The following is a 60,948-nucleotide window of genomic DNA, read 5'->3' as shown; positions in this document are numbered from 1 at the left end:
GTCCATCTTTGATGCCGCACTGTCGGCTGCCGGTTCCACCGGGTCAAGGATTTCGTTAACAACAGAGTCAATGATCTTATCAACCGCGGTAATGTCAACATCATCTACGATATCCTCCACCGTGACGGCCATGTCATCAATGATAACAGTATCAGCTGCCGATGGTGCTGCTATTGTTTCATCGTCAGCCGGTAGTGAATACAGAGGCATTATTGTTTTCCTCTTTTTTGCAAGTCTCTTCGAATGTGGCTGTTTTGGAATGACACCCCGATGATGTCGTCGTCAAATTCTGACTCCTCGTCCGTCCCGGATGCTTCATTTGTTTGGAGGGATGACACAGTCAATTGTGACCATCCTTCCAAAGCCTCAACCCGAGAGACAAGCCGAGAAAACTCGATCATCAATATCTTGCACGTCTGCAGAAGAGTTACAGTGACATCGTTGCCTAGTGCTGTCAGGAGACTGCCACGGTCAGGGGGACTGTTATTGTCGTGGTTAGGGGGGTGTTGCAATCTAGCGGGGTAGGGGAGGGCTTCTCCGGCGTTAAGGAATGTGTGCCCGTGTTGGGCTGGAAGTAAGAGAACGGCGTCGAGCGCGCAAGGAACAGGTTGCCCTCTTATCTTCCCTTTGTGCAAGTGGTTCCAGAGCAATAACATCCACTTGTTGGTTGCCCCGAACAAATATATCTTCATCAGCATTCGCCGGAACCAGCTTAGTAAACTAACATATGTAAACTAAACAATCTTAGCGAAAATCATTCAATTTAAAAAATAAAAACTATATTTAAACATTTAACTTATATATTTAAACATTATAGCATAAACTCAAATAGAGAACAAAATGTTTAAACTTTGAAGAATATGTTTTAAACAGTAAATAAACACAGTTAAATGCTAAATAATATGTTTAAACATTAACGACTACTTTTAAATACATTGTTAATGATTTATTACATCTTTTCCTTCAAGAGATGACAAACTGGTTTTTATCATCGCTTGCTTCCGGTAAGTATTTTCACCGTAGCACAACATCCTTGGGATCTTGCCGAAACGGAATTTCTTTCCAGTTCCAGTCAGCTCATAAAACCAGATGTTAAGCGCGACCAAGCAACCCTTAATATAACCTGTGTTGGTCTTCTTCCCCGCGTTTCTAGCTTGCACTCGAGCGGCTGCTTGTGGAATATCCTCCATAAGCTACTTGTGCTTCGCCTGTGCCCATGCGTATCGCCTCATGCTGGTAGATCATCGACATAATCAACAATCCAGTTCGGAACATAGCATGAGGTATTTGGGAAAAGGATTGTACCCATGAGGTACACCATCAGGAGTTTGGCAAAATTTTCTTCTTCTCCCCTCTGTCCAATGAGTTGCTCAAGAGTGTTTTTGATGGAGTCTCTGTGTCTCTCGTAGGGTTTAGATAAATACCTTTCTTCGAAAGCTGAGCGTGTTTTCTTCTTCTGAAACACGACTGCGTCTCTATCGCAACGCAGACCAAGAACGAGGGCCACATCATCAGACCTGAAACTCAGCATGCTTCCCCCGATCCTGAATTTATTGGTGAGGCCATCGTAACTTTGCAATAGAGAATCAAGAAGGGCCCTCTCTTGGAATATAGCTTCCAGCTCAGTAAATGCTATAAACGTTGTCCTTCGGATGATCTCCCAGTGTCGAGGGGTCATGTGAACTTTCAATTCAGCCAAAGTCTCTACTACTGGTGTCAAGTAGCATCGCCTGTTAACTAGGTTGACAGCCATAATCACAAGCATGCGACAATAACAACACATTTAGCCAGCAGTATTCACAAATGTTTAAGCGGAAATATAAAGTTTTAAATAGTAACCTCTCAATTCTTAAATAGAGATATCACTTGTTAAACAGAGACCTAGTTTCTTAAACACTAATAATACTTAAACAGAGACAACAATATTTAAACGGTAACCTCTCATTTCTTAAACGTAAACCTCATTTGTAAAATTGCAACTATATCAAATGAAAGGGGAAATGTACATTATAAATATTACACAAATCATAACAATCGAAAAAACTATTTCGATAGTGTATACAGACGAAACTGTAAAACAAAACAAAACCCTAGCCGAAATATCACCCTTCAGACTAACAAAACCCCAGCCGAGAAATCTCCCTGCAAACTTCAATATCTTCCAATAAAAACAGAACCACAAAATAAAACTGAAAAATCTTTCTTTTTAACAGAATAGTTAACATAAAACCATAATCAATACCTTAGATTGCAAACTGATGAAATGCGGAATACTTGCACGGAACTTCTCGTTTGAGACACCAGTGGAAAGGGAAAAGCTGAAATTACAGAGGATGTGCCAGTAGAGATAACTTCGGAAAGGGAAAAGTTGAAGACGCAAGTTGAGAAAAACAAGTATACGGCTCCAGTAAATTCATCTCTTGGGTTACTCTAAGAAAAACCCCCCGCTTCCTCTCAAATTGCTGAAATGGCTGCAGCTATGACTTCCCATGCAAAGGCATTTTCGTCCATAAAATTTAAAAATCACTCCGTTAACCACCGTTACATGCTTTGGGGGTTTGAAAAACATTGAGTTTAAAAAGAAGGGGTTTTTAGGGATTGTAAAATTAAGGGGGTGTTTTTGACAATATTGCAAACTTAGGTGGTGTTTGTTTAGCAATTTCCACATAAATAATTCATTTAAATAAAAAAATTATTAAATAATAACAATGAACTAATCCACTTACATTGTATAAAATAATTAATAACAATATTTAATTTAATTTAAAAGTATTTATATGTGTTTACAATGTGTAAAATGGATGCTATTTAGTAATAATAATAATAATAACCGGTTTTAAAAATCAATAAATTAATAATATATTATTTTAAAATAAAACGGTTTAAGAATTAAGAAATTTTGAAAAACAACAATAATCTTTAAAAAATTTCTGGTTAAGAAAAGCTAAATATTTCCTCCGTTCCTTTTTAGTTGTCATATTTTGGAGGTTTCTTTGTTCCTTTTTACTTGTCACATTAGAAATTTTATGCAGTATTAAATAATTTTTTCTAAATTTACAAATTATTAAATAATTCTTTCCAAATTTACCATTTAATTTAATGTACTAGTACAATTTTCAATAAATCACAATCAACTAAGTATTAAGTTATATACTCCACTAATAGGGTTTTAAATAGATCAAAATATCAAAATGGTCTCTCTATTTTGAGTTTTCTGCCCTTTTAGTCCCTATAATATAAAATCCGTCTTTTTGGTCCTCGTATTTGCACATTTATGTCCTTTTGGTCCCTCCAATTGACAGATTTGCTTTTTTGAAACTTCCAGCCGATGAACTGGAGGGACCAAAAAGAACGAAAATATATAAATATGAGGACCAAAAGGGCGGATTTTAAATTAGAGGGGACTAAAAGGGCGAAAAACGCAAAATAGAGGGATCATTTTGATATTTATACCTTTTAAATAAGGGTAGTTTTGGAAAGTAATGGAATTTTTTTATAAAAATATTAGATAACTAGCTAACTTTAACCAATTTTTTTAATCGGTGTGAATTAGGTAAATGTGACAAGTAAAAAAAGAACGGAGGGAGTATAAGTTATTTTAATAATTTTTCAAAATCCAAAGGGTTAAAATAAAAAAAACCATAATTTTTTAGTTTTTTTAATTACTCACTCGGTTTCTTTTTATCTGTAGTGAATAACCGAATTTCAAATACCAATAAATTTAGTTATTTCACAAATTTTTATAAAAAGTTTGTTATCTTTCCAAAATTACCCCTAATTTATATCTTCACATTTCTCTTTCATATTTAATTCCAAAAAGAGAATTGAATAAAGTATTAGGGTAGTTTTGGAAAAAAAATAATAAATGCTTCTTAATAATAAAAAATGACAAATAAAAGGAATATGGGTTTATTATGACAGATAAAAAGAAACGGAAGGAGTAATATATATCCTACGGTGTGTGTGCGCCGTACACGTGGATGTTGGGGATGCCGTTCAACTTACTCCGGGGTTCATCCGGGGTGAAGTAACGGTTAGTGCGGAAGGTTAAGCAGAGTGTTTAGAGAGAAGGGAGCATTAAAGCTGAGAGAGCATAAGAGCTAGAAGCAAGAGAGACAAGAGACAAGAGATGTATTCACAAATGAGGGACTTCTTTATTGCATAATGCTTTAGGGTGGATGGATACAAGGGAAGTAATGGAGATGTGGGTAAGTATATAGATATGGATATGAGATCGGGATATCCTCCCTTACAACCCAAGGGTGCCTTATATAGGCTCCAAGAGACTTAACCCTTAAGCAACTAAACTCATGGTTAGCTAACTTAACCATGGTTGGACACTATTACAGACAAGACACATACCTAAGATTAAAAAATGAATATGATTCTATAAATATTTGTTATGATTAAAGAAAATGAATAAACAAACTTACAACCTAGATATAAATCCAAAGTATCTACTAGAACAATACAATCAAATTGAAAATTTTGAAAAATGTGAACATAAATTTGAACCATTTAAAGTTAATCCTACGGTGTGTGTGCGCCGTACACGTGGATGTTGGGGATGCCGTTCAACTTACTCCGGGGTTCATCCGGGGTGAAGTAATGATTAGTCAGGAAAGCTTAAGCGAGTGTTTAGAGAGAGGGAGCATTAAAAGTCGAGAGAGCATAAGAGCTAGAAGCAAGAGAGACAAGAGACAAGAGATGTATTCACAAATGAGGGACTTCTTTATTGCATAATGCTTTAGGGGTGGATGGATACAAGGGAAGTAATGGAGATGTGGGTAAGTATATAGATATGGATATGAGATCGGGATATCTTCCCTTACAACCCAAGGGTGCCTTATATAGGCTCCAAGAGACTTAACCCTTAAGCAACTAAACTCATGGTTAGCTAACTTAACCATGGTTGGACACTATTACAGACAAGACACATACCTAATTGTCATGTAGCTAACATGACAATTACCAAACTTATTAGGTACAAGCATGCTCTTCAACAGTAAAACTACTGTTGCTACAGTTGACCTATTTTACACACTAAAAAAAACAAACACCGACTCGAATGATTGGATGGCTCAAGGTCATTTTAACCAATGATTTAAAAACCGGACCGGACTGGCCGGTTCAACCGGGAACCGGCCGGTAAACCGGTCCGGTTAGTGATATAAACTACAAAAGAACCGGACCGGCCGGTTCAACCGGTGAATCGGTTGGACCGGACCGGTTAATTTATTGATTTAATTTATTTAATTAATTTATTTATTTTATAATCAAAAACTTATATCAAGTTAATAAACTCATTAACTCCGTCCAAATTTTAAAAAGACAAATAAGTAAAAAAAAAAAAACAAGATGCATAAAAATATTAATATATTATAATTTATTATTATTAATTTATTATGATTAACTTATAATTTTATACTAATCAATAATTAAAATCATTAAAGTTAAAGTGTTAAACCAAATATTTGAATGATTTGGTTTTAATTTTTTAATCATTATTGTTGTTGTATACTTGTAGATTTATATTTATTTAATTCTTTATTTTTCAATATTTGTTGTATAGTTGTATCTTTGTATATTTGTATTTTAAAAATTTTAATTTTATGTAAAGTTAAAATTTTATGACTTTATAAAGGTAATTTAAATTTGCAATATGTAATTTTGTATCTTTTTTTATTATTTTTTACTTATTTTTAATGTTTTCTTAATTTTATAAATATTTATTTATTTGAAAAAATTAAATCCGGTTGAACCGACCTGTTCAACCGGTTGGACCAGAATCGGTTGTCTAACCGGTTCGACAACCGGTCCGGTTATTAAAACATTGATTTTAACAAATAAAATGGCCACAACCATTTAGACAATTAAAATAAATTAGGTTTACCATTGCAAATATTTATTAAGATTAATAAAACAAATATTTAATTTTGCAGGGATATGTTTGGAAAACAAATGAAGAAAAATAGCAAGAGAAAGCACGCTGTTCTCTCCCTACGCAATTCATAAGATCTAAATTAACCTGCAGCCAACCTCGCCGCCGTCTCTCGTCCGTTGCTCACGATCGGGCAAGTCATCGGACATCTTGTTTATCTCCAGGCATGTGTATCTTGTTCCCAAGCTTGAGTGCTCAATTCATGAAATTTTAATCTGATTTTGTTCACCTTATTTGTTTTAATTGCTTGATTTGCCCCAATGTCATGGTTTTTTATGGTGATCTTGTCTGGGTTGGGTGGGAACAATGGGCTGGGTATTCCAACGTGGAAGCGATTGGCATAGTTTCAACAATTTGGGCTAGCTCTTCAATTGGGGAGAAAGTCTACTTTCAGGGCTTTGCTTCCAATGGCGATTCTTGTGTTCTTTGAATCTATGCATTGCTTTTAGTATTATTATTGTGTCATAATGGGAAATTGTTGTAATTTATCTTACAGTTTTTTGTTGTAATTTATCTTATAGTCTTTATTCATCTTCCTTCTGGTTTCTTGATTTCTTAATTAGATTTCAAATTTTTCTCTGATCTCCTCTGAATTGTGATTGAGGGCTAGAGTTTTTGTTCTTATCCTTCTATCTAATGCCGTTGCTTTGGTCCTTAAGCTATTGACATTATTGAACGAGGTGAATTATTTGATTTAAAATGAAATAGTATAACCTGTTTGGATAGTTGGCCAACTTTGTAGATGAAAATTTATTATATTTTTCTCATTTCCTATAGTGATCCATAACTAATAATATTACAGTGCTCCCCTTTAGTTTTTGCATGACTTCATTTTAAGCCAGAGAACCTTTAGTTTTGAAGGTTGACAGATTTTGGTTGCATCATTTAGTTAATCCTAATCAATTTTCATCCAAACTTCTTCTCTTTGCTATTGCATTTCTTGACTACAAATGAACAAAAAATTTATGATGGTGTTAGTTTATTAAATACAAATTGTTACTTTGACCACTTGTCCTATTGAAGACATTTTAACCTTTTGCACATGCTTTTACCAGATTTGTACATCTAATAATTCATCATGTCTTTGGACCTTTTTTTTGATTCATTACAGTTTGCAGTTGATTAAATTTATGATTTGTCTATGCAGCATTACTTATACTTCCTATTAACCTTTGTTACATATTGAAAGTCAACTTATTTTATTTTTTATTTCTCCGTAGTACTTACACAGGCCAGGAATTTTGTGTAAATACTCATTTTGTTTCATTTTCTTTTCCATCTTATGAAGTTGGCCGTGTCTTTTGTGTAACTTAAAATTAAGTATATGCACATTTTTTGGGCTTGTTGTCTTAAAGTTAATTGTTTTTCTAAAATTTGACAAAACAAACTTGACTTTCTATTGTTAGATTTGTCATGTGAAGCTAAATATCTTTTTGAATTTTATGCAATTTAGTTTCTGAAGAAAATCTGTGGCAAACTTTTCATATGTTTTCTTTTCAATAACTCATTTTTATTTACAGGCAAGCTTCTATGAATTCAACCTCATCACAGATTACCTGTGTGTTAGTTTTTACCACTAAATCTTTACAACATTATTTATTCACATGACATATGAATCTACTAAAAATTGTACAATGATCCCCTTGGATCTAATCAAACATGACTAAAATGTTTCTCTCGGATTTGCCAATCACCTCTCCAGCCTGGTGGTAGTTAATGAGACATTGATCAATAGCATTATCATTCCAAGGAAAGGGAAGGGAAGGGAGGGCAAGGAAAGGATCCATTAACAAGATGTATATGGCCTACGGATGGCCGCAGGTGATCCCTCTGGAGCCTGGAGCCTGGTCTGTGTGGCTACTCTTCCCGCTTGGATCGGATCATCTACCTCATAGTCATCAACTGCTTTCTCCTCCTTGTCACCCCAAGTCACATGGAGCTCTGGAGCTCGTCCCAGGTTCTCATCTTCTGTCCATCCTTGCCCTAATTTCTTTCTCCCTCTATCTTTCTCAATAAATCTCTTTCACTATCATGTCCATTTTCACGAGGATATCAGCACAAGGTTCGATTGGGGAAGCACACTAGAAATTTAGGCTCAATCCAGACCAAGGTCGAGAATTCTTTGGCAATCTGGAGTCCCGACACGACAACCATTGTCATTTTGGTAATTTTATTTATCAAACATGTCTTTCAGTAATTTTTCTTTTCTTTTCTTTTTTCGTCATACTGCAGTTTGCTTTGGTATTTCATTCAAGTAACATTGCTGCATTATAAGGCCTGAAAAATTCTAATTAGAGCAACTATCACTGTCCTTGTTTTTTACTTAGTTTAGGATGATAATTTTTTGGGTGACATTGGACTTCCCTTGTTGCAGACATCTTTATCGATTCTTCACATCTATAAGGTACAATTTTCTGGAATGAAACTGTTAGTTGGAGGTAAACATTCCTCTGGACTCTTTCTGGCTACTATATCACTGGTAATCACTGAGATGGCACCTTTTGCTGATAAGAATTTGATAACGTAAGGTCTATGATTTTTTGGCAGGTACTTTTAGATTTTTGCTCTTGGTTTCCTTGTTTTTGAATTTACACATGCATACTATCTGAATTGTAGGAGCAATTTTGTTTGTGACAATAAAAGCCTGCTTATTGGACTCTCTGGTGGGTGTTTACAATTTGCTTCATGGAATGGGGAGGTACCTGTTTATGTGTCTTCACGTTTCTGTTATCTTAGTCTAGTGTTTGATGGTTTTTAGTATGCTCTTTAATCTTCAATTCTTACCTTATCTTATGAATAAATACAGTTCTCTGATGGCTTCAAGCCATTTTACCATCCTTCTGCCTATCAAGGAGATAGAGGAGGAGCATCATCCACTGAAAGCAATGGCAAAAATGCTGCTATCGTCCAGCTGGAATTTTCTTTAGCCCTGAGGATGCTATTTAATTTGTATTCTGATGGTTGTGTAGCATTATGCTCAACAAGCAAAAAGGGTTTGAGGTTAGTCAATTCATTGAAAATTGAAAGATGGCTGAACACCCCGGATGCCATATGTGCTTCAATGGCTTCAAATCAACGCATTATTGCTATTGGTTGTTGGAGAGGTGTCGTGGAGTTATATGACTTGGTAGAGGGTGTATCACATCTTCGTACAGTATCTGTATATGACTGGGGGTAAGTAATGAGTAAGTAGTTGCATAACTAAATGGTATTGGTTTTAACACTCTTTTTGCTATTTTAACCAACTATTGGCACTGTTGTCTAAAGCACACCATATTAATCTGGTTCGTAAACTCAATGGTTGTTATGAGGTATAAAAATCTTGATGCTGCTTTTACGAGTTGAATTAATAATATTTGGCTGAGAATTTGGTAATTCCAGGAAATTTTGTTACTATTCTGATAACTTAAATTCATTAAATTTTTTGGTTTATTGTGCTAGATAATTGGGAAGTTCTATGCTCGCTATTCGGCATTGTTGATTCTTTTACTTAGTAGCATATTTGATGTGAATGTTTTGTTCTTATAGATATGGAAACAAATCTCATTATGATGAACATCTTTGGCAATTACTACAGCGATGGCCACTGTTCTTAATTACTATTAAATGAGGTCTAATATTGCAAATAAAACTGGCCACTGTGATCAACTAATTTTTGCTGGACTTTACACATCCCCATGGAAATTCTAATTCATTATTCTTTTGATTTTCCAACCAGAGTAATTGGTTCATCAGCATACACTGAATGCAGGTATTCAGTGGAGGATACTGGTCCTGTCTCTTGTATAGCTTGGACACCTGATAATTGTGCTTTTGCTGTCGGGTGGAAATATAGAGGGCTTGCTGTTTGGTCTGTTTCAGGATGCCGTTTGATGTGCACAATTCGTCAAATTGGAATCAATTCTGTGTCATCTCCTGTTGTGATATCCAGCCAAGATTTAAAATGCGAACCTTTTTTGGGTGCCACTTCAGTGGTGCACTGGGATGAGTATGGATACAAATTGTACGCTGTTGAGGAGAGTTCATCTGAGAGGATTGTAGCATTTTCCTTTGGTAAATATTGTCTAAACAGAGGTCTTTCAGGCACAACATATGGCCATCAGGTTATATATGGTGAAGATCGGGTTCTTTTAGTGCAGCCTGATGATACAGATGAACTTAAAATGTTACACATGAACCTTCCAGTTAGGTGTTTTTTAGAAATAATGTTTATTATTATTTGATATTTCATGTGCTTACATGTTTGTGCTAATGTGTGTATTATTTTTTTAACCAGGTATCATACGTCTCCCAAAATTGGCCACTTTCACTGGTTGTGACTAGCAAAGACGGTATGTACTTGGCAGTTGTAGGTCAGCATGGCCTTATCCTGTATGATCTATGTAACAAGAAATGGCATGTCTTTGGAGATGTTACACAGGAACAGAAGATTGAATGCAAAGGCTTGCTATGGCTAGGCAAAATTATTGTAGTATGCAACTACAATGAAACTTCCAATTCGTAAGAGCTTTATTGTCTAACCTTTTCATACTCTATATAGAACATATTCCACACCATATTTTTCTTTACAGTAGCCAACAAAATTCAGTTTTAACTGTTTTGGATATTCATATATGGTATGAAATTACTGCACCAATTCCAACTTTTTGAGGAATCTATTGACACAAATTTTTCAGAGCATTATAATGCCCCTTTTTTTTTTTGATGAGATGTGGACAGATAGTTTTAATTGTTTAAAATATTAAGTCTGATACTGCAGAAGAAGCTGGGAAAAAACAAAGAAAACCATCAACTTAGCAGAAACAATATGAAAAATCTGATTATATTACCTTTAATTGCACAATTAAATAAAAATATTAGCTAATAAAAGAAGTTCTCACCTGACAGGAATTTTGGCATTATACCATTTATAATCATCTACTAAATTCCTATCTAATATGATTCTTCTGCTATGTGAGTTCAAAAATGCAGGAAGAAGATAAGAATCTAGTAAAATAAACATTGCTGATGCTAAATTGACCAAGGTCATATCATTGTAGAATTATACCCTACCTATTTGTGCCATCGTTTTTATTTTTGTCTGCATCAATGAATATTTATCGTAATAAATGCAGTACTTTTTCTATTTTAGTTAGCTTCAATCTTTGTGGTCCTTTTCGCATTGTACAAATACTTGGGCTATATATTGCAGCAATTAGATGTCTGTTAAAGTAAGATAGTTATCTTCTCTTTGCAGTTTGGCTGCTGATATTTGTTTAGTCCCCTATGTTGCATTTATATCTAGTTCATTATCTTAAAATGTTTGGTGATTGCTTCTAGGTATGAACTGCTTTTCTTTCCAAGATATCATCTTGATCAAATCTCCTTACTTAATCAGAGATCGCTACTTGGGAAACCAATTGTTATGGATTTTTTCCGAGATTATATACTCGTTACATACTATCCTTTTGATGTTCATATTTTTCATGTGAAGATCCTTGAAGAATTATCACCTTCTACAAGTCCTGTTTTACAGGTAAAGTGGATCGTCTTGTATTGCTGCCTGTCTTCCTTTATTAATGAAGTTATCGGCTTTCATTGAGGTTTAAGTTTTAAAAGAGCATCATTCTTATGCGTTGGCAAGTGATCAAATGACAAACAGCTTTCCACAGTACGTGAACTATCAATCATGAGTGCCAAAAGCAGTCCAGCAATAATGCACTTCATCCCAGATCCAGCTGGTGAAGCAACATTTTCTCTATCATCTGATTTGTTAAGCCAACAGCCCGCTACGTACAAGTGCTTTTCCTTCTGAATGTTGCTGGAACTTGTTTTGGCATCTTGAGCTTCTAATCATTTTGCTTCCACTGCCAGATGCTTAATATTGCGAACAAATGGAGACCTTTGGTTACTTGATCTAGGTGATGGCCATGAGCATGTTCTCTCTAACTCAATTGAGCTGTTCTGGGTTACATGTGGTCAGTCCGGAGAGAAGGCAAATCTTATCGAGGAAGTATCTTGGCTAGATTATAGTCACAGAGGCATGGAGGTAATTAGTGTATTTTTGGGGTAATTAGTAGGTAAACATATTTTGCTGTCTGTTTGTTGTGTATAAAAATTGCATAGTCATTACCATGCATTCAGCTATTTATTCTTCATTGAGCATGCATTTTCCTAGCTTTTATAATGAATTATTCACCCTTTGTGCACAAACTACTTCTTTTAGTTACTTTGCATGTAGGAAGCTGAAGCTAACCCAAAATTTTAATGAATTGAGGATATTTCAAAAACACAAAGGACAATGACAACACTTGTTACGTGGGCCAGCCTTTTTAGGATACACAATCCACATGTGCTCTGTAAAAGTTCCTGGGACCCAGTTCCTGACATGGTGTCTAAAGGGCATCAAGATAGGGTTTTTGAGAAGGAGGCAAGCAGAAGAGGCTGGCGACTGGAGAAAGAAAAAGAAGTTCTAAGGGTTTTGAAAGGAGGTCGAAAAGGGAAGAAGAATAGCTAAAAATCTGGAGAGCAAGCCTTGGTGGAAAGAATAGGGGGTTTTCCAAGTCCTTTTGTGTTGTGTTTTTTTAACATTACTTTTACTTCTTTTATTTTTTGTTGTAATCAAGACATGGAAGTGTAGAATTTTCTTTTAGGTTTGGGATTAGCCCAAAGTAGTGATGGTTGATGTGCTTGTTTCTTGTATGGATCTTTTATAAATTAATGGTGGATTAATTTGAGTTGGCTTTGGATTTTTTTGTTGCATAGCTTGTGAGTGTGAAAGTTTTGCTTGCTCTATCTTAGGGGTCAAGAATAACTTAAAAGTTATTCTAGACCTCGGAAATTTTTAAGTCAGTCCTGAAAATTACTAAAAGGTGTTTCTTGAGGGTTTGTAGTTTAATCATTGAGCTTAATAGGGTTTTGAGATTGTTAACCTACCACGAAAGTAGGGAGTGACTCAATCTAAATCAACTTGTTATCTCTTGAAAGAGAGTGACAAGTAACTAAGGAATATTACCCTTCAATTGATCTACCTAAATCTAGTAAAGATTCAACACATCTTCGTTACTCTTTGTGGCAAGTTCCCTAACCTAGGCCTACCAAAACCTGATCTTCAGTCCACAGCCCTGCATTTCTGCATTTCTATTTGTGTAGTTTTGTTAGATAATATCGCAAAAATCAAATAACATTAAAATGGCATGCGAAAGTAGTAATATATTTGCGATATATATTCTAATTGTTTTAATGAGCATCTTAATTTAATAAAAAAGGCTAGAAAATTACCTTTGATGATTTCTTTCTTTTGATGCGCCGAACTTATCTCTCGGATTGTCATAGATCTCCTAGCGCCGAACAAAAGTTCCACGCCTCTCGATCACACGTCGGAATTAAGAGACAATCTCCTCTTCTTCTCCAAATAGCGGCTAGGGTTAGAGAGGAAGAGAAGGTCAGCCGATTTTCTCACTAGAGAATTAATTGAGTTCGGTCTATAGTTGGAGAGGAGTCATATTTATAGAAACTTCATAAAACATGATAAACATCATTCAACTATGAAGTCTTATTCAAAATATGAACCTTCATAATATGATAAACATCATTCAACTATGAAGTCTTATTCAAAATATAAACCTTCATAATATGATAAGCATCATTCAACTATGAACTCTTATTCAAAATATGAACCTTCATAATATGATAAACATTACCATAGAAGTTCTATTAGAAATATGAGTCCTAATCTAACGAAAACCACTTTTATCTTTGAGTCCTCATAATTTTGATTATCTATTCGACTCCATCGAATTTAAATCAAAATTTAAACTTAAGACAAAAACCCTAGACCAATTTACAATTTCACTCATCCCATGAAGTAAAATTGTAAATTGACAATTTTACCCCTGTAATCAAAACACGACTGATTCTTTATCCCTTTAAGCGTGACTCCCTAGGTTCGTTCCGATTGGCAATGAGAGGATACCAAAGGACGTGGGTGACACCTAGCCAGCCCCGTGGCCCCATGTCGTAGCCCAATTGAACACGAATGAGTAGATCATTACGAATCTTTCCGATTATGATTACCATATGTGTATAAACCTTTCGTTCTTGTATCCCAACCGAGTGAGAGCTATGGGTAATTGTCAAACTCACTGAACTCGATAATATGCAAATAACTATAGTTAGGGATGGCATTGGGTGGGGCGGGGGCGGGGCATGCCTCTAACATCCCCGCCCCGCATGGTAATAAGCGGGGCACCGGCGGGGCACTATTCCTGTCCCGTTTTTTGTTTTTCGTTAATCTCCCGCCTTGCTTATAGTTATAAATAAGTATTTAAAATTCTTAAAAACATTTATAAAATAGATTTATTTTATAAAACATATATTTTTAAAGACAACTCATAAGAAATTTATTGAAAATTTAAAAAAAAATCCATTTACCCTATACATTTTATAATATTTATAATAAATTAAATTATTATCGGGGCGGGGCGGGGCAAGCAAATACCAAACCCACCCCGCCCCGCTCAAAATCGGGGCGGATCAGAGCGGGAACTTCGGGGCGGATCGGGTTTTGCCATCCCTAACTATAGTAGGGTGAGATTATCAAACTACCCTTCGTGTCCCACACGATTAGTTTGACTGCCTTGGCCAAGGTCTTGTAATCTCACATACTTATAATCGCATAGGATACTGACTCGTTTACTTCTGAGAGAACGAATTCATTATTGGTGATCACTCACAACTGCTACTTGCCCGACATAGTCGCACTTCGAGGTTGACCCTACCTAAAGGTAAACTGAGCCTAACAACTCTAGTAACAGACAAGACGTCACAAGTACATTGTGATCATGATACCTCAGGTCTAAGGTCCACTCATATGATCATAACCAACAATCCCAATCATTGACTGTTAAAGAGTAAAACCCATGTGATTAGATTGTTGCGAGTCATGTTCGAATACACCAATTCCCAATGATGTATTTATGACATATGCTCCCACTATTCCATAGTATTCAACTAGCGCTCTTTGTCAAAGTATATGTCATACAAATCCTTATGAATCTTTAACGCCCAATTAAAGATTCTCTGATTTGCGAACTATTTAAGTGTATAAGTGCCAAACCCTTCTAGTGCTCTTCTCTTTATCCCACAAAGAGTAGAAGGTTTAACCTAATACATATGGACTATGATATTCAAAACTAATTATAATACCATCACAAGATTTATATGAACATTAAAATAAATGCCTATTTAATAAGAACAAGAATGTATAATACAAATGAAATGCCCAAATACAAGTATCCTCGTTGGCATTCGAGGGCATAATCCTAGCAATCTCCCACTTGTACTCAATGCCAACCACTATGGTATCTTACACCCATCTTCTTAGGATGTCGATCTAACACGACTTGTAATAGTGGCATGGTGAGTAGGTCAGCTAAGTTATCTGTTGAGGCTATTTTCTAGACGGCTATGCCGCCTCTTCCAACGATCTCTCAAATGATGTGGTACCGCCACTCGATATGTTTGGATATACTGTGGGACCTTGGTTCCTTCGCCTGTGCTACAGCTCTATTATTGTCACAATAAAGTGATAATGAGAGCTTCCACATTTGGAACCACCAGGACATTCTATCAAGAACTTCTTAATCCAAACAACCTTCGATGTACCCACATATTCAGTCTTAGTGGTGGAATTTGCAGTAGCAACTTACAAGTATTTCATCTCACTGCTTTACCATTAAAAATGAATATAATTAAACCCTAAAGTGGATCTTCGGTCATCAACATCAGACTGAAAGTCTGAATCTACGTAACCATCCACACTTAACTCTCAATTACTATAGATTAGAAGCATATCTTTAGTCCTAAAATACTTCAACATACACTTCATAGCTTTCTAAAGCTCCTTTTATAAGAAGCGCATGACCCCTATAAAGAAATATGTAACTATACATAGAATGAATCACGTCCAACAAGATTCGATTCGTATGCTTAGCCACCCCCATTCAGTTGAGGAGTCGCTGGTGGTGCTAATTGTGAAACTATCCTATGTTCCTTTAAGAACAAGTCAAACTTGGTATTCATATACTCACCACCACAATTCGATCGTAGTGTCTTTATACGATACCCAATTTGATTTTCCACTAAAGCCATATACTTTCTAAACATGTCAAGTACCTCTGACTTGTTCTTCATTAAGTATACATAACTATACCTAGAATGGTCATTGGTAAAAGTCATGAAATAATGGAATCCACCGCGAGCCATCTCACTGATCAGCCCACAAACATCGGTGTGCATTAAATCTAAAACTTGTGGTGCCTTCTCAGGATGTCCAATGAAAAGAGATTTGGTCATCTCGCCAAAAAGACAAGACTCACATGTCGGATAAGGATTCAATCCCAATGGACCTACAAGGCCATTTTTCTCCAATTCATGAATCCTTTGTTCTCCAGCATGACCTAATCTCAAATGCCATACAAGTTTTTGATTTATCTCATGCCTACCATGCCTTTTAGTGATATCATTCACAACATATTTATTCTGGATATTTAGATAATACAATCAATTAACTAAAGAGGTATTGCCAACTAATTTATTTCCAAAATAAATATCAAAATTAGTTTCACGAAATTTAAAGACATATCATTTTCTGACTAAAACAAGAACAAAAATAATGTCCTTTAGCCTATTTGGTAATACTTAACAATCCTCTAAAACTAAAACATGTCCAGAATATAAAAGAATAGAAGTAGATCCTATGTGAGTTGCTACGACACTCTGTCCGCTTCCCACGTTGATCATCATCTTTCATTCACCCAGCTTCCATTTTCTTTCCAGATTCTGATTCATAATACAAATATGAGCACTAGCTCCTGAATCAAGAATCCAAGAAGTAGAAAATACAGAAATTGAACAATTTGCTTTGAAAACAAATTATTCCATACCTGTAGCTCCATCTGCTCTGAGCTGTGGACAATCCCGTTTCCAATGACCGGCCTCGCCATAATGGAAACACTTGCCTGCTTGCTTGGAGCTCTCACTCGCATAAACCACAGGAGCCACACCTTTATTCTTACCCACTCCTTCCACTACTTTGGGAGCCAGGGCATTCTGCTTCTTGGCCATCTTTTTCTTCTTGGGCTTTGAGGGCCTAGAAGTAGAGATAGTCAAAGCAATATCATCCTTCTCTTTAGTCTTCATTTTGAGACTGAGTACTTACTAGCTTGCTAAGAAGACCAGCCAGTGTGCACTCAATCTCATTCATATTAAAATTAACAATAAACTGAGAGAAGGAGTTAGGAAGAGACTGCAAGATGAGATCAACCTAAAGGTTGTAGTCCATGGAAAAGTCAAGAGCTTCCAACCTCTCAATCATAGAGATCATCTTGAGTACATGCTTTCCAACTTGTCTATCCTCACTCATCTTTGCCCTAAAAAGCTCTCTCGATATTTCATACCATGCAGTCCGACTATGCTCTCCATAGTGCTCCTGCAAGTACAACAGTACCGATCTTGCATCACTCATCTTTTCATGAGAGCTTTGCAGATCACTGCTCATGGAGGCTAACATATAGCTCCTCACTCGCAAGTCGTCCTTAAGCCATTTTAGATAAACGTCTTGTTCTTCCTTACTTGCCCCTGGTGGAGGTTCGGTAGGAATATTGGCCTCAATAGTGTAGCCGATTCGCTCTAAATTAAGGACTATCCTCAAATTCCCGAGCCAAATCTACATAATTGGGCCCGGTAAGGGCATTTTTCTCAAGCAAAATATTAAGTGGGTTATGAGTCATATCGAGAAATAAACTGCAAGAAAATAAATAGAAGATTATTAGTTTATTTATATTATACTCAAGTTATATTAAGGTCTTTAAATAAAACTTGCCTCCCACTACATTTTTCGAAATCTACACTCCACTGTAGAAATAGGAAATCCTCGTTGGTAGGATCTTGTAGTGAGTGAATGTGTTCTTTATTAAATTCAGTGGGGCTCAACCTATACAGTATAATTGCAACACTAAAGTTAATGAAGTGGTGTCCGATGCCAACCTATTCCATGGGTAATCCAATCAATTTTGGCCCATAGTTTACCAAGCCTCAACCCATATAGTTTAATTGGCCCGTAAACTATCTGAGTCAAGCTCATCAACTTCTATCAATTTAACAATTGAATTCCACCCCCTCGACCCATACTGTATAATTGGAGAGGAATTTGTTTTGACTGACGGCATCCAATTCACTAAAGGTTCTTAAAATTATAAGCGAATACAAGACCCCCTCGTATAGGGATGATATCATGCACCCTCATAACTCTAATCACCCAAAGCTTGGTGGAGAGCCAGGACATCCCATACTTTCAACTTAGTGTTATTCTTTTGGGAGAATTGTTTACAAGTTATTAATTGGGTCTCACATTACATTAATCATGCATGTATAAATAAGACATACATTCACATTCAACCCATCCCATGCATACGTTCACGAACATCTATGATTAACCTAGTTTAATAGATTAGTCTAAAAAAAAGTCCTAAACTATTACATGCTTTGCGCTCCATACAAAAGGACTTTACGCGGGGCTTCTTTCTCCACGTATTCTCGGACTCTTGTGTCACTTTATGTTTTCTCTAAAATTTACAAATATGTATCCTAGATACAATCTACTTTTGTAAAAATTAAAGAAAATAACATTGGATGCAACATCGCCCAAATACATAAGTAAAAATAAAAAAAATATAAAAGAACTAAAGTTCATGATTGTATGCTATACATTCATTCAACACATCAAATAAAAATAAAAATAAAAATAAATCAAAGATAAATTACATTGGTGTGGATTCCACTTTATTTAAAATAAAATAAATAAACAAATAATAATAACAACAAATAAAATAATAACATAATAATATAAATACTAAATAAATAAATAAATAAAATTGACGTGTCCCACGCCCTGCGCAGTGCTCGCCCTGGGCAGCACTACGCAGCAATTGCGTGGGATCACACAATTATTATTATTATTTTAATTATTTATTTATATATTATTATTATATATATTTTAAACAAATCAATCTTCTATAGCGCCACCAATACTGTGCAACAACTTTTGATTTATTATATATATATTTCAATATCATTATTATCATTATTATTATTTATATAAAATTTTAAATAAATTATTAAACCCTAACTCAAAATAAAAATTATGCATAAAATCTAATTTTATCATGAATCTTTAATTTTATATAATAATTAAATAATTATCACCAATGCAATTTTATGATTTTTAAATCTAGTGCTCATTAAAACAAATAGCCTGGCTCTGGTACCATAGCTAGGTTATATCGCAAAAATCAAATAACATTAAAAGGGCATGCGGAAGCAATAATATATTTGCGATATATATTCTAATTCTTTTAACGAGCATCTTAATTTAATTAAAAGGCCTAGAAAATTATCTCTTAATGATTTTCTTTCTTTTGATGAGCCGAACTTATCTCTGATTGTCGTAGATCTCCTAGCGCCGAACAAAAGTTCCACGCCAGACGCTGGAATTAAGAAACAATCTCCTCTTCTTCTCCAAATGGCGGTTAGGGTTACAAAGGAAGAGAGAGCTAGGGGATTTTCTCACTAGAGAATTAATTGAGTCTTAGTCTATAGTTGTAGATGAGTCATATTTATAGAAACTTCATAAAAACATGATAAACATTATTCAATTATGAGTTCTATTCGAAAAATATGAACCTTCATAATATGATAAACATCATTCAATTATGAAGTCCTATTCAAAAATATGAACCTTCATAATATGATAAACATTACCATAGAAGTTCTATTAGAAATATGAGTCCTAATCTAACGAAAACCACTTTTATCTTTGAGTCCTCATAATTTTGATTATCTATTCGACTCCATCGAATTTAAATTTCAAAATTTAAACTTAAGACAAAAACCCTAGACCAATTTACAATTTCACTCATCCCATGAAGTAAAATTGTAAATTGACAATTTTACCTCTGTACTCAAAACGAGACTGATTCTTTATCCATTTAAACATGACTCCCTAGGTTCGTTCCAATTGGCAATGGGAGGATACCAAAGGACGTGGGTGAAACCTAGCCAGCCCCGTGGCCCCACGTCGTATCCCAATTGAACATGAATGAGTAGATCATTACGAACCTTTTCGATTATGATTACCATATGTGTATAAAACTTTCGTTCTTGTATCTCAACCGAGTGAGAGCCATGGTAATTGTCAAAATCACTGAACTCGATCATATGCACATAACTATAGTAGGGTGAGATTACCAAACTACCCTTCGTGTCCCACACGATTAGTTTGACTGCCTTGGCCAAGGTCTTCTAATCTCACATACTTATAATCGCATAGGATACTTACTCGTTTACTTCCGAGAGAATGAATTCCTTCTTGGTGATCACTCACAACTGCTACTTGCCCGATATAGCCGCACTTCGAGGTTGACCCTACCAAAAAGTAAACTGAGCCTAACAACTCTAGTAACAGACAAGACGTCACAAGTACATTGTGATCATGATACCTCAGGTCTAAGGTCCACTCATATGATCATAACCAACAATCCCAATCATTGACTGTCAAAGAGAAACCCATGTGATTGGATTGTTGTGAGTCATGTTCAAATACACCAATTCCCAATGATGTATTTATGACATATGCTCCCACTATTCTATAGTGTTCAACTAGCGCTTTTTGTCAAAGTATATGTCATACAAATCCTTATGAACTTTTAACGCCCAATTAAAGATTCTTTGACTTGCAAACTATTTTTGTGTATAAATACTAAACCCTTCTAGTGCTCTTTCTTTTATCCCACAAAGAGTAGAAGGTTTAACTTAATACACATGGACTATTATATTCAAAACTAATTATAATGACATCACAAGATTTATATGAACATCAAAATAAATGCCTATTTAATAAGAATAAGAATATATAATACAAATGAAATGCCCAAATACAAGTATCCTCGTTGGCATTCGAGGGCATAATTCTAACAAGTTTATCTTGTTTGCTGTTTTTAGTCTTCCATTTATACTCCTTTTAATTGCCTAGATAGCCTATTGTTGTAATAGATTAGTTATCACACTTGGTCTTCGTGGGATCGATAACCTATTTACTAGGCAAAAATCGTGTGCTTGCGATTGTGGTGTCATATTTTTTATCTTTTTTATTATGTTGAACTTAACTTTTTTTTTAAAAAAAAAATTATTTCTAATGTAGTTCCATTTTCAAGTTGATTATTGCAAGTTTGGTATCCTTCTCCTAGGGCTGATCCTTTTAAGCAGGAGGCTTTCTTGCAGGTACTACTTTTTAGGGGATGTAGCAATTGTAAGAATTGTAATGGCTGTCATGTTCTATAACATAATACGAGCACCATGAAATTTGCTAGATTAACCCGTAAATACAAGCATCAGGCATTATCTCTGTTAAATCAATGTGATTTCTCTATCCTCGAGCATAGATGATTGTTGTTTTCGATCGCATATTGGCTTTTATTAATATGGACCATTATTTGCAACTTCTTTAATCAAACATCAGTTATTGGTTTCTGCTTTCATTTCTAGATTAGCAAATGCTTTGAACATCTTTGAATTGTTTTCATTCATTTTATGAAATGAATAACTTTGTAGTAAATTTTGATGTTTCTCTTTCCTATTATAGTTGGGACCCTGAGCTCGAGTTTGATCGTGAGGTTTATCCTCTTGGACTTCTACCAAATGCTAGGGTTGTAGTAGGTGTTTGCCAGAGGATGTCTTTCTCAGCATGTACTGAATTTCCATGCTTTGGGCCTTCTCCTCAAGCTCAAACCATATTGCATTGTTAACTTAGGCATCTTCTCCAGGTAATTTTTATGTCATCTTGGATGCATCACAAAATGGATTTACAACCTGAAAGGACATTAGTTCCCCTATTATTCTTTTGTTTTATATGATTTGCTTGAATTGGTGGCAGTTCACTCCAGGGACTGTGTCTAAGAATCCGTGAATTTTGGTTGGAACTTCTCTTTTAATTTCAATTCAAAGGATTTCTAATGCAATATTTTTTCAAGCTGTGCTTTTTGTTAATGAGAGCTTGTCATTTGTAATTTCATTAATTAATGAATGATTGTTTTATTTTATTTGAAAAGATGTCTCATTAATGAAATAATGTCTCATTAGTAAAGTGGTGTGTCTATTTAATGAAATAATGTGTCTTTCTATTGAAATGGTATATGTAGTGATATGTCTCTTTAAATGACACTCATTATTGAAGTAGTGTGCCTCTTTACTAAACACCACTTCATCTCTATAAAAATAATCTTATACCATCATTCAAGCCAATTGAATGAAAAACAAACTCTTCACAAGTTCATTTGTTTTGTTCTTTGAGTGCACAAAAGATAGAAGTAAACTTTCACTTTGTAAAAGCCATTATTGTTTTTGCTTGAGTTTGAAAGTGCAAACCATACTCAAGGGTCTTCATTGCATCCTAAAAGAAATTCGTCATTCAATCCATTTTGCATCCAAGGTTTGAAATTAGGGGAGGCGAATTAAGCTTAAAGGAAAGTGTTTCCCACGCCTTGAAGACTTGTGCACTATTTTCTTTCTAATCTCTTCCTCTCTATTCTTCAAAGAACCATCCCCACCAACATATAATTTATTTTCTGGCTCAAGATCCATTCTTGTCTGCTTTCCTCAAAGAGGCAACTATGGTGATTGTGTCCATACAATGTAGCCGTTAACCCTTCCCTATCTCATGCCCTTGTTGTTTGATTGAACTGAATTATACATGGCATATGTTTGAGAAACATATATTTTCTGTTCATGTAGGTACTATTTGATCTTTTCAAACATGATTTAAGACTATAGCAGGTCTACAATACCACTCTCCAGGCAAGAGAAACTACAAAAATCTGTCCTGTAACATTGTTGTCCTTTTTCTAATATTGTTTCATAACTTTCTTTTCAGTCTCATCCTGCCTTGGAAGAGTACCTTGATCTTCTCAGCCTACTCCAAGAGTAGCTTGCTTCTTCTGTTCCAGACTTAAACAGACAGAGAACTTGTACCATCTTCCTCTATTCAGCTGTAATTTGCCTGGTTTGTTAATTGATTTTACATGATATGTTTCCTCCTATGATAGATTTAGGGTTCCAGGAAGATATGTTTTCACTTTTCAGTTAGGTTTAGCACAAGGGGAAAAAATTCTAAAGAAGCAGAATCAGTTGATGTACAGAACAGCACTTTCAAGCATCTGAGATGTGGACCGTTTCTTTGATTGGGGTTTTCAAGGTATTTATAACATATTTGGTGAAAAAAGTCATATTTGTTTCTTTGTTACTTTGAAATTAATTACATCAAAATAAATGCAGCTGAAGAGGAAATTGTGGCGTTGAATTTAGAATTATGGTAACAGTAAAGTTAATTCTGAAAGGATTTAAAATTGAAAGATCTTTTTTGTGCACTTGTTCCGTTAGGTTTTATTTATGTTTTTTAATTATTAGGAGAGAAATGTGGGTGAGTTGGGAGAGAAATAGGGTAACCAACTAGTGTGGTTTTATTTAGATTGTATTTCATGATTATCATATGTTATCATGATTATTATATGTTTTGTATGATGCATAAAAATTATTTAAAAAAAAAAAAAAACTGAATAACCACTTAAGTGAGACTTTTTGGCTTTGGTTTGCGGTTTTCAATAAATCAATTTAATTGGCTCTCATCAGAATTTCGGTCATGTTCGATTAAATGAAGAATGCCCGTCCTTCAGAACTGATACGGGAGGACAAGACCATCTGACTCCCTTTTGTCCTTAAATTTAATTTCCTCCGAGTTAAATTGCTCTGACTTTGATTTTATACTTTTTACAACAAGCTCACATCTTGTACTCCTTGTTTGATTGGAATTTTTTTGGAGAGTTAGTGCGGAGTGAGAATCAATGTGTTCTTAGTTTGTTGCCTGGGCTTGGGATGTTTTTGGAGTGAAATAAGTTTTGACAAAAATACCCTACTAGAATGAGATTTTGACAATAATGTTGTTTCATTTAATTTTCTAATTTTGAATATATAGTTGCTTCTGTTTAAGTTTTTATTTTAAAAGATAAAGTTGATCTTAAAAGATATAGTTGCTTCTCATTTTTGAGCTTTTCTATGATTTGTTTACTTGTCCATTCTAATATTTATAAAGCATTAACTATTATTTTTTTAAATTTACCTAACATATCTAACTAACACATTTTATTAAATTATATGTTAAATAAAGGTATTTTTAGAAAATTAATATTATTTTTTTATAAATTTTAGATTACTAACTAACTTTAACTTATTTTTAAAATTTATATGAATTAGTTAAAATAAATAAGTAAAAAAGACCGAGGACAGTATATCATTTTTTACTCATTCATTTAATCAAACATGATATTTTTCTGAAGACAGTATATCATTTTTTACTCATTCATTTAATCAAACATGATATTTTTCTGAAGACAGTATATCATTTTTTACTCATTCATTGAATCAAACATGATTTTTTTAAAACCCTCCATTCTTCCTATTTTTTGGCTCCCCTTTATTCCTCTTCCACCCTATTTGAGCCAAACAAAAGATTAATGACTGCTATGTTAATTAGAAGGGGTATCTTATTTTTATTATGGTGATTATTGGCGATTGATTTTTTAACTTATTTTTAATTTATATGAATTAGTAAAAATAAACAAGTAAAAAAGACCAAAGATAGTATATCATTTTTTTACTCATTCATTGATATAAACATTGTTAGTACTGCTGATGTGGTTTGTCGTTTAAAGAACACTTAAAAGCACTCAAAGAACAATCACATAAACCAAGCAAAAAGGAGACACATAAGATTGGTAACCCAGTTCGGCATCCACTTGCCTACGTCTGGGGGGCCAAGGCCCGAGATAAACAATCCACTAATAGAGGTGAAAATACATGAGTACAAACACTTGTCACTCACTCTCTCAACAATAAAGATCACTACCCTCTTTAGATTGTCTAGTGCTCACACACTCTCCTTCACGAGTCACAACTACAATCTACGAGCAATATAGCACATACCTCTTTTAGAATCTCCGTAGCTACTAATTTAAAAATCTTCCGAAATTAGCTGTTGCAACTCCTGTTATAACATAAGTTGCAACATAGCCCTGACTGCTGACTTGGCTGAGTTCTGGTTACGTTGCAGAAGACCTCAAGACCCATCAACGTCCCGGTCATGCTTAATCTGAGTCGGTGCAGCTAAATCTCCCAATCCCGACTGCCGAAAACTAGCCTACCTCCTCAATTCCTCATCACGCAGTCCTCTCGCAAGGGGCGCACGTCCATGTGCGTCTTCATGGAACTTTCCATACTTAGACTTCAAAGATTCTCCAAACTTGATCTTCAATTTATTTGGTCCTCAAATCTTTCAAGAATATATCTTCAATCAATCAACTCAATCATGCCAACAATAGGCATGTCTTCAAATCTTCAATCATATCTTCAAATAGCCTTCATCCATATTTAGTATTCAATTAAATCATCTAAATATGGTCTTGAATAACTCCACCAAGATCTTCAAGATATTTGCCTTGCAAGCCAAAACTCTTTGTCGTGTCACCATGCTTTGCCACGTCACACAAATTGCCACGTCATCTTGACTATGTGTTAAATCATGCCAATAATAGTGCGGTTGCACTAACAAACATGACTTAAAAAAAAAACAAAAAAAAAGCTCTCCATTCTTCCTATTTTCCTACTCCCCTTTATTCCCCTTCAACCCCTATTTGAGCCAAACAAAAGATTTTAATGACTGCTATGTTAGTCAGAAGTAGCATTCCTTTTTCCCTTATGGTGATTATTGACTTTTGATTTTGTGTAAAATAGATATGTTATTATTGTGGTAGGGTTGGAATCCCTAATTTTAATGTTTGTTTGTTTGTTTTTAGTTTAATTTTGTAAAAGGCTTTGCATTTTCCAATTCTTTCATTAAATCGAAAATCCAAAATATACATTTTTTTCTTTAATTTTAGCTAAAAATTTCAAATATTGTTTAGCTTATTCTGATTCCTTGGCTAAGGTAATCATTTTTTAAAATCAAGCATTTTTGAACAATACCACAATGAATATGCAGTGAGGCATTATTTGCTATAAAAACTAATCAAAATAAAATATTTATTAAAAAGAAATTCCACATTTTAGAAAACAGATAATTTTAGAAGATACAAGACATATTCCATTATAATATCATGTGTGAGTATCTTGTAGGCGGAGAGACATGCTTCTTTACATTATTATTATTATTATTATTACTATTATTATTATTATTATTTATCATTTCCTCCATGAAAAATATATCTTATTTGTGAAATAGTATAAATATATCCACAGAGGGTCCAAATGCAAATTTTCAACATATATTCATACATAAAATATGACAAATTCACTTTTTAAAATCTTGGAAAGAGATATTTGCACCTCTTGCACCTCTCAATAGTGTTGCACTAACAGATGTGTGCGGATCCTCTATTTCCTGCAATCAAACATATATTAGTCTTCATTTGCAACGTTATTAATATTAAAAATTAATTAAATTTTTTGCTATAAAAATAAATTGAAATATGTTCAAAACATGTGGAATTGATTATTTCAATTCCATTTATTATGATATTAATTATTTATTTTATATACTTGAGTTCATGAATATTAGTAAAGAATTATTTTCAATTTAGATTATATTAGTGATGTGTTGTTTGAAATTATTTTTGAACTAAATAAAAAAATTCTCACATGATGTTTAACTTAAAGAAATACTTTAAAAAGAATTAAATTAAATGCATTAGTTGGCAATTAGTTTTCAGTAGGTTTTTACTTTGACTCTTAAACCAAAGCAATACATTACACATGCAATATTAAAATGTGTATGTTGCAGGCTTGTAGCCCCTTGGATCCATTATAAACGTGCAAGAAAGGACTCCGAAAAGAATCTTGGTGAATGTTCATGTGAGCACCACTGCCTTGAAAAAGTCAACTTTGTGAGTCCTCGACCCAATGTGGCTCCCCCAATAACTAGTAAGGCTACAGATTGAGCAAGGTCACCCAGCTCTAGTTGGCTTCCGGTGTGCTAAGGCTAGCCTCTAGCTTGGGAATCTCAGCAAACCCTACGATCTCTGTAATGCCAAGGCAGGTGCCCAGGACTTTTTAGTGAAAAAAAAAATGCTAGTGCCAGACAAGTTTGTCAATTCTTGCATGGCTTTATTCAAAATAAATAAATTTATTAATGAATGAATGAAAAAAAAAAAAATACCTGCATGGCTTTGTGTTAGCCCCGAAGAGCCATGTGAGCTTGCTCGGCCCTACATAGGCTTCCAATGGGCCGGCAAGCTTAGCTAATCATGGTGAGTTGAGAAGATGGGAAAACCCCCATATTGATAAGATGATAAATTTAATAAAATTAGTGAGAAATGAGGTATTTGAAAAGGATAATTTATTAGGTGCTGAGGAACTTATAAAAACCTTCTTTTTGTCATTTGCTCTAGATCTCTTAATCCTTTTATCATCTAATTTAATTATTTAATTCGAAAAAAAAAACTTAAAACATAAATGAAAAAAAAATGCATTATATTATGATAAACCAAGCATATCTAACCACCTCCATCTCCACATTCACTTTAAAGAGATTGAGAAGTCTAACTCCGTCTTACATTTATGGACGGATCCATAGTTTTTGTTTAGTGGGATCAAAGTTTATCATATATATTTTTATTTTTTTAATTTTAATAGGGTTCAATAGTAAAAAATTAAAAAATTTTAACTATATATACAATATAAACTTTATTGATATAGTGAATATTTTAAATTTTAGTAGGGCAATAACCCCCACTAGTCACCATTTAGATTTGTCCTTACTCACATCATCTAATTTAATTTGAGTAGTTTACCCATCTTATTACAACAAATAATAATAATAATAATAAAAATACCATTTAACCAATCCAAACATCCCAAAGGAAATCGAGTGCATGTTAATTAACCGAGTACCTGATTCTGAAGCCGTGGTTTCCTCTTCGGGCATCCACTTAGCAGAAGAACACACAATGTGGCCGCAGCTGCTCCTATCAATCTTGATCCCCATAACTTCACACGAGACTGACTACCATCATTGTTATTGCCATCTCCATAATCATCATCATCTCGAAACGATAATTCCTCTGAGCTATAATCCTCCGAGTCTTCACTCTGGTAGAACTCCCTGATAATGCATTTCGGATGTTCAATCTTCATGTTCACAGAATCATCCTCTAGATTCCCCTTGAATAGTTCAGATATTATCCCCATCTCTGCTAGTACATCCGGCAGCAGCGCAAGGCTTCTTACCTCTTTTATTTTTGACAGGTCATCTTCTTGAACATCTTCGGCTTCAACATTATTGTTGTTGAGCAGTGAAGAGGGAGGAAATACGCAGGTGAAGTAATCCATGTTTACAACGCCGTCGTTATCAGGATTGAATTTTGATTCTTCCTCCTCCAATTTGGTGAAGTTGTTTGGACTTCCATGTTCTTCTGTGTTGAGCATCTCCCAGTCTTCCATATCCATCTCCGAAATGCAAGATTTTGCTTTTCTTTATGGTTGAAAGGTTGCATTTATATAACAAAGCTCTTGTTTGTATGGATGATGGATGGCTCCCGATGTTGCTTCTGTGAAAGCACAAACAAGCTAGTTTCTGAGAAATAAGGGAACTGAAGTAATTGCATTTTTATTGTATTTGTTTGTTTAAGAATAATAACGAAGGAACTTGTGGTGGCTTGTTTGTTTCTTTATGTGGAAAGGAAGGAGGAGGGAAGGCAAAGTGAAGATCATTATTGTGCACAAACAAATGGAGAAACCCACTAGAACTAAGACATGCCATATGAGGAAGCCACACTACGGTAGCCTTTTCAGTCAATAATTATTTGCTAATTATATGTTTTTTCATTTATTGGATGCCATATCTTCATGTGAAGAAATTTTTTCCTTCATAAAGAAATGCCAAAATTTCACCCACTAGAACTTAGAAATGCCATATGAGGAAGCCACACTATGGTAGCCTTTTTGTTCAATAATTATGTGCTAATTATATGTTGTTTCATTTATTGGATGGCATATGAAGCTTCATGTGAAGAAATTATTTCCTTCATAAAGAATGGCCAAAAGTTCTCATATATATATATTCTCCAAGTTAGAGTGGGGGCCCCTTTTTTATTTTTATTTTTTATTTTTAAATAATAATTGTATTAAGTTTGGTTGGGATCGAACCAAAGCCTTAAGCAACCAAACCGAACACCTTATCAACCACCTTACAATTTATTTGTATTTTTTGAGAAACAAATAAATAAAAAGAAGACCACAAAGTGAATTTTTCATAAAAATTTTAAAAATAAAAAAATAATAATTCTTAATAAATTAAAAGAATTTAAGATAAATCAAAATAGTTCAAAATAATTTATAAAAAAATGAATTGAAGGACTTGCACTTACTTCGTTTCTCCATCAAATTAAGTCGTCTACATATCTTCTTGAGTATGAAAGAAATTAAAATCCATGTAGTTCTCTTACCTTTCAATCAAAGTTGCCACCCATCTATCTATTTGTCATGATCGGGGTCTACATCGGTCTTAGCTTCGACCTTGATCTCTCAAGGGTTGTTGTTGGTGAAACAGATAAAATCACTAACTTCATGACTTCTCATCTCTGCGTTTTGTTGTCAAACTTAAGCACGCTTCTAATAATCCATGAAAATTTAGATTCTAATATTTAGTAGTGACAATTAAAGAAATGTTATGTTTAGTATGTTTCCACCTGCAATGAACTACTAGCACATAACAGCAAACATAGAATACATAAAAATATTTTCAACAATTAATAAAAAATATAGTATAAAGTTTTATTATCTTCCCACAATTCAAGATCAATGAGGTTTATAACCGTGTTGATGTTCTTAGTGAATCAGAAGGTAATGTAAAGCTGGCATTCAAAAATTATCTATACATAATTATTTTCCCTATCATATAGCAATACCAATCATATCCTAGGTGGTTGGCCTCTCATTGGGTTAAGGGCATGTCAAAGATTCAAATCACTTGAGAAACCATTGCTTTTTCAAAATATTTTCTTAAAAAAAAAAATACTGTCAAACCAACAGGGACTTGAAAGTAATTAAACCCTCGAGGAACCCATCTTAATGCCTTCCCAAATATCCTAGCTGATAAATAGCATTCCCTTCTTGTTCCTGAAAGCCCTCTCGCCGCTCAGAGCATTCAAGCTTTCTTTCTCGCCATGGGGCCTACTGAGTCGGTGCAATGCTTCGGCTGCAAAAGGACAACAGTGGCGGTTACATACTGCAAGTGCGGTCGAGGCCTGATCAAGGCTAATGGTGTTCCCATTGAGCTTGTGAAGCGGAAGATCTTGTGCTACAAGGCATTTGAGACGAATCACCTCCTTGGTCGCTAGCGTTTCATGGACATTGACATGGGCATTTGCGTCCATGGCGGTGGCAAGAGCTTCCAGATCTATGCCATCTGCTAGAGCATCACTAAGGGCCTTGTTGCCTTCTACCAGAAGTACGTCGATGAGCAGTCGAAGAAGGAGATTAGGGATATTCTCACTAGGTATGATCGTACCCTTCTTGTCGTTGATCCTCGTCTCTATAAGCCGAAGAAGTTTGGAGAGCGTGGTGCTCGTGCTCATTTCCAGAAGTCCTTGTTAGACTAAATCCTAGCTGTGACCCATTTTATTCAAGTACCGATGAGAAAGGCATCCATACTTCACCAATAACAAATCAATACAGCATGGGAATATGGATGGCTGGGTATGTTCCTTTTGATTTTTCTATTCACCTTTAGTCTTGGTAATAGTGTCTTGTGTGTTTTGATTGTGATGTTGTGTGTGTTTTTAAGTAAGTAATGAATGAAGAGAAAGACAACTTTTCTTCTCTCCAGCTGATCGTGTCTGTTTTTTTTCTCTGCTTCTCTGGGCTTTGCATTTTTCATTCTGTTTTTAGACAGTAACTCTTCATCTGGTACCCGCAACTCTATGTTGCATGCCTAAATCCCAGGTTGCATGCCTAAGTACCCCCGTTTCAACTCTATGTCGCTCGTCGCGCACGGAGAGTCCTCACGGAAGATCGGTGGTGGACTGTTCGTGTACCCGCAACTGACGATGATGAACTACACATGTTGGGTGATCCGGGTGCAGGCCATGATGGAGGACCAAGGAGTGTGGGAGGCGATCAAACCGACGGCCGGAGAGGTTGTCGACACGAAGAAAGACAAGAAGGCACGGTCGCGTCTTCTTCAGGCTCTCCCGGAGGACCTTCTCATGCAGGTTGCATCCAAGAAGCCAGCAAAGGAGGTTTGGGACTGCCTCAAGGCAAGGTTCGTAGGCGCAGATCGTGTCAAGGAGGCACGTCTGCAGACGTTGAAGAGTGATTTCGATGCACTGCGTATGCAAGAAGGGGAGACTCTTGATCAGTACGCCAGGAAACTTACCAACATGGCGGTCCGGTATGCCAACCTGGGTGGTAGCCTGGATGACACAACTTTCGTGAAAAAGTTGTTCGACACCATACCTGAGCATTTCGTCACTGTGATCGCCGGCATCGAGCAGTTCTACGATTTGAAGAAGCTACTTTTTGAGGAGGCAGTAGGTCGGCTGAAGTCCTACGAGGAGCGTACACGACGGGTATCTGGCGGCACCATCGGTGATGGTCAGCTCCTCCTCACTCGAGTTGAGTGGGAGGCGCGGCAGAAGAAGGAGTCAGCGGATTCCTCGGGAAGAGGGAAGTCACCTGAGAGCAGCCGCGACCGGGGTAGCCTTGGGCGTGGTAAAGGGAGAGGACGTGGCAGCCGCGGGAGTGTGCCAGGGAAGGACTGCTCCAGTGGCTCTAGCGGCAGGGGACGTGACAAGAGCCACATTTAGTGCTTCAACTGCAATAAGTTAGGGCACTACGCCAACCAGTGCAAGGCACCCAAGAAAGAAGAAGAGGCACACTCACGCTAGGTGACGACACAGCGCTGGCTCTCTTACTCGTAGTATCAGATGAACTAACATTGACTGTGCGGACGCGGGAGGAACAACGGGACATTGGTTTCCTCAATGAAGAGAAGGTGTTCCCGGAGCTACACCTTGTTGAAGAAGATGCGGGCACCAGTGATTTCTGGTACATTGACAACGGGGCCAGCAGTCACATGACCAGAGACAAGGAAAAGTTCCACGAACTAGATAAAAGTGTCACCGGGAAAGTAACATTTGGAGATAGATCCACAATTGAAATCATGGGAAAGGGGTCCATTATGTTTATCTGCAAGAATGGGGAATATTGGCTTCTCCAGGAGGTATACTATATACCAAGGCTTCGCAGCAATCTCGTGAGCCTTGGCCAACTCACCGAGATAGGCTGCAGGGTGGTGATGAACGAAGACGAGCTAAAGATGTACGACAAACTCCATCTGCAGCTGATCATGAAGGTGAAGCGTTCGTCGAACTGTCTCTATCGCATCAAACTAGAGCAGGCGAGGCCGGTTTGTATGCTGATGAACATCGACGATCCAGCATGGCTCTAGCACGCCCGTCTTGGCCATGTCAATTTTCACTCATTAAAGCAATTGACTGACAAGGAGATGGCAGCAGGAGTGCCAGCAATTACACAACCAAATCAATTATGCCAGGGGTGTCTAGTGGCTAAACAAGCAAGAGATCCATTCCCGGCGGTGGAAAGCTTTCGAGCACAGGTGGCGCTCGAACTTCTCCACATCGACTTATGTGGTCCGATCTCTCCTTCGACTTTCGCTAGTAATAGGTATTTCATGTTAATTGTTGATGATTGCACACGCTGGATTTGGGTTTTTGTGATCATGTCAAAAGATCAGTCCTACTCTATATTTAGAAAATTCAAGTTACAGGTAGAGAACTTGAGTGGACATCGAATCAAGACGGTGAGGACAGATCGTGGTGGCGAGTTTCTGTCCTCCGGGTTCGTCCGTATCTGTGATGAGGCTGGGATTTTGTATCCTCTCACCGCTTCCCCACACATCACAGCAGAATAGTGTGGTGGAGCAGAGAAATAGAACAGTAATGGCGATGGCAAGGTCATTACTTAAAAGCATGAATGTCTCTGGAAAATTCTGGGGAGAGGCGGTACGACATGCAGTGTATTTGCTGAACCGACTACCAACAAAAGCAATGAGTGATCGAACTCCTTTTGAAGCTTGGAACGACAGGAAGCCACATCTCGAACATCTCCGGGTGTTCGGGTGCACTGCACATGTAAAGGTGCAGACACATTTGAAGAAGCTTGATGATCGGAGCCAGACCATGGTGCATCTTGGCGCCGAGGAGAATATTAAGGCGCATTGACTTTGTGATCCATGGTGCGGCAAACTCATTGTAAGTCGAGATGTTAAATTTGAAGAAAATATAGTGTGGAAGTGGAATGCAGGAGGGGGAGGTACAAAAACAACTGAGTTCATTATCGAGGAAGAGATCCACGACACTTCAACGGGAAGCAGCTCACTGTCATTTGCCAGTAGACCAGTGGTCGAACGGGCACGCGAATTATCACCACCGGCTGGGAACAGAAAACAAATAGAACCTGTGACCATGGTGAGATCGAGGATGTCAGAAGCGGCCACGCCAATACAGGTCGTGCCATCGACAGCAAGCGCCTGCTGTTCAGAGGAAGGACCTGCTCGTTATAGGCATATTGAAGACATCATGAGAGATGCACGCCGGGTGGAACTTGATGAATGTGTTGAATTGGCCAAGCTTGTGGAGGGGGAGGAGCCGTCCTGCTACCGTGAAGCAGTAGGCCAGTCGGCTTGGGAATAAGCCATGGCAAAGGAAATTGAGTCCATTGAGAGGAATGGAACATGGACACTGACAAAGTTACCTGTAGGACACAAACCCATTGGTTTGAAATGGGTGTACAAGATGAAGAAGAACTCAGATGGAGAAGTGATCAAGCACAAAGCCAGGCTAGTGGCGAAAGGGTATGTGCAACGGTAGGGAATAGATTTCGAAGATGTATTTGCACTAGTGGCCAGGTTAGACACTATGCGTGTGATTCTTGCCATTGCTGCAAATCGTGGGTGGCAGGTTCATCACTTAGATGTCAAATCGGCATTTTTAAATGGGGAACTTGAAGAAGAGGTGTATGTGACTCAGCCATAGGGTTTTATAGAGAAGAACAAGGAGCACCTCGTGCTTAAATTGAGCAAGGCTCTCTACGGGCTCTGGCAAGCGCCACGGGCATGGAACATTAGACTGGATAGGAGTCTAAAGAACCTTGGGTTCAGAAGGTGTGTACAGGAGCAGGCCGTATACACAAGAGGAGATGGGAGAGCTGCAGTTATAATTGGGGTTTATGTTGATGATATCATCGTCACAGGAAGAGATCCAAAGTAGATTGAGATTTACAAGCATCAAATGACTATTGAGTTTGAGATGAGTGATCTGGGGTTACTGTCATTTTATCTTGGTTTTAAAGTTTCTCAGCAAGAGAATTGCATCACAATTAAGCAGGCTGCATATGCAGTGAATATCTTGACACAGTTTGGAATGATGGACTGTAATCCCACTAAATTCCCCATGGAACCGAGAGCTCAGTTACACAAGGACCCTGATGGTCAAACCAATGGATGCCACTGAGTACAGGCGAGCCATTGGTTGTCTCAGGTATTTGGTGCATAGTCACCCTGATATTTCTTTTGCTGTTGGAGTAGCTAGAAGGTTCATGGAAAAACCAACAATAGTGCATCACAATGCTGTGAAGAAAATTTTCCGGTACCTAAATGGTACCATACATTATGGGCTGGTCTATGCCATAGGAGGAGTAGCAGAGGTGATCACTGGATTTACTGACAGTGACCTTGCTGGAGATATGGATGACAAAAAGAGCACGGGAGGAATGGCTTTCTACATTAATGAATGTCTTGTGTCTTGGAATTCACAGAAGTTGAAGACAGTTGCCCTTTCATCGTGCGAGGCTGAATTCATGGCGGCAATAATAGCAGCATGCCATGCACTCTGGCTTAGAAGTTTACTGGGAGAGTTAACTGGAGAAGAACTGGGAGTGGTGAAGCTGTTTGTTGACAACAAGTCAGCTATGGCATTAATGAAGAACCCTGTCTTCCATGGGCGCAGTAAACACATTGACACAAAATTCCACTTCATTCGTGAGTGCATCGAAGGAGGACAGATTGTGGTTCAGTTTGTCAGCATTGAGGATCAAAGAGCAGATGCTCTGACGAAGGCTTTGTCACTGAGGAAGCTTGCGACAATGCAGCACCTGATGGGTGTTCATGATCTCGGGCCACATCAGGATTAGGGGGAAGCATGTTGGACTAAATCCTAGCTGTGACCCATTTTATTCAAGTACTGATGAGAAAGGCATCCATACTTCACCAGTAACCAATCAATACAACATGAGAATATGGATGGCTGGGTATGTTCCTTTTGACTTTTTTATTCACCTTTAGTCTTGGTAATAGTGTCTTGTGTGTTTTGATTGTGATGTTGTGTGTGTTTTTAAGTAAGTAATGAATGAAGAGAAAGACAGCTTTTCTTCTCTCAAGCTGATCGTGTCTATTTTTTTTCTCTACTTCTCTGAGCTTTGCATTTTTCATTATGTTTTTAGACAATAACTCTTTAGTCTTATCGTTAGATTGGATCCAGTTTGTTTTCTTCCTCTTTGCTGTGTTTTCTGGGTTTTTTAGATTTTTATTATCTGGAACTGGATTTATGTTTCTCTGTCTTCAATTTGATGAAGATTGTTGAGTTAAATGTTGGATTTTTTTCATGCATGTTGGTTTTTTTCCCTGTTTATCAGGCAGGTTTTGCCGAGCCTGGCCAAATATGAGTTCATGCCCCTTCACTCCAAATTGTCAAAACGGCCATATTTGATGCAATCTTGGGTGGTTGTCCCAGGTGGGCTCATGCCATGAGGAGCTAGCTAGTCTAATTTCTTCTTCTTTTCAATTATATCCAAAATTCCAAAAAAAATCCCATAACAAACCTCAAAAACTAGCCAAAAAGAAAAAAAATCTAAGTAATAAATAAATAATAAATATTTGATTCTAAAAAAATTCTGAAAATGTTTAATTTTTGAAAACTTAAAGTATTAAAGATGAATATAATTTCTTATTAGTCCATGATTTTTTAATTAATATGATACCTTCACTACTCATATCATGTCCACTTTACTCTTGTAGTTTATTGCTTGTATTTAACTAATTCTTCAAACAATTGCACATTTGCATAAATTATAATTGGTCCATCTTTGCACAATACCATTTTTGTTTTTTCAAAGATCATACGTCCAAATATGATTTGCATTTTTTCCTTCATGAAATTTTAGTTTTGCAGAAAGTATTGATCAAATGCAATGCAATGGGTGAAAAACCAAGTTTTTTATTGTCATGAGAACTCATAACGAAGAATGTTTATTACGTGCATATTAATTTGCTAAACAAATTTCTGACCAAAAAGAGCCATAATGAAAAAACGTTTTTGATATATCAAAAGAATTAGTAGAAGACCCTGAATGTCCATGCGAAAGGAAAAAAATGCAAACCATACATTGCTATATAATCTTTGGGATTCAATAAACTCTATTAAGAAAAATACAATATTTGGAATATTTGTTTATCGAAATGACTGAATGGAAACATTAACATAAAGACTTAAATTTATAAGTAAAGCCAGTCTTTATGTTTGTTGTAGGAATTTTGTTTTGCATTGGTGGCACAATGGTGTGCAAATCTTGTCATGACAAGTGTTCAATTTCAAAGCACACGAGAAGCATCAATCTAATGCTTACTTTTATCCAAAATATACACAAAAGTAATGACAACAATAACGATACCGCCACATTGGCACTAGAAAACATCAATTTGATTTAACATGAACAACATTTAATAACAATGTCGGCAATAACTATATTTTACAACTACCAAATGACACAAAATTCTTAAATGTTTGACAACCATAAGAACAACTATATTTTCGTATTACACAAATAACAACAATTATAATCTATTATAATACATTCAACATCAATAACGCTTGACAAGGTATTTAAGCTTTCGTGATTAATGCGGCTATTCATGTGGTATATTTAACAAGCTATTCAATTGGAACATTCCCATGATTGAGTTTGATACACTATTGAGTTTTGCACAGTACTATCTTTGTTTTTTTTCAAAGATCATACGTCCAAATATAGTTTGCATTTTTTCCTTCATGAAATTTCAATTTTGCAGAAGTATTGGCCAAATACAATGGAATGGGGGAAAAAGATTTTTATTGTCATGAGAAACTCATAACCAAGAATGTTTATTACATGCATATTAATGTGCTAAACAAATATCTGACCAGAAAAAGACATAATGAAAGAATGTCTCTGATACATCAAAAGAATGAGTAGAAGAGCCCTAAATATCCATGCAAAAGGAAAAATGCAAACAATACACTTTGGCACTCAATAAACTCTATTAAGAAAAAAACGCAATATTTGGAATTTTTGCTTATACAAACAACTCATGGAATATTTGTTGCAAGAATTTTGGTTTGCTTCACTGGCATAATGGTGTGCAAATCTTGTCATGATAATTGTTGAATTTCAAACCAAGCGAGGAGCATCAATCTAATGCTTACTTTTATACAAACATATACTCAAAAGTGACCACGACAATGAGATACCTCCACATTGGCACAAAAAAACAACAATTTGATTTGGCACCAACAACATTTAATAATAATGGCAGGAATAACTATATTTTACAACTACCAAGTCCCACAAAATTGTTTAATGTGTTACGACCATAGCGACAACTATATTTTCATATTAACACAAATAAACACAATTATAATCCATTACAACAACATTCAACAGCAATACGTTTGACAAGGTATTTATGCTTTTGTGATTGATGCGACCATTCGTGTGGTATATATTTAACAAGTTATTCAATTGGAACATTCTCATGATTGAGTTTAATACACCACTGAGTTTTGGATAGTATAATCTTTGTTTTTTACAAAAAGATCATACGCCCAAATATGGTTTGCATTTTTCTCTTCATGAAATTTCAATTTTGCAGAAATTATTGACCAAGTACAATGGAATAGGAGAAAATACAAGTTTTTTTTATTGTCATGAGAAACTCATAACGAAGCATGTTTATTGCGTGCATATTAATGTTCTAAAGAAAATATCTGTGCAAAAAAAGCAATAATGAAAGAAAGTCTCTGATACATGAAAAGAATGAGTAGAAAAGAACTAAATGTCCATGCGAAAGAAAAAATGCAAACCATACACTGCTATATAGTCTTTGGAACTCAATAAACTCTATTAAGAAAAATGCAATATTTGGAATTTTTATTTATTGAAATGACTCAATGAACACATAAACAGAAAAAGTTAAAATGAGAAGTAAAGCAAGTCTTTTATGTTTGTTGTAGGAATTTTGTTTTGCTTCGGTGGCACAATGATGTGCAAATCTTGTCATGATAAATGTTGGATTTCAAAGCACACGAGAAGCATCAATATAATGCTTACTTTTGTCCAAAAACATACACAAAAGTAATCACAATTATGGCGATACCTCCAGATTGGCACTAAAAAATATCAATTTTATTTGACAGCAACAACATTTAATAACAATGGCGGCAATAGCTTATATTTTACAACAACCAAATGGCACAAAATTATTAAATCTTTTACGACAATAAAACAACTATATTTTCATATTAACAAAAAAAAAAACAATTATAATCTATTACAACACATTCAACATCAATAACGTTTGACAATGTATTTAAGCTTTGGTGATTAATGCGGCCATTCATGTGGTATATTTAACAAGCTATTCAATTGGAAGATTCTAAACGTACCATCTTTGTTTTTTACAAAAGATCAGGCGTCCAAATATGATTTGCATTTTTCCCTTCATGAGATTTCAATTTTGAAGAAACAATTGACCAAGTGAAATGGAATGGGAGAAAAAACAAGTTTTTTATTGTCATGAGATACTCATCACAAAGCATGTTTATTGCGTGCATATTAATGTGCTAAATAAATATCTGACCAAAAAGAGCAATAATGAAAGAATGTATTTGATTCATCAAAAGAATGAGTAGAAGAGCACTAAATGGACGCAAAAGAAAAAATACAAACCATACACTGCTATATAATATTTGGGACTCAATAAACTCTATTAAGAAAAATACAATATTCGGAATTTTCGTTCGATGAAATGACTCAATGAACACATTAACAAAATGACATTGAATGATAAGCAAAGCGAGTCTTTATGTTTGTTGCACAATTTTTGTTTTGCCTCGGTGGGGCAATGGTGTGCATTTCAAAGCATGCGAGGAGCATCAATGTAATGCTTACTTTTATATAAACATATACACACCAAAGTCACCACAATAATGACGATGTCTCCACATTGTCACATAAAAACAACAATTTGATTTGGCACCAACAACATTTAATAACACCGGCGGGAATAACTATATTTTACAACTACCAAACCCCACAAAATTGTGGTCGAAGAACATCGACCCATTGTTTTATAAAGAAGCATGAACCTTGGTATAGCGAGGACCCCACAAACGGGGATGGGAAACCGTTTGATAAATTGAGGGTGAACGCCACAGAACAATCTTGATAAGTTCGATAGTTCTACGAAGAACCAAAGAGAAATTTTCATTCAAGCCAAAAAAGTCTTTACATTCCATGGTTTTTGCCAATATATAGGCTATCATAAAGTTACAAAATTCCACTTTAATCTTTCTCCAATCATTAAACACTCATGCATGCATGGAAATGAATATATTAATGTCTCTCCACTATCCAAGGTTCATGCATGCACACAAAGTATGAGATGCCTTCAATGTTCTGCTCACTTCAAGGCTAATTAATGACAGCTTTAATGATGTGGACCAGCTTTTGTTTTTCATTGATGGTGAGCTTGCACCCGTTTTATGTTGAATATCTTGAATTAAGTCAGCAAGAGCTTCCTTGAATCTCTTAGCCCGAGCTCGTGTGATTGGCCCAATTGTGACCTGAAGTGGGTCATGGCCCTCTTGGTTAGTCCTTGATACGTTTCTATCATTCCCCTCTTCTTGAATAAAATTTGTCCTCAAATCATCACCTACATCAAAAGGGGATAGATCAACAATATTAAATGTGGCATTAACATTATACTCACCAGGTAAATCCAACTTGTATGCATTATCATTAGACCGCTGCTCATGGAAGAAGCTTAGACCACCACTTTTCTAGAAACCTTTCCTTTCTTAAGTGCAACCAAACCCAGCCCCCCGGTTTTAGAACAAGCTTCTGTCTCCCTTTATTGGCTTGCTTCACATATTGCTCCGTTCTTCAATCAATGTTGAGCTTTGCTGTCTCATGGATTTGCTTAACAAATTCAGCTTTGCTTTTGCCATCTATATTTACATGCTCAGAAATTGGCAAAGGGGTTAAATCTAAAGTAGTTAATTGATTAAACCCATACACAATCTCAAGTGGTGAAAATTGAGTAGCATAATGAACAACACAATTATAAGCAAACTGAATGTGTGGTAAAGAATCCTCCCAAGTTTTGAAGTTTTTCTGAATTATAGCCCGCAACAAGGTGGATAAAGTTCGATTAACTACTTCAGTTTGACCATCAATTTGGAGGTGACAGGTAGTAGAAAATAACAACATAGTGCCCAACTTTCCCCACAATGTTTTCCAAAAGTAACTCAAAAACTTAGCATCCCGATCTGAGATAATAGTTCTAGGCATGGCATGCAATTTCACAATTTCTCAAAAGAACAATTCAGCTATATTCGAAGCGTCATCAGTTTTGTGACATGGAATAAAATGTGCCATTTTAGAAAATTGATCCACAATGACAAATATTGAATCCCTACTCCGTTCTAACCTAGGGTAGTCCTAAGACAAAATCCATTGAGATATTAACCCAAGGCTCACTAGGTATAGGTATTGGCTATGGGGTGTATAAACCATGGGGTTGCACCTTCGACTTAGCTTGCTTACAAGTGACACATCTACCACAAATCCTTTCTACATCATGCTTCATATGTGGCTAGTAAAAATGCTCTTGTAATACACCTAGAGTCTTAGCTACACCAAAGTGGCCCATTAATCCGCTTCCATGAGATTCCTTAACTAACAAGTCTTGCAAAGAACAATCGGGTAAACACAATTTGTATCCCTTAAACGAATATTCTTCATGCCAAAAGTATTTCCTAGATGCAGATTTCTCACAAGATTGATATACATCACTAAAATCATGATCAGAAGAGTATAAGTCTTTTATGTGTTCAAAACCAAGAAACTTTGCATCAAGAGTGGAAAGTAAAGCATACCTCCGGGATAGTGAATCTGGCACGACATTCTCCTCCCCTTGCTTGTACCGGATTACATAAGGAAATATCTCAATGAATTCTACCCATCGTGCATGCCTTCTAATCAGCTTATGTTGGCCCTATAAATGCTTCAATGACTCACGATCAGTGTGAATCATGAATTCTTTTGTCCATAAGTAGTGTTGCTATGCCTCCAATGCTCGAACCAACACATACAACTCCTTGTCATAAGTAGGATAGTTTAAGGTTGCCCCACTTAGCTTCTCACTAAAATATGCAATTGGCCTTCCTCCTCGCATGAGAATAGCTCCTATGCCAGAACTTGAAGCATCACATTCGATCTCAAAAATTTAAGTAAAATCTGGCAAAGTAGGAGCATGGGTCAATTTGTCCTTAAGCAACTGAAATGCTTGTCCTTTCTCTTCTCCTCATTTGAACCCAATGTTCTTCTCAATAACCTCCTTCAGTGGTGTGGCAATTCTATTAAAATATTTTACGAATCTTCTATAGAAACTAGCAAGGCCATGAAAGCTTCGAACAGCTCCAACACTAATAGGACTCGGCCATTCTTGGATTTGCACGAATTTTGTTTCATCAACTTGTATTCCTGATGCACTTACAACAAAGCCAAGAAACACAAGCTTATCGATGCAAAAGGTGCAATTTTTCAAGTTAGCAAATAACTTCTCCTTTTGCAGGACATTTAGAACTGATTTTAAGTGCTCTACATGATCATCAAAATAAACAACAACAAATCTACCAATGAATTCCCTCAAGACATGGTTCATCAACCGCATAAAAGTATTTGGTGCATTGGATAACCTAAAAGGCATAACTAACCATTCATATAACCCATGCTTTGTTTTAAATGCAGTTTTCCATTCATCGCCTTCTTTCATTCTTATTTGATGATACCTACTCTTTAGAACAATTTTAGAAAACATACTAGCACCATGCAATTCATATAGCATGTCATCCAAGCGAGGAATAGGATGTTGATACTTTACTGTAATATTGTTGATGGCACGGCAATCAACACACATCCTCCAAGTCCCATCCTTCTTAGGAACTAAAATCACCGGAACAACACAAGGGCCCGCTCTCCCTCACATAACCCTTTTCAGTTAACTCTTCAACATGCCGTTGTAGCTCCTTTGTTTATTATGGATTTCTTCTATAGGCTGGTCAGTTGGGGATGGTGGCACAAGGCACAAAATCAATTTGATGCTCAATTCCCTGAATAGGTGGTAACCCATGTGGAAGCTCCTCGACAAAGACATCATCAAACACCTGCAAGATTTCAACAATTGGGCTGGGCAAAGACATGTTAAGGCTGTTAGTATTCAAATATGCCTCCTTGTACAAACTTACAGTCATCGGCTATCTCGAAAATATTGCTCATTTTATCTCACTTGCCCTTGCAAAAAAAATCTTTTGTTTTCTCTTAGATTTTCCCTCAGATTTTTCCTCTTATTTTCACTCTGATTTTCCCACAAGCACTGAACCTTTCTTTTCTTTTTCTCTCCTAATTTTCTTGACTTCTCTCTGATTTTCACTCTTTTTCTTTCTTTCATTTTCTTTTTTATTCATCACTCTCTTTTTACAATCTCACTTGATCATTGTAAATCTAAATTGGTGTCATTAGAATAAGAGTAATCTGCCTTTCATGGAACACAAAAGAGTATTTGTTTGTATAGCCATAATGTTTCACTCGCCTATCAAATTGACAAGGCCTTCCAAGCAACAAGTGTCTAGCTTGCATGGGTACAACATCACACAACACCTCATCTTCATATTTACCGATTTGGAAGGGAACTAGTACTTGCTTGTTTACTTTCACTTCACCACTATCATTGAGCCATTGTAGCTTGTATGGCCATGGGTGCATGAGCAATGGCAACCCCAATTTCTCCACCAAAATAGTGCTCACAACATTAGTGCAACTACCACCATCAATAATCACACTACATACCTTGTTGTGGACAAAGCACCTAGTATGGAAGAGACTATCTCGTTGCAACTCATCTTCTTCTTTTGCTTGCATACTTAAAGCTCTCCTTGCCACCAACAAGTCACCATAAACAACACAGTCTTCCTCATCATCATCCTCCAATGGCAGCTTAGAAGTAGTGTCTGACGCATCTTCCATTTCAATCTCTCCATTGTCTTGCAATACCATAATTTGTTTGTTAGGGCATTGGCTGGCTATATATCCCTTATTTGACACTTAATGCACTTAATGTCACTTGTTTGAGAAGTCAGCAAATCAGATTTACCTTGATAGTCACGACTTGTGGGTTCTTGTTTTGGCTTGATTTTAGACTTGGTAGTCAGCTTCTCCTCGTTCTTTGAATAATTTGGCTTCCATGAAGTCGATGAACCAGATTTTGGGCTGCCCTCTTATTACCCCTCATCTTAAGGAGCCGCTCAACCTTAATTGCCATGCGCACCATATCTTCCAGTTCCACATAATGTTTCATCTCCACTCTATCTTGGATCTCTTGGTTTAATCCACTCAGAAATCTAGCCGTTGTAGCTTCCCGATCTTCTTCCACATTAGCCCAAATCATAGCAATCTCCATGTCCTTGTAGTAATCTTCCACACTTCAATTGCCTTGTTGAAGCCTTCGCAATTTTTGGTACAACTCGCGCTATTAGTGACTAGGAACAAATCATTTCCTCATCACAATTTTCATGTCCTCCCAAGTCTCTATTGGACAATCTATATTTCTTCTCCTATTCAATAACAATTGATCCCACCAAATAATAGCATAATCAGAAAACTCAATGGTTGCAAGTTTTACATTCTTCATTTCGGAGTAGTTGTGGCAATCAAATACTAACTCCACTTTCTTCTCCCATTCAAGGTAGGCCTCGGGGTCATGTTTTCCTTGAAAAGAAGAAATCTTCATTTTTAAGCCATTAAAGTTATTATTTTCACGATTCCAAGCTCGCCTACCTCGTCCATTCCACCCATAGTTACCTTCCTAGCCTTGTTCTTCTTCTTTCTTGGATCTGTTCCATCCATCCTCCTCAACCCTTCGTTCATGTCTTCTCTCCCTTGATTGTGAGATTGTGGTGAATCTTGTCTTGAATTCTCCATTTCTATCCAACCATTCATGAACCTCCCCTAATTCTTACCTCATTAAGCACCACATCTCCCCCATCATAGCCTCCATATATAACTTCAGATCAACACCTTCTACAGCATTTTACTCACTATTTTGAGCCATGAGATTTCCCTAAATGAAGAACTAACAACACTTTTTTTTTGTGGCACTCAACTAATAAAACATTCAGAAATCTCTCTATTGGTTTTTATTGAACTAATAAAACTAAAATCAAAAGGTCTAGTAGCAGCGCACACAAGAGCTTATTGAATGGTTTAGAGAGGTAAGGATATATAAAACAGAAGGATTGTGAAAAAAGACAATGTATCACTTGAAGCAAAAGGAATGTGAAGAGGGAATTAAGGGTGTCTTGGAAACAATAGAACTAAAAAGAAAAACAAATACCACTAGATCTTTTGAACAAACTAAATGAGGAGTTTTTTTTTAAAACTTTCCCTCAAAGGTATTTCAAATAGGGATAATGAACACTTCAAAAGAATAAGGAAGAACACACATGGAAGATCAAAGAATGATAACTAAGACAAAAAAAACCTGAGTATAGAACCTGTTTCTAATACCAATTGATATGAACACCGCCAAACACTTGACGAAACCCGTAACAAGATTTGCCTGCCGATCACTTTACTATCAGGCTTAGTGGTGGAAGAACCATGACCCGTTTCTTATAAAGAATCAGGAACCTTGGTAAGTCAAGTGTTTGATAAGTATGAGATGCCTTCAATGTTCTGCTCTCTTCAAGGCTAATTGATGGCAGCTATAATGATGTGGACAAGCTTTTGTTCTTCATTGATGATGAGCTTGTACCTGTCTTTATGTTGAAAATCTTGAATTAATTCAGCAAGAGCTTCCTTGAATCTCTTAGCCCGAGCTCGTGTGATTGGCCCAATTGTGACCTGAAGTATGTCATGGCCCTCTTCGTTAGTCCTTGATACGTTTCTATCACCTCGCATGCTTCAATATTTATTGTGACAAGATTTGCACACAATTGTGTCAAGAATGCAAAACAAAATTCCTGCAACAAATAGAAACAGTTGCTTTGCTTCTCATTTTCAGAGTTTATATAAATGTGGTCATTGAGTCATTTCAATTTACAAAAATTTCAAATATTGGACTTTTCTTAATAGAGTTTAGTGAGTCCCAAAGATTACATAGTAGTGTATTTTTTGTGTTTTTCCTTTCACATGGACATTTAGGGCTCTTCTACTCATTCCATTTATGTATCAGAGACATTCTTTCATTATGGCTCATTTTGATCAGATATTTGCCAAGCAAATTACTATGCATGTGATAAACATTCTTCGTTATGAATTTCTCATGCCAACAAACATTGTTATTTTTTTCCTCCCCACTCCATTGCATTTGGTTACTACTTTCTACAAAATTGAAATTTCATGAAGGAAAATGTGCAAACCATATTGGACGTATGATCTTTGGGAAAACAAAGCTGATACTGTGCAAAAGTTAGTAGTGTATTAAACTCAATTATGAAAATGTTCTAATTGAATAGCTGGTTACATATACTAGAGGAACGACCGCATTAATCGCTGAAGCTTGAATACCTTGTCAAACGTTATTGGTGTTGAATGTCGTTGTAATATATTGTAATTGTTGTTATTTGTATTAATTTGAAAAAAAATATAGTTGTTCTTGTGATCGTAAAATATTTAACAGTTTTGTGGGATTTTGTTGTCGTAAAATATAGCTATTCCAGCCATTGTTATGAAATGTTGTCGTTGTCAAATCAACTTCTTGTTTTTTGGTGCCAATGTGGAGGTATCGTCATTGTTGTGGTTACTTTGATGTATATGTTTGTATAAAAGTAAGCATTAGATTGATTGCTCCTCGCATGCTTCAACATTTATTGTGACAAGATTTGCACACAATTGTGCCAAGAATGCAAAACAAAATTCTTGCAACAAACATAAACAGTTGCTTTGCTTCTCATTTTCAGAGTTTATATAAATGTGGTCATTGAGAAGTTTCAAATATTGCATTTTTCTTAATAGTGGTTAGTGAGTCCCAAAGAATACATAGCAGTGTATTGTTTGCGTTTTTCCTTTCTCATGGACATTTAGGGATCTTCTACTCATTCTTTTTATGTATCGGAGACATTCTTTCATTATAGCTCGTTTTGATCAGATATTAGCTTACCACATTACTATCCACCTAATAAACATTCTTCGTCATGAATTTCTCATGACAATAAAAAGCTTGTGCAAACCATATCTGGGTCCATATGATATTTGAAAAAGCAAAGATGATACTATGGAAAATTCAGCAGTGTTTCAAACTCAGTCATGAAAATATTCCAATTGAATAGCTAGTTAAATATACCACACAAACGCCCGTATTAATCACAAAAGCGTGAATACCTTGTCAAATGTTATTGGTGTTGAATGTTGTTGTAATATATTCTAATTGTTGTCATTTGTGTTAATATGAAAATATAGTTGTTATTGTGGTCATAAAACATTTAACAATTCCGTGGTATTTTGTAGTCATAAAATATAGCCATTCCAGCCATTGTTACTAAATGTTGTTGTTGTCAAATCAAATTGTTGTTCTCTTGTGCCAATGTGGAGGTATCGTCATTGTTGTGGTTGCTTTGGCGTATATGTTTGTAAGCATTAGATTGATGCTCCTCCTCACATGCTTCAACATTTATCATGACAAGGTTCGCACACCGTTGTGTGACCAATGGAAAACAAAATTCCCGCAACAAATATAAAGAGTTGCTTTGCTTCTCATTTTAAGTATTTTTGTTAATTCGGTCATTGGGTCATTTTAATATACAAAAATCTCAAATGTAACATTTTTTTTTTAATATAGCTTAGTGAGTCCCAAAGATCATATAATAGTGTATTGTTTGCATTTTTCCTTTCACATGAACATTTAGGGCTCTTCTGCTCATTCTTTTTAGGCATAGGAGACATTTCATTATGGCTTGTGTTGATAAGATATCTGCTTGGCACATTACTACTATGCATGCAATAAACATTTTTCGTCATGAATTTTCATGACAACAAAAAAATTGTTTTCTTCCCATTCCATTGCATTTGGTCAACACTTTCTGCAAAAATTGAAATTTCATGGAGGAAAAAATGCAAACCATATTTGGACGTATGATCTTTGAAAAATCAAAGACGATGCTATGCAAAAGGTCATTACTGTATCAAACACAGTCATGAAAATGTTCCAATTGAATAGCTGGTCAAATATACCACATGAACGGCCATATTAATCCCAAAAGCTTGAATACATTGTCAAATGTAATGATGTTGTCAAATCAAACTGTTGTTTTTTTTTACAATGTGTAGGTATAGGCATTGTTGTGTTCACTTTGGTGTATAAGTTTGTTTAAAAGCAAGGATTAGATTGGTGCTCCTCGCATGCTTCAACATTTATCGTGACAATATGTGCACATAATTGTGCCACCAGTGCAAAACAAAATTCCCACAACAGACATAAAGAGTTGCTTTAATTTTAAGTATTTATGTCAATGTGGTCATTGAGTCATTTCAATATACATAAATTTCATATATTGCATTTTTCTTAATAGAGGTTAGTGGGTCCCAAAGATCACATAGCAATGTATTGTTTGCATTTTTCCTTTCGCATGAATATTTAGGGCTCTTCTATTCATTGTTTTCATGTATCGGAGACATTATTTCATTATGGCTCATTTTGATCAAATATTTGCCTAGAAAATTACTATGCACATGATAAACATTTCCTCGTTATGAATTTCTCATTGCATTTGGTCAATACTTTCTGCAAAATTGAAATTTCATGAAGAAAAAGGTGCAACCCATATTTGGACGTATAATCTTTGGGAAAAGAAGCTGATACTGTGCAAAACTCAGTAGCGTATCAAACTCAATTATGAAAATGTTCCAATTGAATAGCTAATTACATATGCCACACGAACGGCCGCATTAATCGCTAAAGCTTCAATACCTTGTCAAATGTTATTGGTGTTGAATGTTGTTGTAATAGATTGTAATTGTTGTTATTTGCTTTAATTTGAAAAAAATATAGTTGTTTTTATAGTCGTAAAACATTTAACAGTTTTGTGGGATTTTGTTATCGTAAAATATAGCTATTCTAGCAATTGTTAGGAAATGTTGTCATAAAATATAGCTATTCCAGCAATTGTTATGAAATGTTGTCGTTGTCAAATCAACTTGTTGTTTCTGGTGGCAATGTGGAGGTATCGTCATTGTTGTGGTTACTTTGGTGTATATGTTCATATAAAAAGTAAGCATTAGATTGATTGCAACTCCGTACGCTTCAACATTTATCGTGACAAGATTTGCACACAATTGTGCCAAGAATTCAAAACAAAATTCCTGCAACAAACATAAATAGTTGCTTTGCTTCTCATTTTTCAGAGTTTCATATAAATGTGGTCATTGAGTCATTTCAATATACAAAAATTTCAAATATTGCATTTTTCTTAATAGAGGTTAGTGAGTCCCAAAGATACATAGCAGTGTATTGTTTGTGTTTTTAATTTCGCATGGACATTTAGGGCTCTTCTACTCATTGTTTTTGTGTATCGGAGACATTGTTTAATTATGGCTCGTTTTGATCAGATATTTGCCTAGCAAATTACTATGCACATGATAAACATTCTTCGTTATGAATTTCTCATGCCAACAAACCTTTTTTTTCCTTCCCGTTCCATTGCATTTGGTCAATACTTTTTTCAAAATTGAAATTTCATGAAGAAAAAGGTGCAAACCATATTTGGACGTATGATCTTTGGGAAAACGAAGTTGATACTACACGTACCACACGAACGGCTGCAATAATCACTGAAGTTTGAATACCTTGTCAAACTTTATTGGTGTTGAATGTTGTTGTAATATACTGTAATTGTTATTATTTGCGCTAATTTGAAAAAAAAAATAGTCGTTCCTATGGTCATAAAACATTCTTCGTCATGAATTTCTCATGCCAACAAACCTTGTTTTCTTTTCCTCCCCATTCCATTGCATTTGGTCAATACATTTTTCAAACTTGAAATTTCTTCATGAAAAAGGTGCAAACCATATTTGGACGTATAATCTTTGGGAAAACAAAATTGATGCTGTGCAAAACTCAGTAACGTATCAAACTCAATTATGAAAATGTTCCAATTGAATAGCTAATTACATATGCCACACGAACGACCGCATTAATCGCTAAAGCTTGAATACCTTGTCAAACATTATTGGTGTTCATTGTTGTTGTGATAGATTGTAATTGTTGTTATTTGCGTCAATTTGAAAAAAATATAGTTGTTCTTATAGTCATAAAACATTTAAGAGTTTTGTGGGATTTTGTTGTCGTAAAATATAGCTATTCCAGCCATTGTTATGAAATGTTATCGTTGTCAAATCAATATTGTCGTTGTCAAATCAACTTGTAATTTTTTGGTGCTAATGTGGAGGTATCATCATTGTTGTGGTTACTTTGGTGTATATGTTCGTATAAAAAGTAAGCATTATATTGATTACTCCTGGCATGATTCAACATTTATAGTGACAAGATTTGCGTACATTTGTGCCAAGGATTCCAAACAAAATTCCTGCAACAAACATAAATAGTTTCTTTGCTTCTTATTTTCAGAGTTTATATAAATGTGGTTATTGAGTCATTTCAATATACAAAAATTTCAAATATTGCATTTTTCTTAATAGAGGTTAGTGAGTCCCAAAGATACATAGCAGTGTATTGTTTGCTTTTTTTCCTTTCGCATGGACATTTAGGGCTCTTCTACTCATTCTTTTTATGTATCTGAGACATTCTTTAATTATGGCTCATTTTGATCAGATATTTGCCTAGCAAATTACTATGCACATGATAAACATTCATCGTCATGAATTTCTCATGCCAACAAACCTTGTTTTCTTTTCCTCCCTGTTCCATTGCATTTGGTCAATGCATTTTTCAAAATAGAAATTTCATTATGAAAAAGGTGTAAATCATATTTGGACGTATAATCTATGGGAAAACGAAGTTGATACTGTGCAAAACTCAGTAACGTATCAAGCTCAATTATGAAAATGTTCCAATTGAATAGCTAATTACATATGCCACACGAAGGGCCGCATTAATCGCTAAAGCTTGAATACCTTGTCAAACGTTATTGGTGTTGAATGTTGTTGTAATAGATTGTAATTGTTGTTATTTGCGTTAATTTGAAAAAAAAATAGTTGTTTTTATAGTCGTAAAACATTTAGCAGTTTGTGGGATTTTGTTGTCGTAAAATATAGCTATTCCAGCCATTGTTATGAAATGTTGTCGTTGTCAAATCAACTTGTAATTTTTTGGTGGCAATGTGGAGGTATCATCATTGTTGTGGTTACTTTGGTGTATATGTTTGTATAAAAAGTAAACATTAGATTGATTGCTCTTCGCATGCTTCAACATATATCGTGACAAGATTTGAACACAATTGTGCCAAGAATTCAAAACAAAATTCTTGCAACAAACATAAACAGTTCTTTTTCTTCTCATTTTCAGTGTTTATATAAATGTGGTCATTGAGTCATTTCAATATACAAAAATTTCAAATATTGCATTTTTCTTAATAGAGGTTAGTGAGTCCCAAAGATTACATAGTAGTATATTGTTTGTGTTTTTCCTTTCACATTTACATTTAGGGCTCTTCTACTCAATCTTTTTATGTATATAAGACATTCTTTCATTATAGCTCGTTTTGATCAGATATTAACTTACCACATTACTATGCACCTAATAAACATTCTTCGTCATGAATTTCTCATGACAATAAAAAGCTTGTGCCCCCACACACACACACACACCCCAAAATCCATTGCATTTGGTTAATACTTTCTGCAAAATTGAAATTTCATGAAGGAAAAAATGCAAACCATATCTAGGTCCGTATAGAAAAATGATACTATGCAAAACTCAGTAGTGTATCAAACTCAATCATGAAAATGTTACAATTGAATATCTGGTTAAATATATCACAAGAACGTTCGTATTAATTGAAAAAGCTTGAATATCTCATCAAATGTTATTGGTGTTGAATGTTGTTGTAATAGATTCTAATTGTTGTCATTTGTGTTAATATGAAAATATAGTTGTTATTGTGGTCATAAAACATTCAACAATTCTCTAGTATTTTGTAGTCATAAAATATATCCATTCCAACTATAATACGTTTGAGAAGGTATTAAGCTTTTGCTATTAATGCAGCCATTCAAATGGAACATTCTCATGATTGAGTTTTCTACACTATTTAGTTTTGCAAAGTACCATCTTTGTTTTTTCAAAGATCATACGCCCAAATATGGTTTGCATTTTATACTTCAAAAATTTTCAATTTTCCAGAAAGTATTGGGCAAATACAATGGAATGGGGGAAAACAAGTTTTTTTTATTGTCATGAGAAACTCATCACGAAGAATGTTTATTACATGCATGTTAATGTGTTAAACAAATATTTTACCAAAAAGAACCATAATGAAATAATGTCTCTGATACATCAAAATAATGAGTAGAAAAGCACTCCATACGAAATAAAAAAATGCAAACCATACACTGTTATATAATCTTTGGGACTCAATAAACTCTAATAAGAAAAATGCAATATTTAGATTTTTTTGTTTATTCAAATGACTCAATGAACACATTAACGGAAAGACTTAAAATGAGAAGCAAAGCGAGTCTATATGTTTGTTGCAATAATTTTGTTTTGCTTTGGTGGCACAATCATGTGCAAATCATGTCATGATAAAGGTTCAATTTCAAAGCACGCCAGAACCATCAATCTAATGCTTACTTTTATCCAAAAATATACACAAAAGTAATCACAGCAATGGGGATACTGCCACATCAGCACTAAAAACAACAATTTGTTTTACCGCAACAACATTTAATAACAATGGCCGCAATAGCTATATTTTACAACCACCAAATGGCACAAAATTTTTAAATGTTTTGCAACCATAAGAATAACTATACTTCCATGTTTAACACAAATAAAAACAATTATAATCTATTACAACAACATTCAACAGCAATAACGTTTGACAAGGTATTTAAGCTTTTGTAATTAATGCGGCCATTCATGTGGTATACTTTCATATACTTAACAAGCTATTCAAATGGAACATTCTCATGATTGAGTTTGACACACCAGTAAGTTTTGGACTGTACCATCTTTGTATTTTACAACATTGGTCCTAATGTGGTTTGCATTTTTCCAATCATGAAATTTCAATTTTGCAGAACATGTTGACAACATATAATTAAATGGGAAAAAGAACCAAATTTATATTGTCAGGAAATTTATAAGGAAGAAAGTTGATTACGTGCATTGGATTGTTCTAAACAAATATTTGACGAAAAAGCAACATAACGAAAGAATGTCTATGATACATCAAAAGAAGTAGTAGAAGAGCCCAAAATGTTCTTGCAACAAGGAAAATGCATACCATACATGGTATATAATCTTTGGGACTCAGTAAACTCAATTAAGAAAAATGCAATATTTGGAATATTTGTTTATTGAAATGACTCAATGACCACATTAACAGAAAGACTTAAAATGAGAAGCAAAGTGAGTCTTTATGTTTGTTGCAGGAATCTTGTTTTGTTTTGTTGCACAATGGTATGCAAATCTTGTCATGATAAATGCTGAATTTCAAAGCATGTGAGGAGCATCAATCTAATGCTTACTTTGATACAAAAACATATACACCAAAGTGACCGCAACAATGACAATACCTCCACATTGGAACCATAAAACAACAATTTTATTTGACAACAATAACATTTAATAACAATGGCAGGAATAGCTATACTTTACAACTACCAAATCCCACAAAATTTTTAAATCTATTATGACCATAACAACAACTATATTTTCATATTAACACAAATAACAACAATTATAATCTACTACAACAACAATCAAGAGCAATAATGTTTGACAAGGTATTTAAGCTTATGCAGTTAATGCGGCCATTGGTGTGGTATATTTAATAAACTATTTAATTGGAACATTCTCATGATTGAGTTTGATGCACCACTGTGTTTTGGACAGTACCATCTCTGTTTTTTTTCAAAAGATCATACGTCAAAATATGGTTTGTAATTTTCCCTTCATGAAATTTCAATTTTCCAAAACGTATTGACCAAGTGCAATGGAACGGGAGAAAAAACAAGTTTTTTTTTTTTTTGTCATTAGAAACTCATAACAAAGCATGTTTATTGCATGCATGTTAATGTGCTAAACAAATATCTAGCCAAAACCATACGTGCAAATCTTGTCATGATAAATGTTGAAAACACACAAAGAGCTTCAATCTAATGCTTAATTTTATCCAAAAATATACACAAAAGTAATCGCGACAACGATGATACCTCCACATTTGCATCTAAAAACAATAACATTTAAAAATAATGGCGGGAATAACTATATTTTGCAACTATCAAATCCTATCAAATTGTTAAATATTTTACGACCATATTAACACAAATAACAACAATTATAATCTATTATAACAACATTCAATAGCAATAACGTTTGACAAAGTATTTAAGCTTTTGCAGTTGATGCGGCCATTCATGTGGTATATTTAACAAGCTATTCAAATGGAACATTTTCATTATTGTTATTATTGAATATTATTATTATTATTATTATTATTATTATTATTATTATTATTATTTTCATTTTTATTATTCTTATTCTCATATTATTATTATTATTATTATTATTATTATTATTATTATTATTATTATTATTATTATTATTATTGTTTATATTGTTTATATTGTCATTATTATTATTGTTATTGTTGTTATTGTTGTTGTTGTTGTTGTTATATTTGTTTTGTATTTATTGTTATTATTTATTTTTACTGTTATTATTGTTATTGTTATATTGTTATTATTATTATTATTATTATTCTCAATTGTTAACTTTTTTTTTTTGTTTTTGTTGCATCTAGTCTTTCTGAATGGTTATATTTTTGTTGGAGTTTTTTTTCTCTTGCCCTTATTTCTTAAATTGTTTTTGTACCCAATGTAATCATTTTAGTGGTGGTCCACAGTAGAAAGATTTACTCATTTGGGCTATAATCCATATCCCTTAAGTGGGCGACACTTCTTGGCTGTCTCACAAAGAAAAAAAAATAAAGCACCATATGCATTGTGATCTCCAGAGATGGCAAGGCAAGCATTTGCAGCCATTGGAGCATGGTCAAGTCACTTGTATTGGTGAGTTGGTGTTTCTAAGCCTCACTTCTATCAACATTTTATTATTATTTTTTTTTGGGGAAGAGGAGCGGGGCGAACCCACTAGAGACCCAGGGAAGTGCATAAGCCTCGGTGGAACAAGTGGGGACGGGGCCGCGCTCACGTGGGCGCTGGAACCACCCATACATAACCACTATTCACAACTCCCAGAAATGTGCCCTCAGCCGAGAATCGAACTCTCACCACTCGGTGAGAGCTCTATCGGCGACCCGTGTACCAATAGACCGGAAGGTCCTTGGCATCAACATTTTGTTAGTATTGATTTTTTTTTATTGTATTGCTTTTAATCAATAAATCTTTTGTTATGTTACTCATCGCCTTGTCTTTTCAATATTTATCTTTGCGTTCCATGCTTTTTTGTCTCTGTTATATTTGTCATTTTCTCTTTGACGAGATGTGCTATTTTTCATTATTACTTTTCAACGACTGTTCGGTGGTTGTTATTATTATTATATTGTTTATAATGTTTATGATTTATATTGTTAATAATGTTATTAATGTTATTATTACTATTATTTATTGTAATATTGTTTATATTTATTTCTTAATTATTATTATTGTTATTATGCGGTTAATAATTGCCAATTGTTCTTTCATAAACTTGGCCATGAGCCAGTAGAATGCTTTTCCAATCTCCAAACTTGTGCATTTGAGCACCATCGCACTACAATAATCCTCAAGACCATACAATTTGGAATAATGTAAGATCAGCCGCAACAGACATGTTAAGTGAGAACTCATGAGATAGGCTATGCACAATTATATTTAAAAGCGGATACATGTATCCATTTAAGTGCATAGATAATCCACACATAAAAAAAAAGGGAAAAAGAAAAATACATGTCAAGAAAAAAAAAAAGAAAGCCCATGGCCCATGCTCCAAATATAAAAGGTACATTATTTCTAAAATATTTGGTATTTAACAGAATCATACATTGTTATCTGTACACTTAGGGGGCATTTGGATTATGGAATAGGAATGGGAAAGGGGGAATGAGAAGAAGGGAGGAAAGAGAATGGGAAGAGGAGGATAATGATGAAGGTGTTTGGTTGGAGGGAATGAGAGTTAGTAATATAAAAAGTAAGAGAGAGAAATATAGTAAAATTACTCTTATGCCCTTTATATATAAATAATATGACATTTTATAAAACAATAGTTTATATTTAATAATAAATAATTAATATGAATTCTTATTTAATATTTACATTATATTTAATTATTTAATTTAATATAACATAATTAAATATTTCAAATAATTATTAAAATTAAACAAAATCTAATTATAGATAAATTATATCTTTCAAATTTTAATTTTAATATCATTAGCCAATTTGATAAATGATAAAACAATATAATCAACTAATATTTTATTTTAATTTATTGCTATTAAATATTTCACCTAATTAATATATTATATTAAATAATAAATAATTAGCATGATTTAATATTATTAGGTATTTATAATATATTTACTTATTTATTTTAGTTAATTAAAATAAAATATTACAACTAATTAATTTAACATAACAGGTTTTTTATTAATTAATAAATAAATAACGTGTTTTAATTTTATTTAATATTTTTAATACATTATTTATTTCTTCTAACTGTAATTAAATATTTCAACCGATTAATATAATTTAACAATTTTTTATTTATTAATTAAATAAATAACTTAATCTCTTGTTTTTCCCTATTATCTTCTTTAAATCTTTTTAACGGATAAAATTGACTGTGAAATATATCTTGTTCTTCACCAAAAAATAAAAAATTCATAATCTTCAACTAAAAACTCTAAAATCTAAACAAAAAAACAATAAAATGAAAATTTTCAATGTTATTCATGGAAACGGACTTGAATAGCTCTCAAGTGACAATGAAGGGAGTGTTCACCGCGCTAGAGTTGGAGTATGTCTACAAGCACACCGGAAAGCACGCCGGTGTTGTCAAACAAGAGCCGCCCGGGAAGAACCTAGAACCGGTGCCTGAAACATGGGTCCAAAACCAACTCCAAAGCCAACACGACCCTGTTGTGGACTACAAAGACAAGCTCGAAGCTGCCGCCGACAACACTGCAGCTGTTGAGAATTATTATGAAGCAAGTGTTGACGCCGGCGTGGCCAAGGAGAAGGAATCTGGCGGTGGAGATGGCGGAGAAGACAAGTTGCAGAGAACTGTTTTCCAGATCTAATGAAAGCAATGAGAGAATTTTTTTTATAATGAGGGGTATAATAGTATTTTCCTAACCAAGGAGAACCAAGCCTCCCAATTTGCTCAGGAGTGAAAAACACCCACGTTGAGCAATCCCAATCCCATTAAAATATACTGTTCACTCATTGTCTGATTACCAAACATGGGAGTGGGATGCTTGGGTGCATGTGATTCCCACTTCCAAGGCATCAATCCTGGATCCAAACGGCCCCTCATAGTCATACTACCAGGATGTTACATTATGGTTTTAAAACTATACGTTGATTTATATGTCAAAGTTCGGTGTTCTAAATCATTCAGATCAGCAGTATATTTCAGGTTCATTTCAGTTAGCATTCTTTGTTAAAAGCTATAGGAAGTAGCTCGTGATCAGAAAGGCACATATCTACCAGCTTACAACCAAAGTAAGACACTAAATAATGCTAACTAAATTGACACAATGTCAAAAGCTATATAGAAAGTGGCTTCTGATAAAGAATAGAATTATGTTCTGTACAACAACCATTTGTCTTGACAAAGACATACTAGGTGATGCTAATTTGATAATTACTGTTAGTTCCACCGTTGTGGTTTGTGGTTTAGAGAACACTCTAACACTCATAGAAAACTCACACAAACCAAAACAAAAAGGAGACACACGAAATTGGTAACCCAGTTTAGCATCCACTTGCTTACATCTGGGGCCCAAGCCAGGAGATAAACAATCAGCTAAAAGAGGTGAAAATAATTGAGTACAAACACTTTGTGACTCACTCTCACAAATAAAGATCACTACCCTTTCTAGATTATCTAGTGCCCACACTTTCTCCTCCTCAAGAGGCGCACCCAATCTCATATCAAGGTAGCTTATATAGATGGCTCAACGTCCCCATACCTCTTTTTGAATCTCCGCGGCTACTAAATATAAAACCTTTCAAAATTAGTTGTTGCAACTCCTGTTGTAACATGACTTGCAACATGACCAAGACAGCTGACTTGATTGAGTTCTGGTTATGTTGCGAACGATCTCAAGACCCATCAACCTCCCGGTCATGCTTAGTCTGAGTCGGTACAGCTAGATCTCCTGATCCCGACTACCGGCAACTAGCCTACCTCTTCGATTCCTCACCATGTAGTCGCTCACAAGGTGCGCAGGTCTTTGTGCGTCTTCACGAAACTTTTCAAACTTGATCTTCAACTTATCCAAGTTTGGTCTTCAAAGATTTTCCAAACTTGATCTTCAATTCACCCAAGTTTGGCCTTCAAATCTTCCCAAGAATAGATCTTCAATCAATCATGGCAATCATACCAACAATAGGCATGCCTTCAATCATACCCTTTATAGTCTTGTAATACATACCAAAATTAGCTTCATCAAGATCTTCAAGATATTTACCTCCATGCCAAGAATCTTTGCCATATCGCCATGCTTTGCCATGTCATCAATTATGCCAAGTTATAAAGGTTACCACGTCACCTTGACTAGGTGTCAAATCATGGCAATTAAAGTGCTATTGCACTAACAATTAAAATTTGTGCAAGCATCAACCTTTGAAATGTTGCATTCTTAAATGAGGGAATAAATTATCTAACAAATCTTCCCTAGCAAATATCATGCAATGAAAGGTAAAAATGGATATTGGCATTTATATGATTACCATGCATTGCTTTTTCTTTAAAATTTTAAATGTTTCCATTGTCTGCACTTCCTTTTAGTATTTTCATAGCATCTTCCATCACAACCCATTTCATGACTGCACTTAAAGTCTACAATAGAATAAAATAGTATTTATTGTGAAAAAAACTCAAATACCACCATACCTGAAATCCTGGAGAATATAGATATCGAAAGTCTATTGTATACTGCAAATCATTGTAAATAAATGTCCAAAACAAAAATATTGGCCCACATACTAATCCTGGAAGGTTAAATGCTGAATTCGATAAGAAGTGCTATTCTAATCCAATCATTTAATAAATCAATAGTTCGTAAAAGTACTCGAAGAATAGCTTCTTTTCTTACCATCGCACAACATGAGACCAAAACTATTGAGACCACTTGATTTTCCTGCACGTAGAAGTATACAACATCAAGAAACAATGAGAATGTTAAAGAAAAGATGCAAAAAAAAAGTTAAAAAAAAAAGATGACTGTCCTACACACGCAATAGTTGCAAGAAATATGGTAGTTGTGATGTTGGCTACAAGCACAATGGGATAGCCATATACATCAAATGACCAGGTCACGAGCTCCAGCAACAAATGCTCCAAACACAATCAATGCCACACTGATAAAACCCTTTGTTATGCCAAAAATCAGAAAACATTTGGACAAAGTAGATGAGCTCAACATGTTGCAGAAAAACCGAAAACAACCACAAGGAAAACCCTAAGATATATAGTAGCTACGAACAGCTGGGGATGGATGCGACCCGTACGTTTTGGAGAGATGATCCGAAGCTTCAAGAACTCCAACCCGTTGTCCGAACAATCGTAGAACCACAAACTAGAAGCTAATTCACACAAAAAGCCCGGAAGCATAGAGCATGATTAGGAGAAAGCTGAAACTTTCCTCTCACAAATCCGGGAGAACTCACAAGAATAATGGTAGTAAGACAACTCTTATTTCGTGAATAATAATTAAAGTTCTATCCTTCAAAAGAGAAGGTACAAGGCTATTTATAGCCAACTTAAACTTGGATACAAGAAAACTAACTTATTAAAATTTGCTAGGGAATCAATTTAAAAATAGAAAATGAAAACTTGCTAGGAAAAAAAATCTAAAAATAGGAAATAAAATTGGCTAGAAAATCAATCTTAATATGGGAATAGTATCTGTGGTACTGTTTTGATTTCCTAGTTGATTGGGATTTGATTTTGTTTCCTTCCAGAAATTGGGTTGGTTTAGGAAATGGATATTTTGGGTTGATTTGTCATAAAAGGAAACCACATCTCCTTTTGTTTGCGTGGGGCCAGCGAAGATAGGCACAAATACTTGGAGAAAGACTCAGTTTGGGAGAATTTCATCTAATCCTTCTTAGATGTGCAAGTGAGTGTGAGGCCCACATGTGGCGTAGCTCGAAATGCTTTTCTCTTACTATCCTCTTGTTTCACTAAGTCTGGAATTATGTCCTCACTTCCAATACACCTAAGTATAATTAAGGTAGAAGAAATTGGAAACACCACCATTTCAACATAATTTAAGAATAAGCTTAAGTTAGTGTTTACCTGGTTTTGGATTTGTTTAGTACGATTTCGTGTAAATGGTCCTTGATATGATTCCTCTTCTATACCAACTAAAGTATTGCCATCCATAGGTGGTGTAAGTTGGCATGGGAGTGATGTCCTCATTAAAAAAAATAATGATAATGCGCAAAAACAAGACATAGAATTGATCTATTAGGTCTCTGATGGAGCCAGTAAACCTTATTAGCCATGTTTGTGCAAAATGCAAGAGTTAATGGCAAGGTGATTAAGAAACACAAAATCCATCAGGGAGATGTGTTCACTTTTGATTTTTTCAAGATATACACCAATAACAAAGGCATCCATAAGATAGGGTATACATAGAGAGCCTAAAGGAACTTTAAGTCTTAGGGAAAAACCACTAGAAGGGCCAAATGAAATTCTTCCTTGGTATAAATTTTACAAAGATTTCATCTCAAGGTAAATAAATATCCAACAATAACCACGAAAGATAGCCAATTATAGCAAGCTGATAATATGAACATCAAATTATTAATAACTACAACAAATGCATATTAAAAGCAAAAGATATGAGAAGATTTACGATATTGAGACGCACATGAATGTAAAAGCAACTACTTAACCAAGGAAGTACTTGAAAGAGAGTTATCACATTAGAAATGGAAACTATACGAGGACAAAGCAGCCTTGTTAAATGACACACAAACCATCAAACAAAAATAATTGTCATGACAATATCATAAAAAAAACTTGGGAAGAAATGATAACTGTAGCGTTCACTTAAAGT

The 60,948-nt window shown here is 35.1% G+C and overlaps 5 protein-coding genes and 2 pseudogenes across 8 annotated transcripts; 5 read left to right on the top strand and 2 right to left on the bottom strand.

Annotated features, from left to right (window-relative positions):
- The first annotated feature begins 5,962 nt into the window (after window positions 1-5,962).
- On the top strand, window positions 5,963-12,671 carry LOC120251539 (guanine nucleotide exchange factor subunit Rich-like). The gene is given in 10 exon segments (XM_039260091.1): window positions 5,963-6,105; window positions 7,644-7,813; window positions 7,815-7,898; window positions 7,998-8,105; window positions 8,316-8,464; window positions 8,558-8,639; window positions 8,748-9,115; window positions 9,693-10,125; window positions 10,218-10,441; window positions 11,261-12,671. Coding segments are annotated over 9 exon segments (1,788 nt in total). The 5' UTR covers window positions 5,963-6,105; window positions 7,644-7,735; the 3' UTR covers window positions 11,523-12,671.
- Window positions 11,576-12,671, top strand: LOC120251541. Of its 3 annotated transcripts, none has more exons than XM_039260093.1 (3): window positions 11,576-11,713; window positions 11,795-11,969; window positions 12,162-12,671. In XM_039260093.1, the coding sequence occupies exons 1-3, from the start codon at window positions 11,610-11,612 to the stop codon at window positions 12,186-12,188; spliced, it is 306 nt and encodes a 101-aa protein (XP_039116027.1). In that variant the 5' UTR covers window positions 11,576-11,609; the 3' UTR covers window positions 12,189-12,671. The 3 variants fall into 3 exon arrangements, with proteins under 3 accessions (XP_039116027.1, XP_039116028.1, XP_039116026.1); XM_039260094.1 differs by having other exon boundaries at window positions 11,576-11,719; window positions 11,795-11,961; XM_039260092.1 differs by having other exon boundaries at window positions 11,576-11,719.
- Window positions 12,672-26,342: 13,671 nt separating this feature from the next.
- Window positions 26,343-28,615, bottom strand: LOC120251872. Of its 2 annotated transcripts, none has more exons than XM_039260521.1 (2): window positions 27,974-28,615; window positions 26,343-26,465 (listed from the first exon to the last, which is right to left on the bottom strand). In XM_039260521.1, the coding sequence occupies exons 1-2, from the start codon at window positions 28,526-28,528 to the stop codon at window positions 26,376-26,378; spliced, it is 645 nt and encodes a 214-aa protein (XP_039116455.1). In that variant the 5' UTR covers window positions 28,529-28,615; the 3' UTR covers window positions 26,343-26,375. The 2 variants fall into 2 exon arrangements, with proteins under 2 accessions (XP_039116455.1, XP_039116457.1); XM_039260523.1 differs by lacking the exon at window positions 26,343-26,465 and adding an exon at window positions 26,783-27,102.
- A 1,631-nt stretch (window positions 28,616-30,246) lies between these two features.
- On the top strand, window positions 30,247-30,681 carry LOC120251326 (annotated as a pseudogene).
- A 375-nt stretch (window positions 30,682-31,056) lies between these two features.
- LOC120251325 lies at window positions 31,057-32,531 on the top strand. The gene is made up of 2 exons (XM_039259873.1): window positions 31,057-31,867; window positions 31,927-32,531. The coding sequence occupies exons 1-2, from the start codon at window positions 31,057-31,059 to the stop codon at window positions 32,529-32,531; spliced, it is 1,416 nt and encodes a 471-aa protein (XP_039115807.1).
- A 2,057-nt stretch (window positions 32,532-34,588) lies between these two features.
- On the top strand, window positions 34,589-35,293 carry LOC120251324 (secreted RxLR effector protein 161-like). The gene has a single exon (XM_039259872.1). It carries the CDS (start codon window positions 34,589-34,591, stop codon window positions 35,291-35,293), a length of 705 nt encoding a protein of 234 aa, XP_039115806.1.
- Window positions 35,294-40,225: 4,932 nt separating this feature from the next.
- Window positions 40,226-45,433, bottom strand: LOC120251323 (annotated as a pseudogene).
- Between the last annotated feature and the right edge of the window lie 15,515 nt (window positions 45,434-60,948).

This window comes from Dioscorea cayenensis, chromosome 20 (genome assembly GCF_009730915.1).
Source record: "Dioscorea cayenensis subsp. rotundata cultivar TDr96_F1 chromosome 20, TDr96_F1_v2_PseudoChromosome.rev07_lg8_w22 25.fasta, whole genome shotgun sequence".
In the NCBI taxonomy this organism is placed as follows: Eukaryota; Viridiplantae; Streptophyta; class Magnoliopsida; order Dioscoreales; family Dioscoreaceae; genus Dioscorea; species Dioscorea cayenensis.
This window is presented reverse-complemented; position numbering and strand designations above follow the sequence as displayed.

Coding starts and splice junctions, on each gene's coding strand:
- LOC120251541 (XM_039260092.1), top strand. CDS start 11,610: ATGAGTGCCAAAAGCAGTCCAGCAATAATGCACTTCATCCCAGATCCA. Junction 11,720..11,794: donor CAACAGCCCGCTACGTACAA/GTGCTTTTCCTT, acceptor TTCCACTGCCAG/ATGCTTAATATTGCGAACAA. Junction 11,970..12,161: donor ATAGTCACAGAGGCATGGAG/GTAATTAGTGTA, acceptor CTTTGCATGTAG/GAAGCTGAAGCTAACCCAAA.
- LOC120251872 (XM_039260521.1), bottom strand. CDS start 28,528: ATGGATATGGAAGACTGGGAGATGCTCAACACAGAAGAACATGGAAGT. Junction 26,466..27,973: donor AACCACGGCTTCAGAATCAG/GTACTCGGTTAA, acceptor GTTTGATTGCAG/GAAATAGAGGATCCGCACAC.
- LOC120251325 (XM_039259873.1), top strand. CDS start 31,057: ATGTCGCTCGTCGCGCACGGAGAGTCCTCACGGAAGATCGGTGGTGGA. Junction 31,868..31,926: donor TGGCTCTAGCGGCAGGGGAC/GTGACAAGAGCC, acceptor TACGCCAACCAG/TGCAAGGCACCCAAGAAAGA.
- LOC120251324 (XM_039259872.1), top strand. CDS start 34,589: ATGGTCAAACCAATGGATGCCACTGAGTACAGGCGAGCCATTGGTTGT.